Raw genomic sequence first — 72,089 nt, forward strand, 5'->3', positions numbered from 1 at the left:
ATTCAGCTTTCTAACCAAGATGTCTACATTTTTACACTGAGAGATTATCACCCCGCTTCTCCGTATATATTTCCAGGATTTGAAAACTTTCTGTGTATTTAGTCTGATTAACTACCAGATATTCTGATCAACCATTTCTTTATCGCTGATAAAATTTCAGCTCCGTGTTAGAGACAATGATTATTTCCAAGATTTCCCCCTTCCTTAGACAGCCTATAATATAATACTATGAGGAGAATTAAAGTACTGCAATATTAAATACAGTAAATAAGAAAGTAATTATTTTTGTTGGCCTCATGGACTTCTACTAGGCCATAAGGCATCATGTCCTCACACACTGGCTCTTTAGTCACAGGTGTGTGACAGCAGTGTTATTCACAATCTGAAAACTCTGGCAAGTTCAACACTACATGTTGCTCTCATACTTGGTATATTTTTATGGACCAGTTAAAGGACAATCAGGCCCTCAAGATTGCCAGTGATTTTTTTTTAACTTTTTTTAAAATTGCGTTACAGTGATTTTAATAGGTCATTTCATCATACATCCCATTTGATTCTTGAGAATTTTCTAGAAACGGCTTACAAGTGAAGGTAAGTTTCTACACTATAGAATGCACACAAAGGGATGGAAAGCTTGATGCTGCCTACCCTCTGTTGGATTGGGAAGAGAGGGGATTAGCACATTTAATATGTAAACCAAAAATATACGGTATTGATTTTCTTATTTTATAGGTGAGAGAGTTGAAACAACTTGATGCAAGTAGTACATCTCAGTAGGTTTTGTGCAAGTATTTGAACCCGTATCTAACTGGCTGTTTCTTGTATGCCACATTATCTAACAAAACAAAACATAAGCAAATCATTTGGCTGATGACTTCTGTAATAGACACTGAATGAAGGAAAGTTTTTGTTTTTTAAGTTGATGCCTGTGTGTGTGTGTGTGTGTGTGTGTGTGTGTGTGTGTGTGTGTGTTTTAATCTATATGTTGCTGAGCTGGAATGACTCATTGGCGGAGTAATGCTGTGTGTCTCCAGAGAACTCTGAATGTTTGACTGATAAAATCAACACATAATGGATGGGTTTAGAAATATAGTCTTCTCAAGGAGAACGAATAGTTCCCAAGCCAGAACAAGACTTGACTCATTGGTATCATCTAAGCTAAAGAAGAAAAAAAAAATATGTCAGGAGAAAATAAATTGTTGGCAATGGCAGCTCAGAATGATGCAGGAGAGGAAAACCAATGTTAGCAGTGTGTATCTGGACGGTGTCCAAGGAAAGAAAAACTGAATCTGGATGATGTGAGTATTGTCTCAGGGAAACTGAGTGCTCCTCTGAAGTCTAACACCCTCATGTTACATATGCCCCTTCCTAGGAAGAAGATCATTACTAGGAGTAATCATGTTTGAAGACATTGATTTGACCAGATTTTCTAGGAGATAGAGCCTTAGTTTAAGAATAAGTCTTTATCAGCATAAATGCCTCTTTTACACTTCCCTGAAGTAATTTTCTTTGAACAAAGCTAGCATGATAATCCTGGGTCCAGTGGCTACTGATTCCACCTGAATGGGCACCAAAGTCTAGCTCTCTCTGGGCTTTAGGAAAAACTATCTCTTCCACCATGATAGGGTATCCAAAATTATCTGTACTTTGAAACTGAAGTAATATTACCTGAGATTTGGTAGGGGTTTAATTAAAAGACCAGAGTAGACCACTCTGCCTACTATGATGCTAGGCTCTAAATTGCTGCTAGCCTATTATTACATTAACTAGGGTAGTCAAGATTATGGTGACAAATAAACCTATAGCTGTTGTTAGCCCAACATAATAGAAGTTTTTTTGTTGCTCATATTACAGTAAAGAATGCTTACAGTTTGCTAGAAGCAGGTGGTGGTAGTGTGTGTACATGGATGTGTGTGTACATGGACGTGTGTGTTGGAGGGATGTCCTCTGCCCTACATAGTCATTCATTAACCAAAACTGTGGCAGCTCTGACAACTTCAGTGTATACTTTCCAAGATTGCCCTTGGAACCATCTTCTTCCTCAAGTGGAAGGAGCAAAAATCATAGAGGAACATGTGGAGAGATTTTGTAATTTTGGTTATACTTGGTACATATCCCTTTCATACATATTCTATTAGCTATAACTCAGTCACATGACCAATCTACTGCAAAAGACAGTGGGAAAAGTAGACTGACTCTGCGCCCAGGGAGAAGAGAAGAGATTTTGCCAACACCATCCACTGCCAACCTAGGCAAAAGGATTTCTACCTGTGGAGCAGCTAAGGTCATGGGAGGACAGTACTGGGGTTGAGTACATCATTTTCTTAGTTACCTCTAAATTATTTCTTGTGTGTGTATGTGTGTGTATGGCATGTCTATTGCTGTTCCAGCATTTTTCCCTTTTTCTCCCTGTTTTATCCTCTCTGATAAACCTTATTAGAAGAGACATAAATTTGGATCTGAAATTGAAGGCCAGCTCTCCTACTTTCTGGCTACATAACCTCATCAAGTTTTAGTTTCCTCATCAGCAAAATAAGGATAATATCTAGGCTGCTAGAAGGCCAGTCTGGGATTAGATTTGATGTTAGGGTGATTCTATATTTTGGACACATTGACTCATGTTACAACAATCTGGTCATTAGAAAAGTGGGGATTAATATGTCTTTGGTTTTGATTGACAAGAATCATTTGAAATTTCCAATCTTTTGTTTATTCCCTCTTGATTTTTATCTGATTTATTAATATGTACTTATATATAATAACATTCATCAATTTTAAGCATGTAATTTGATAAATGTTGACAAATATATACACAATGGTATAATGGCAGTCATAATAGAAAACATTTACATCTATTTCGATCACCCTAAATCTTCCCTCATGCCCCTTTGCAGTCAATACCTTACTCTTTTACCTCTGGTCCCTAACAACCATTCATCTGATTTCTGTCACTATGGCTTTTCTTTTTCTAGAATTTTATGTTAATAGAATCATTAAGTTTGTTTTTCTGTCTGGCCTCTTACATTTGGCATAATGCTTTTGAGATTCATCTATGCTTTATGCATATCAAGAGTTCATTCCTTTATGTTGCTTAATAGTATTCTATTGTACAGATATACCAATTTGCTTATAAACCCTGTTCACAAGTTAATGAAAATTTGTGTTATTTTTGGTTTTGGCTAATATGAATTCATCTGCACTGAACACTTGTGTGTAAGTCTTTGTGTGGACATATGTCTTAACTTCTCCTAGGTAAATATGTAGAAATAGGACTACAGCATCAGTCTTGCTTTGTATTTATGGTCACTAATTTATATGTGTTTGTTAATCTCGCTTCTGTTATGATTCCATGTTGGGGGAAAAACGCTCTGCACAAAGGGAAATGAATCTGGATTACTGAAATAGGATAAACCCTCATTTGATACCTTGATTACTTTATATATATAGCAGTATTTTGTATTTGATCAATGAGAGCTTGACAGAGAAACAGCAATATGGTAGCTCTGCTCAGCCTAGTTTCTTCCATGTCTTAAGCACTGAGCTACGATTGTAACAACAGCAATGACAAGTATTTCAGCCTCAACAACTCTGCCATTGAGATACTTTTATATTATTTTTTAACATGTAGAAACTAAGACATAGAAATAATTAGATTTGCTTCTTCCTCCCTATTCTTTCCTTATCAGAAGAGACACAGTCTTTGGAGTAGGGTGATCTGGGACTGCAGGCCAGTTCTCTCACTGTCCAGCTAAATGATTTCTTTAAATTTTAGCTTCTTCTTCAGCAAATCAGGGCAATAATATTTACTTACAAGGCAGTCATGAGAATTAAGTGGCTGCTTATGCCATTCACCTTGGTTGTAAATATAGGAGAACAAGTTTAGGTGGGGAATATAAACTCATTCCTGTGATAAGCTCTGGAGCCTGTGGGACAGTATGAAATATTTAAAGACAGCCAGTATGTAGGGCAGAGCTGAACATCAGATCAGAGGCATAGAGCTTTGAGAGATATCAGGTGTGGATGACTTCTGAAGTGCAGAAAATGAATAGATTTGCCCAAGGAGTGGATGTAGAGCCCCAGGACTCTGGACAGATAGAGCAGGGGTCTTGAGAACATCGGCATGCCAGAAATCGGCAGGAGTGCCTCAAAGGCAATAGAGAAGAAGGTTCCAGAGAAGAAATGCATAAACACGGTCTTTTCCATTTTGGGGGGGGGGGGGGGCTGGAGTTGCTGTACTGTGCTATCTTAAGAGGTCCTTGTTCAGTTGATTAAAAATAAAATCCTTGAAAAGAGCACTGGAGAACACCATGGAAAACCCATAATTGCCTAAATATCTAAGTTTTCGAAGATGTTGGTGGAAGCTGGTCAAGCAGTCTTTTCTTCTACTCTGCAGGAAATACTGCCACCATCTCTCACTGGCAGAGGGACTGATCTGGATGTTCTCCTTATAGGAGAGGCTGCTTTGGGGGCAAAGGGAGAGAAAGAGCACCAGGACTGTCTGTATCCCTTGATGGGTCACCTTCTCTCCTTGCTCCTTTCAACACGGATCCTCCTTACTGAGCACCTATCATATAATGCATTGGGCTGGGCAAGTATGATAAAAATAAAAATGAGAAGCAGTCTTTGCCAATGGAAACTGTGTAATCTAGTGCCAGATAGAGCCGTGCCAATTTCTGAAGATAAACACAACAGAGAATGCCTAACACCATGCCTTGACCTGAATTTCTTTGTATTTTCTTGCACTGGAGGAGAGCTTTTCTTCCTGTTTCAGGCAGTATATTGTTTTCATCTCTATTGTGAGAAAGGTACTACTATCTCCATTTACAGACAAGCAAATTAAGCAAAGCTAGTATAAGTTGCCTAGGACCACAAAGTCAACAAGTGGTAAAGGTGAAATATTAGGTGGTTCTTTTTGACTGCACAGTCCAGTTCTTCACATGATTCTTTGGGCTCACGTTGCAATTATAAATGCAGAAAGTTCACCACAAAATTTTAAATGGGAACTCATTGTTCACCTCTTCAACTCAAGAAAGATAGACAGGGAGTAGGGAAAGAGGAGGGAAGAAGTCAAGGAGGGAAGGACATAAGAGTGAGGATTAAATGTAAAAGGGAAGAGAAAGAGAACCAGCAGAAGGAAGGAGTGAGGGAAGGAAGGAAAAAGAACTAAGAGATACAGACAACAATGCTTATCTGAGCTAAAGACAAATATCCCCTCCCAGCCGATAATATTTTTCAGAGCTCCTTCCCCAGCCTCCAGAAGGTGAATGAAAGATCATTACACAGTAGGACTTCTTCAAAGGGTGACTAAAATCTCTATAGTTAATAATATAATAATATATATATATATATATTTCCAGGAATCAAGAAAAGCAGGCAAAATAAAATAAAATTCAAATTGAAAATAGAATCAAAGGAAAAATCAGATTGTATTACTAATACAAGGGCTTTGAAAACAAAGCAGAATATAGACAGACCTGCATCTGGGATGTGAAGAGAGTTGTTCCTGTGATGTGCAGATGTATGGTGGGAATGTAGGTATGTATGGATGCATAATTGCCCTTCCCCACCTCGATCTCAGGATCTGCAAAATGTAGTAGAAAAACGTGGAACCTGGAGTTAGAAATCCTTACTTGAGCCTGGTCCTCACCTTTTACCCCATTATTTGGGAAAATATTTTATATGAACCTCAGGGTCCTCAACATTAAATTAAAAAATTAACTTATCTTCCTTACCTATAAAGATGGTTGCAATCATTTATCTTAAAAAAAGTGAACTGAGGTAGTAGTGGCATAATGGTTAAGATTATGAGCCTAGGGGTGAGTGCTCCAGTTTGAATTCAGGCCCTGCTATTTAATACTAAGCAAGCTATCTCACCTTTCTAAGAACCATTCCCTGATCCATAAAATGGGGTAATAATAGTACCCAAATGATGAGGAGGTAATGGGGATTGTTTCAGGTAATGCATGTTATATAACTTGCATGGTATCTGGTAAGCAGCATGTTTGTGATAAATGCTAATTGATTATAAATGCTATAATGATGATGGTGGTGGTGCTTGAGAGACAATGGCATGATAATAATGATGTCTAAGGTGGTGAAGATGTAATATTCTTTGGGAAGGCTTCCTTTACCCTTTCCTGATCTCTGGAGACAGGAATGCCCTCCTCTATGTCCCTATATGATTTTGAACACTCCCACTATAGATCTTATTACATGATCCTGTTGTCGCTGACTTTCCTGCCTTTCTTTCCTGCTAATCTGTGAGCATCACAAAGTTCTACCTTAGTCTTTTTGTCCCCTCATTGCCTTGGACATAGCAGACTCTCAAAGAATACCTGTGCAACAGCTGAATCAACTGAGATAATACTCTAGATAACATGCTGTAAATTCCAAAGCAATATAAGAATGTTCACTAATATTAGTGTAGTTGTTTATATAGATTTTTGCTTCTGTTCAATTGTTCTTCCAAATAATAAGCACTCCCTGTGTTAGGAAAGGGTGCAATATCGCCACAGCTGTGACTATGAAAACAGCTATTCTTTGTTTGCTATAAAAGCAAAGCAGGAAGAGATTGACTGAAGCTGGAGGTACTTAACACAACACAAAAGAAGAAAAATTCAAGCAGTACAAACCTTGCTGATGGAACTGTGGTCATGCAAGAATGGCATTAGCATCTCCTGGGATCTTATTAAAAAAGCAAAATCTCAAGTTCTATCCCAGACCTACAGAATCAGAATCTGCATTTTAACCAAATCCTCAAATAATTCCTGCATATATGGAATTTGACAAGCCCTGCTCTAAATTCCTGGGCGCACTCAGTGGAACAGGCAGCAAGCTCTCTTTTTCCGGACTCTCTTTAGGAAAAGGTATGTGGGGAAGAAGGAAACAAATGTTTACAAATCACCTACTATGTGCCAAGCTCAGAGCGAGTGTTTGGATATGAGTTTTAATTTAATCCCTCTAGTATTTCTGGAAAGTTGATGCTATCACTCCTTTCACTGATGCTCAGAGGGGATGAATAATGTAGCCAAGCTAACACAGTGAGCAAGTGGCAAAGTTTGAACTTGACTTGATGAGTCTACTTCAAAGCTAGTTTTTATAGGAAGCCTGTAGCAAGCTCATTGAGCCCTACTTTGGAAAACTTGCTCTCAAGTCTCCCAAACTCCCTTCTAGCACCACTGTAGACATACCTTTACCTCTGTCTTTCTGAAGTCCAGAACACCACTTGCTTAAAGTCCAGTCTTTGAATTTGGGCAGAAATGGGATAAAATTCTAGTTTTCCTTCTTAATTGCTGTGGAACACCTAGCATTCATTTACCTAAACAGATATAACACTGTTAGGGAGGAAAATTTTTTCCTGTACCGTTTTAGATTCTTCTGGCTGGTCTAGAGTTACATTAACATGAGACAGATTAAAAGTCTCATAACATGTATTCATGGGAGAGACCCAGGAGAATTGAGTAACTCATCAAAATGGTCAAAATTCTCACCTTAAATACTATCTTCAGTTAAAGACAAAAGAGGATGTTGAGGGTAGTGGTTTGGGGCCTCACAGTGGGAGAAGGCAATTAACATGAAGATAGAAAAGCAAATTTTTGCTAAACAAATGTTTCCTGGGCCATCTGAAGATGATGGGACACAGAGTAGATTCTGATCTCCAGGTTCTTCTGAGTTTCCCCCACCACACCCAGCCCAGATGGATAGCTCTATTCCCACAATAGTTGCTTTATATAAATTCTTTAGACAGCTATAAAGGAGGTTAAAAGAAAGACTAATGCTGAGTCTTTTTGGACTTGACTGTTTCCAGCTCAGAATAATTCATGTGCACAAGAGATATCTGTGGGTGGCAGATTTTGCTCCCCTACAACACTTGCACCAGAGGACTGCGACCAAGGCTTAATACCATGTCATAAGGCACCTGACGTCATCCCTGATGTATGGTAATTGCTCAACAAGTGTGAGGTGCTACTCCAGATCACTAATTTATTTCTAAAGACATTGTTTAATATAAATAACACCCCAAAAAGGTCTTAGTTAAAGTACTGCTCACTCCTAAGTTTTTATAGTTAATTGTTAATTGTTTAATGTACTTGGATATTTCAAAAGGGCCTCAAACCAACTACTGTATATCTAATTCCAAACTCATGGTCTTCTCCTGCCCTTTCCCACTGCAGCTTAAGCTTTCTTTGTCATATCAATTATTACACTTACTGCAATTAATTTTTATTCCGCTTGGATGATGACTTTAATATTAGGAGATTTATATTATTCATTGTGAGAATCCCCAGTCCTTACAAAGTGTGTTGCATGCTGAAGATACTACATGATTTTTATGATACTTGTCTAGCCGGGTTTTCTTGCTCAAACCTCAGTGAGATCAGAGAAACATCATTTTTAGTTTTCCCACAGGGAATTGCCATATTTACTTTAGATCTTGAATTCAGTAACTTTGCAAACTATTCTGTTTGGGAAAGTAGACTATTCACCTCAGAGTCTGGATTTATTATTAAAATAATGCTGTATGTAAAATATTCTATTTTATTTTAAGACTGAGAAAGAAAATTCCCACTTGTAAAGTATCACTGGTTTGCCAGGCCACAGGTAAATAAAAAGAGGCCCGTAAATCTGGCTTTTTGGAGTGGGGAAGAGATAATATAAAGACTAGGAGGGGCTGCTGTTATGTTAACAACTCTTTTGCAACAAAGTCATACCCAGTGATTATTCGACAAGGATTACAGTCGCCCCTCTCTGTTGCCATTAGTTGGTTAACAACATAGTATGAAAGGTTTTAATCTGGGCTAGTTTCTGTTATAAATCACGTAGAATTGGACCTCTGCTCTAAGTCCATGGTTTACCCGGAGTCTTCTATTTCACGTAGAGGTTACATGCAAAATATGTGAAGGTTCAACGTATCTTAATATCAAACAGAAATGAAGCCTCCTTGGATTACAGGGCTCAAAGTGACGACCTCAACACTTCATGGTTTATGTTTTCTAAGAGGTAGAGGTAGACTATAAACATTTACAGGCATTACAACTCAACTGTCCTGGGGTTTGAATCCCAGATCAAACACTCTCTAATTGTGTGAAGTTAACAAATATAGGTAACTTTGCTTAACTCCAGTTTTTAATATGTAGAACTGAAATAACAGCCTTACTTTCAGAAGATTAAAATGAGGTAGCAGGCATCAAAATGAGGCGGTTGACAGGAAGTGTTCATAAATGGTAGCTATTCAACTTTTTTCCAAGGTGAATCTCTAGATTCTGGTCAAATTTGATACACTATAAAAGAACACCAATATAAAGTGTAAGTTCACCTTGTAGGGCTTTATTTGTCTCTCTGTCTTTGAATATGTGTGTGTGTGTGTGTGTGTGTGTGTGTGTGTGTGTGTGTGTGTGTGTGTGTGTGTTTGTGTATAGTCCTATAATTAGGTAACACATTTCCCTCTAAAAGTTGGGTTTAACTTAATGTTTTAGATTAGCAGCAGCTGCCTTAAGAGAAAGAATTCCACCCAAAGTAAATCAGGAAAGTTGAACTTGGAAATTTAATAAAGATATGTCTATAATTAGGGTAAAGCTTTTAAGATAATGATGACAGTGGTGGTAGTGATGATGGTGGTGGTGATAGCATCATTTATTGAATGTCTCATGTGCTAGACTCTGTAGCAGGCATTTTATACACATTATCTCTAAGTTTTGGAAGTGCCTACAAAGGAGATGCTATTACCATCCTAGTTCTATGGAAATGGAAGCTCAGGTAACTTAAGTGACTTGCTTGGAGTCAAACAACTAATAACTAGCAGAACAGGGAGTAGAATTCAGATGGTCTTTAACTCCACCGCTGGTAGATGTAATTACAGACTATAACTCTACTTGATTAGAAGAAATGTAACAAAAGTATTCTGCCAAGCAACTACTAAAAGGAAATCCAAATATTTTTTAAAAATTACCAGCACATCTCCAATATTAGAGGAAATTTCAGTGCCTTGACAAACTCACACAAGCATTCTAGTCACTTTGCAAGTGGTCCCTCATGTGGATCCGGGTATATAGCTGGCTAACATGAATTTACCATTATCCAAAATAAACTTAGTTATTGTGACTCAAATATTAATGAATTCAATCATCATTAGATATACTGACCAAGTATCTGGATCCACAAATTGAATCTAGCCTCTAAATCATGTTGCCCTCAACAGGCTTGTACTGTATTGAGCCCACCTATCATTAAATCAATGTGAAAACACTTAGCCAATCTTCTGCTGTGACATGACTATCTTTTTATGAAATAACATCTTAAAAGCAAATGGCTTTTAAATGGGCATTTCAAAACAGATTTCATGACATTTGGTATCTGGGTAAAGCATCCGAAATAAATATCTAGCCACAGAAAGTATCCACAGTGCCTTTTCATTTTCTTTGTTTCCCTCTCTCTAGTTCAATAAAAGAAGAAAAAATGTTTGTTAAACCATGAATACCATCTTCATAAAAATTAAACAAGTGGATTCTTTAAACCATTCCTGTATGCCAGTATTTTATGGACATACTTGGAGAAAATACAGTCACTCCTCCAGAAGGTGACTCAGCTTCCAAATGCCAACGCCATCTACCTCCTGACAGGCACCACCAAGCAGCTGCTACCAAGGAGAGATCAGCCCTTGGACGTCTAAACTGGTTGCCAGTCTATTTCTTCATTGAAATTAAGTGTCACAGCACTATGAGATGAATCTGTCAAGACCCATATGCAGACCCTGGACCATTACCAAGTGACAGGAGGCACCTGGTTGGTGACAGGGGAGGAGTGACTCAACACATCACACACAGCCCAACTTAATGACTGTTTTGAGGGAACTCAAAAAAGAGTTCAAAAGCGACAGAATGAATTAGTCTGCTAGAGCTTTAGCCTGCTGGAGTTTGATGTCCTTTCTGCTCTCTTCCTGTCCATTAGTTTAATGAAATCAAATTAAGTTAATTATTTAATAAAAGTATTTTCTTTTTAATGAAATCCATTGCTGATCAAATTAGATAAAGGACACAAAGACAGTTTGGAAAGCACAACACACAGTGCACACTTTTAAGGCTTGGATTAGGTTTTTCTGTGGGATTGCACAGGTGCCCCTTGACAGTTTTCATCAACAAAAAGGCTGTTTTCTGCAGATGGTCCTGGGGTCTTGGCAAGAGTTAATGATTAGTTATCCTGGAGTTATCCACTAGGCACCAGACACCTCTGTAGTGAAAAGAGTCAGAGTTCCAGAAGAACCTGGACCTGAATTTAGCGAAGTCAATTACTAGCTCTATAATCTTTGCCAAATCTCTCCTTTCTCTGCACCTCAGATTTATCATCTGTACAATGGGTACAAAGGTCTATCTTACACAATTATAGAAGAAACCACATTTAAGCCTGGTGTTTAATAATTGTTCAGTATATGCTCCTCAATTCCCCAAATCCTACCCTATCCTGCCAGTGTTCTAAGCCACTATAGTTCAGGCAGGTGGGATGGGAGCAGTAATAAAGGTCACAGCTGTAAAAGCTCAGAGACCTCCTATTTCAACCTTTTAGAAACAGTGTCCATAAAATGTTTTGTGTTCAATTCTTAACTCATTTTCCCCTTTCATAAAAAGAATTCCTAACATGCAAACTATCAAAATATGAGGTTTCTACTGATGTATCAGTGTAAAGCCTGCTAAAGCACATCTGTTTTACCATCCATGTATCTTACGCAGGACTTCTTTCTGAAGGCATTTCAAGAGAGAGACAGAAAGATATCACACAGCTGTTTCCTCCTTAGCACCTTGGTCATAATAGGCTTTTGAAAGAAGAATTGAAATAGAAAATCTTGCACTTATAAATGGAAAGCCTCATGCTTAATTTTTAAGCTATAGTTTAATTCTTAACCTGTTAGTACCAACCATAACTCACTTGCTTGGAGAAATTAGCTCCATCACAGAAAAAAAAAAATCTATCTATCTATCTATCTATCTATCTATCTATCTATCTATCTATCTATCTATCTGTCATTTCCAGTGAGAATCATCAAAAGATGCTACATCTAAGGGGAAATTCTGGTGAGGAGCAAGGTATTTTCATGATCTTAAGAAATCTCCCCATAGACTGTATACTAGTTGCAAGAGAAGAAAATAGCAATTATACAGTGTAGGAAATTTGACATTTGGACTAAATAATCAAAATTAATATCACCAGTGAGAAGGACATTGTTAGTGTTCAGATGTGATACCCCGAGAAGGACAAAACATCACATATAATCTGAATCTAATCATGAGGAAACATCAAAGAAACCACAAATAAGAAGCATTCTATTTTTAAAAAGGAGGGGGCAGTATTTTTTAAAAATCTAAATGTCAAAAAAGAAAAGGAAAACAAACAAACAAAAAACAGTGGAAATATTCTAGATTAAAGTAAGTTAAAGAGGCATAATAATTAAATATAATACCCAACCCAACTAACTTGTATTGAGAGGGGAAAAAACACGACCAAGGACATATTTGGGTCAATTGACACAGACGGAATACAGACAGCAAATAGAGTGAAATATCGTATCAGTATTAAATATACTGAAGTTTTTAAATGTACTGCAGTTATCTTAGAGAATTGTCTTATTTTTAGGAAATACATTGATGTCATTACATTTAAAGGTCTGTCAATTATCTAATTTATCCATAACTGGTCCAGAAAATGTGCAGAAATTATAAATTAGAATAAAATTTTAACAACAGGTAAACCTAGATAAAGAGTGTTGTGTTGTACTATTTCTTTTCTTGCAACATTTCTGTAAGTTTGACATTATTTCACGTAAGAAGGTAAAGATTCTTTAAAAAAATTGTTTTTGAGTCTATACCACAGGCAAGTACATTTTAATGTATTTGTGAGAAAGGGCGAGCTCCGTGTTCTCCTACTCTGCCATCTTGGAGCCCCTCCTTTCTTAACATGGCCTTTTGTTGGATAAGCATGCTGTATGGAGAACGAGGTGAGGGCAGGATGCAAATCCCAGGTGTAAAGTTCTTTGTTAGGCGTCATAAGGGGCACTACTCTTGTCTGCCTAAAATCTTGCTTTACATTCTCAGAACATGATTACCTTTACCTCTCTTTCTTCTCTAAGAGTTGAAACCATGTCTCTCCAGCCACAGAACCCAAGCTTTTTACATGACACCATGCTATTTCATACAGCATGTCCCCCCTCAGAACCTCTTTGAGACCAGACGGCTACCCAGCGGCTATTCTACCTATTCAGAACGGAGCCCCTCTAGGAACAACAGACCAGCTGGGCTCTGGGGACCTGAAGGAGGAAACCCAGGTCAAGCTCAGATGATCTGATGGAGAAAATATTGGAGTCTGGGTTACACTGTTCCACCTTAAAAATTATAGGCATCTTATGCAAAACTGCATAAAAAATTTTGTGGCTGCAACTTTAAAATGATATAGATCTTGAATCTTTTTGGTACATAATAGGAGCAGATTGTTCAACAGGATAAGCAGAGAAGGAAATTTTGTTTGTTTCTCTTTTGTTCTCCTATTTTAAGAATACCAAATAGGGTTATTGTATATCACTCAGGCATTAAACAAATGATTGCACTAAAATTGTGAAATGATTTCAATTAAAAGAATAACAAAGCTTAGGCACTCCTACTGGGTGCTAGTCTATTATAAGACCCACTCTGTAATTTAGTATTTAGCATTCAGACCCTCAGTCAGGTGACACATGAAATTGCTCAAGAACTCGATTTCATAATAAAGACTTCCTTTGCTGTATAATATAGAATGTCTAAGTTAAAAGACACCAAAAATATAGTCATTTCTTTAGTTGGAGAGGAAAAGACTGGAATTGAGAGAACTTAGTACTTGAGCTAGAACAGGTCAGCTAATCTGCTGGCTCTAATGTCGTAGTTCTGTCCTTTGTGCCACTTGTACTGGATTGTGATACCTGTGACAATTCTAACTCCATGAGGATATAAAAGGGGGGGGGGAGCAATACCTATCTGCTCATCTTGGGTTGATCTGACTAAGTGAGTATCATGAGAGTTAAGGCCAAGTGATGGATGAATTGCCTTTTCTCCTGTACTTACGCTGCCCACCAACGAGTTGATGTTCAATACATGTTTGTTGAATGAAGCATTAAGTGAATGCAATGTTATTATCCCACCAAGTGCCTACTCTATACCTATCATGTATTAGGCACTACAACAGATGCTACATGATTTATAAATCCAGTCCCATTCATAGTCTATTTGGGAAAACATGCATGTAAGCAGATAATTCCAATACTGCATAATGAGTTCAACTGTGAAGAGGTAACCTGGAGATGTTATGAACCTTTAAAATGGAGAAACTAAAAAGAAATAGGGCCAGATGTATCACAGCCTAACTAAAATCCCATTCTAGTGGCATAATGAACAGAGCTATAAATTTGTGATTATTATACAGCTGTTTTCTTTTTAATTGAAACTACAGTGATCTAGCATACTCCTCTGCATAGGGATGAGATAAACCCCAAAGAGAATGGGTATTCCTACCATCAGTCATCCTGGGAAAAGTTCAATTCTATGACAGAAAATGGGCACTCAGAAGATGTTATGGGCTGAACTGTGTACCCCATCAAATTTATATATTGAAGTCCTAATATCCAGTACCTCAGAATGTGAATGGATTTGAAAGTAGGGCCTTTAAAAATATAAGTAAGATTAAATGAAGTCATTGGGGTGGACCCTCATCCAAGATGAGTGATATCTTTATAGGAAGAGGAAATTAGAACATAGACAGAGGGATGATCATGGGAGGACACAGTAGGAAGGTGGTCATCTGGAACCCAAGGAGGGAAGTTCAGAAGAGTACAAACCTGTTGATACCTTGATCTTGTACTTCTACTCTCAAGAACTGTGAGAAGATGAATTTCTATTGTTTAAGCCATCTGGTCTGTGGTATTTTGTTACGACCATCCTAATAAACTAATGCAAAAGGCTTTAAATTAGATGAAGAAAAATCACCTTCTTCTGGGACCAGGAGTTAGTTTGACCTATGCTCTGAGGTCCTGAGATGACTAGAAGAAGGTGGGAGGTTGGGCCCAAACCCTGCAGGAGGGCCAGGGGTGAGACATGATTACCGTTTGTAATACATCAATTAGATCTTATTAAGTTTTATGGGGAAAGAAGTGAAGGAGGAACTTGAGTGTGAAAGGGACTCCAAGATGTGTCTTGCCCTCAGCTGAAGTCATAAGTAACTCTCTAAATTACACTTCTTTCTGTTATGGCCAGACCATCAGTAAAATATTATTAAAATTATAGCACTGACCTTTGGTACTTCGGAATGTTCTGCACCTTTTAATAGGAGCAAATATGTACAGCCCATGGTGAGAAATCTCTATGTCCACTGGGGTTTCATTGTCATGAAGGAGAAGCTTGAGAGGGTATAAAGTCAGGGCAGAAAATCTAACGGACTCATTTTAACCACGTGTGAGGACCAGGTGTGTCTTTTAGAAACACCTGGAGAACACCTTGAAGGAGGGAGGGTCTAATTTCTAGTAGGCTATATAATCTTTTTAAATTTGAATTAAAAAATTTTCTATGACAGTTTGATAAATTATGAAGTGTGCAATTGACATGAGGAAAACTGCCCCAGGGTAGTTTGAGTCCAAAAAGAATTATATTTAGAAAGACAATTATGGGTTTTGTATTCAAAATGCTGCAGTAAGTGTCTGTGAGACATGCGGATGGCAAAGTTTAGAAAGTCTCCTTTTACATCTCTATAGGGTTGTACAATTTGAAACTCTTAACATATGTTTTCAAATTATTTGCCTGAAATCCTCTTTGAAAAGAGTCATGATCCTTCTCAGGTTGACTTTTTGACCTAACATCATTTTCAAACGAACAGAGATTTCATCACCTTTATTTTATAGATAAACTGCAAACTCAACTTTGTCAAAGTCACAAAGCAGAAGAGAAGGGACCGCTGGCCTAGTGCTCTAGACCAGCTAGAGTTTGGTCCAAATGTCCAAATGTTCTCTCTAAGAAAAACCTCCAGCATAAAGAAAAGTTGAATTCTTTTCAGTAAATAAAACCAATTCCAATACTATATTCTGCAGCCCAACCTCAGAAAGCTAATTTTGTTTTGCCTAGTAGTAATTTTCCTTCTCTTATCCATTAATGAATCACTAAATAGTATTTAGTATAGTTTCAATACAGTTGTTCCCAGTGTAACTCTGTTTTTAAAATTAGACTTTTAGTATGAGAATTGCTTTAGGTTTACAGAAAGGATACAAAGTTAGTAATGGAATGTTCCCATATACCCCACACTGAGTCTCCCATATTATTAAAATCTCAGATCAGTGTGGTACATTTCCTGCAACTAATGAACCAATATTTATACATTAATATTAGCTAAAATCTATATTTTATTCAGGGTTCCTTAATTTTTATCTATTTTTTTCTTTTTTCTGTTCCACGATCTCAACCAAAATACCACATTACACTTAGCTGTCACATCTCCTTAGGTTCTTCTTGGCCAAGCCAACTTCTCAGACTCTCCTTGCTTTCAATGACCTGGACAGGTTTAAGGAGTACTGTCAGGTGCTTTACAGACTGTTCTTTGATTTAAATGTTTTGGCTGCTTTTCACAGACATGAATTATGGGTTTTGGGGAGGAAGACAGTGAAGTACCATTTTCATCACATCATAATTGTGAATGAAAAATATTCCCTGCCATATCAGTAAACAAAGTATGTTGCAGCCATCAAGCCATCACACTGCAGCCACTCCCAGTGATGGGCCCTGAGGGAACTCAAGTTGGAAACAGGATGCCTGCTATCAAGCCATCAGCCACCGCAGCCACCCCTAGTGGTGCACCCTGGGGAAACGCAGGATGAGAGGCACAGGAGATGGCCCTAGATGGCGAAGGTGCATGTCAAAGGAATTATTTCAGTTAGCCCAAACTTTTGCATCTTCCCATACACAGAAAAGCACCAAATTCCTTAATTTAAGATATCTGGTTTTCTTTAATTAACAGTAATCTTCTGATGTTCCAACTACCGGTCTTTGTTGCCAAAACTCCTACATATCCTGGCTCCTCCCTCACCTCTTCAGAGTAGTCTCTCAGAGCTTAGAGGCTGCCTCCCAGGTTTGAAGTCCTCAGAAATGCCGCCAAGTAAAACATTCTCAACTTTTAGTTTGCGCATTTTTTTTTCAGTTGCCAGTATCAAAGGCACATGCTAATCAACACGGCCTGTCACGTTGATGCTGACCTTGATCACCTGGCTGAGCCAGCAGTTACCGGGTTTCTCCACTATAAAATAGCCCTCCTCTCACGCCCCTTTCTGTGCTGTTGTAGGGGTTCAGAACTAGTGTCCCCAAATGTATCACCATTGTATGAGGATTATTTTGAGCTAAAGGTAATCAAGACCCTGTGGGTTCAAGAGAAATGACAGCTCCTCCTTAACTACCTGGAATTTCAACTGGGGATTTTTCCCAAAAAGAGTTATTCCCAGAGATAAACTTTATCTAAGTGGTCCCATCTATATGGCAGGGCAAACATCTAATAGCCACATATCTGTTGTCATATCATCCTGTGAATGACCTTCCTGTCCTTGGAAGCCCCAGGCCCCTAGCTCATTCCTTAGCTCAGGATGGCATATAATACCTTATCTTATCTTTCTGCCTCTGAACCTCTCATGTATGTCAGGTTCCTGTATATACAGAATTAAATTTGATTTTCTCCTGTTAATATGCCTCATGTCAATTTAATTCTGAGACCAACTGGAAGAACCTAGAAGAGCAGAAAAAAGTTTTCTTCCTCTCCAACACTGTAATCTTTGGGAGGAAGTCACTACGTGCAGGCTGCATTTCTGTGTGTGTGTGTGGCGGGGAGGTTATGTAACACTTCCTTGAGCACAGAGTATTTACATAAAATAATTGGAATTCTTCTGCATGGGATATTTGTGTAATCATATTCTTATTCTTAAATATTAATATAAATACATTTTCACATGTATTTCTAAAATACAAAACATAATAACTATAGAGGACCACAAAAATATCTTTTTATCTATTAATGGAGAAAAAAATGACCTTTCAGCAATAGATACACCAGTTTCTTCCTGCAGAGCTTTTGCTTTGAAACACCAGATTGTTACTTTTCTACTTAAAATCCTTCAGTATCTTCTTATCCTCATCAAGACAAAGCCCAATACATTTGGCCGTATAAAGGACTTAAAGTTTTCTTTATAATCTAACTTCATCTTCTTTCTTACTTCCACACTATTCTAGATTTTGCATGCCTTGAGGTGTTCTTGTGAAAAGTAGAAATAATTTATGAAAAATTCCCAGTGTATAGTAGGTACTTAATAAGAGACAGTACTTCTTAAATACTAAAAAAAAAAAAGAAGAAAAATAAATATTTCTATCTTTCTCAGTATCTATTAGGTGAGAATAAAATTAACTTACCATCTGAAATGGAGAGGGTTCAGAAAATGAGAGCAAATAGTTATTATATAGCATTAATAAGGTTTTATAATTTTTGTAACTGTATAGAACACAAGGAGCACCATCTTTCACTTACAAAAGTAAAAAAGCAGTATAAAGCTGAATATTATATGGCTCATGTTCCCAAGGAATTTAAAATTTATTAAATCTAGTTTCCTTGTAACCAACCAAATAAATAATCTAGTATAAAATCAGAAACCTTATGACTGTTGAATTACTTCCAATCATTAGGACCATAATTGGGATATGTCACTTTAACATTTATTGAGTACTTTCTATGAAACAGGCAATGTACCAGGCCCTGGAAAACACAAGGATGGATAAGACAATGTCCCTGACTTAGAAAGGTTCATCAGTTAATATAAATTATAGACCTACAAGTAATCATAGTAAAATGAGATGGAAGCAAAAATGGCAACACTGTCTGAGCAAATGTGAGGGAAGCTTCAAAGAGAAGGGCTGCCCTAAGGAATAGGTGAGATGAGAGTTAGCCAAGATTTTGGAGGAAGGGAGGACATTCTAAACATGCTAAATGGCTTTTATGCACAGATGTGTACAAAAGAGAAATCACAGTCATATTCAGCCCTTGTCCCCAATGCCATTACTCTATTCTTTGTATAATTTTAGCTCCAGAGCTGGGATAATTTTTTGGCGTTTGACTAGTTCTGTTACTTTTCAAGCCCACCTCAGGATATATTCATGCTCATGTTAAATAAAACATAGTTTAGTGAAATAGGAAAATATTTTTCTGTAAAAATATCATTCCACCAAGAAAACATACTCAGTAATGGACTAAGTATTTCAGCTCTTTTAGTTGAATTTTTCTGTTCAGATTTTATAATATACAGGTGATTATTAAAGTAGTAACAATTATGGTCACTTAATAGAATTCCCTCCCTCTATTTCCTAGGCAAGGCAATTTATTTTCAAATGCATAAGCTGCAAATGGAGAGTTATTATTATGGTAATGGGCTAAAATGCAAAACAAATGTGGTCACAACACATAGAAAAACAGTCCCACAATGCCACCAAGCAAAGATTTGCACCTCTACGGATATTGAAACAGATAAGCTCCTTTATCAACATGCCCAGCCATTTATTCCACATATATTTCCCAGTGCTTGCTGTGTGCCAGGCATTGTGATTCCAGGATGAAAATACATGGTTCCGGACTTTAAGAATCTGGTTGAGAGAAGAAGTGAAAACACTCTATCATGGGGCCATTTTTTAATTTTAAAGCTCACAGAGGGTAAGCTATGTTCAGAAGACCCATATACACATGCCTTGGAATGTCAGGGAAGATGCCAGCTGAGGCTGAAGGGATGAGTAAGAGTTGGGCAGATTTACACCTGGGCCGACAGCATCCCAGGCAAAGAAAACACCTGCAAAGGCACAGAACACAGAAGTATTCTAGTGTGGTGGGGGTGGGGGTGAAGGGGAGGAAGTGGGAGAGGTGAAGGAGAGAAGGGATCAGAGAATTAAAATTGAAAGGGAAGGTGGAACATGATGGACAATGTTTCCAGTTCATAGGTGTTAAAGCCACAGCTGTAAATAATGTGTATCTTTTAGAAAGAGGGTTCTTTGAAAACACCATCTTCCACTGCCATATTTCTATCATACATCTTAAGTTTCAACCTGTCTTTTGACTCACTCACCTTTATATAATTGAAAGACAGCTTTTCCCCCCTGGCTGTCCCCCAAGATTGTGAGGGTTATGAGGGCAAATTTGGTTTTTTTCTTCTAACACCCAGCACACCCTCTGGTTCACAATCTGTACTCACTGAATATTTGTGGATTGAATAATTAAAGGAAAAACTGCTTATTTGCCTCATATCATTACAAGTCTGGCAAAAATTAGCTGCATAACCTCAGGTAAGTGATTTAACATCTCTGAGCATCATTTTCAACTGTAACATGTGCTAAACACCTCTCAATACTGTCACAAGTAAATGGGATAGCTTCATGGAGAATCTTAATACAAATGCCTAGCCTATAAACCATGCTTTAATGCTTAGTACCTGTTACTTCCATCCCCCACCTTTTTTTTCCTTTCTCTTACTCTCATGTACAAATCTTAAATATTCTATTGAACAATAGAACCGAGGAAGCAATCAAAACAACAATCAAGTCCACTTTGCAACCCTGCTTCTCTCTCATGTATCAGCCACATTGGTTTATGACTCTCCAACATTTTATTTCACTGTTGAACATCTGGCAAAAGTAAGTTCAACTCTCAACTTCCTAAATGGCACACTTCAAATTTTAACACCCAAGTCTTTACTTCCAAAGTTCTACTTAGAATTTTTTTTAAATTATGACTGCTCTCCTAATGTCCTAACTCATTCACCTCTTCTCTTATCAGAATTCTTAGCAAGAACTTTTTTCTCTCTTTTTATTTTTAATTTTTGTGGCGCTTTATCTTCTTTGTCTCTTTCTACCTCTTGAGAAGCTGGAAGCTTAGTGTTTCTTCCTCTTTTGTCCAACCCTTAAATATAGACCTTTCTTAATTTAGCATCCTATCCTTTTCCTTCCCTTCTCTTCTTATGATTCTACACAGTCTTGGTTTCACTGCACCTAGCCCTGGCCATTCATTATGACTAGCACGGCCTATCCAGCTGCCAGTAAGGTATCTGTACACAGGTGCTGGAACTTCCTCCTAAATCATGATAGCTAACATAGATCTGCTCCCTGCCCATCTTTTCCAATTTGGTCTTTCTCCTGTGTGCAAAAGAAATGCCATTTTCTTCCTCCTGAAATTTTGATAATTTTCTAGTTCAAATATTTTTTTAACTTTCATAAAGTGAGACCGAGCAGGGCCCTGCAGGGCATTCCCCAACCCCTGCCTCTTGTTTACAGACAGGCTGAAGTTGCCCAGGCCTCCATGAGTTATAAAAGAACAGGCTGAAGCGGTGGATTATTAGGACAACAGAGCCACAGACTCACTGTCTGATGCACATTCCTAAGTCACTTTACATACAATATAACAGCCACTTGAGGGAAAAAGCTAACTGCATGCTGACCCGATCTCTTCCCTAGCCTCCCCTTCAGTAATCTCATGAACTGTTATTGAGGCTTTTGCCCCCAGGATCATACCCCTGCCCCTCCCTCAAATGGAAAACAATTACTTCAATCTAAATCTCAGGAGGAAGCTACAAAGAGAGAAAAACAAGAACTGGTTAGAACCAACTAAGCCCAAGATGGTGGAGGAACTGACTCCCAATGGACTTCGAGGCTCTTTATACGCTCACTATAATGCATTAGCATGCTAAATGACACAACCATCAGCACCATGGCAGTTGATTATTGTCATGACAACAGCTGGAAAAGTCCATTAAAGGACTGAAAAAAAAAAAAAAAAGATGATTGGCTCCAGCACACCTGGGATGAGAACATGATAGCAGAAGTCTCCAACAAAAGTCTGCATGGCCTGACTTGGAGCTGGAGCTGTCTCAACTGGTCATCTCAGCTGACATCTCCAGACTCAAGTTCTTTTGATCAATAAAGCAGCCTGCCTTTTACTTTGTCCCTCTGCATTTGCTGAGAATTCTTTCTCAACTGGTGGGTAAGGACCCACACTTTTGGTGAGCTTTCTCTCTTGGGGATCTTTCAATCTGCTAACAGAATGATTATTCTAATATTTCTGGAATGTTAACTTTACACTGCAGTAGAAACTCTTCCTTGCTCTAAAGACCACTGCCTAACTCTCACCTCATTACCCCTCACTTTCATAATTGCAACAGTTCCCTCACTGCTTCCAATCTCTAACTTCTCCAGCTCATGTTACATTCTGTAGCCACAGTGACTGTGTATAAAGCATAGATCTATTCATGCCATTATTCACTTGGGCCACTTCTAATTATTCCTATTATTAAAAAAGAAAAGGAAAGAAAAGTACAGCCCAAGGCATTTCAGCCCTGGAGCCAAGTCTGTGACACTCCTCAGGCAACCTGCTAAAAGTGAAGATGGAGAAGGCCTACCTTCTCCTCCATCAATTTCCCCGTCAAATATTTGACTCATATAGAACTCATTACTATTCCCAGGTGGTTTCCTTGGCTGACTTGGCCTCTGCTGATTTGGTTTCCACTGTCTCTTCTACCGGGAATGTCATTAGTCTCAGTCTGCTAGAGTTCTGTCATTTACCAGGGCTCTAATCCTATCTCTTCCAGGTTGGTCTGTCGCCTTGAGTGATATTCCTAACATCCAAAACAAATTCTCTTTCCCCAACTCTGAAAAGAAAGTCTTCCTCACAAGTGTGTGTTATACCCAAGCCCAGAAATAATTTAGAGTGAGGGTTATCTTTCACTTAGTCTGTTATTTTAGGCTTCTGCATTATCATCAACATTAGAGTGGGACTGTTGGCTTTACGTATAAGATTAGCTAGAAGGTTTATTACTCCAAATTAGACCTGCTGATGAGATTCTAAATTCTCTCATATAATTATTGCCAGCAAGATATGATCCAGCACCATTCATTTAATTGCAAGCTTTTTTTTTTTTTTGGAGGGGGTAGTTGGGTAGGGAGGTTGATTCATTGAAATAAACAGGTAAACAGCATTTAGTGCCAGAGGATTTAAAGGTTCATCCGTTTCTATTTATTCCTGTAACTTAAAGAGCCCAATTAAATATAATGGGTTAAAGTATTAAAAATCTCTTTGATTATCACTACTTACTCAGTGAGACACTGATTAAAGCTTAGTGAAAAGACAATTCTATTCATAGAGCTGAGATGGGGAGAAAGATCAGAAATAGTTTACAGGCACTTTTTACCTTTTATTTTTCAAGGCCTTTAATGAGGAGAAAATAGGGAAGATTGGAAAATTTGTTCTACTAAGGCTGACTTAAAAAGATGCAGCAAAAATGCTGTGTTATTTTGAGGATGTGGCAGCATATACTTTCCAGCTGCCAGATACATGTCCCCTTCCAGCCTGCCCCATCTATGCTCCCTGCAAAATATTATCTCCTATAATTTTTTTTTAAATTGTCTTTTCTTTTCCTTGGTTCCCCTTACACCACCACTGTTGTGCCATTTCAATCATTTTAAGCAATAAAGTCTTCAGTGGAATTAGTTTAACCAAACTGTCTGTGGAGTGACGGAACAATATGTTGAAAAGAGTACTGATCCTGCAGTTATACAGACTTGGTCTCAGGTCTTAATTGTACCTCATTCTTTCCTTCCTTCTTCCATTCAAGATACATTTTTTTAAGCTAGCTATGGGACCCTGGCCAAGCTAATTAACCACACTAAGATTCAGTTTCCTCTTTGTGTAATATAGATACAATCGTTATGGTTTGCCTCACAGGGTCGTTGTGAAGATTGAGTACAATTATTTAAGTGAAATCACTTGTAAACTTTAAAGCACTATGTAAATCCGCACATTTGATGCAGAGAGACTAGTGAGATGGAGAGGCCTCAAAGGTCTTCAGATAATCCCTCGATTTTGCCCTGCTTCACACAGGCCCATCCAGGGAGCATTTACTACACAGGATGGGTACAGTGGGAGCTGCAGGGATGCACAGGAAGGTTATGTCGTCATTATTCTCCTAAGGGAAAAAGAGAGGTGAGAAAGACTTGTGTACCAGAGGAAGAGTAATCAGAGACAGCACAAGCCAAGAGTCGAATAAGTGGTGCAGGGGTAATACATGAGCTCGGAGGGAGGATAATGTGGGGAAGCCTGCAATACTTTTCCTTGTACAATTTTACAGATCTTATTGAAAATTACTCTTTGTGTAAGTTGTCTCACACACTAGCCTAATATCCTTAAAAGGATCTCCTGTGGATTGCTGGTTATTACTCCCCATGGACACGTGACCTCATACACTGAAAAATTCATTTTATGACTGAGAAGCAGAATGTTGTCATCACAGAAGCAGTACAAACAGCTGATCAGTCTAAATCCAGATAACATGTATATATGCAAAAGAGGTATAGTTTGCATGGAAAGAGATAGCTCTGGAATGATTTAATCTGAATATCATTTAGCCACTTAAACTATGATTTTTTTTTTTTTTACCATTTGTGCCTCTGTAGCTCATAATAGTCCATAGTGTTAAAATATTCTTATATATACCAGCTCATTGATAAAAAGCATCATAACTTACAAATGCACTGCCATGCACTGGCCCATTTCATCTTGTAAACCATGGTGTGGTAGCTAATTTAAGACTTCTGGGGTCACTTTCCATTTATCCTGGGTAAATTACATAAACTTGCTGTATTTCTCCTTAATTCAGTTTTAGCATTTGTGAAATGGACTTTGGCATAAAATCAGCCTAGAGTTACATGCTGGCTCCAGCACTGATTACTGGGGGGTTTAAGAGATGTATTAGTTTTAAAGCATGTCCCCCCAGATTCTTTGATTCCATTTCTATCAAACAGTGGAGATCTATGTCTCACTCCTTGAATTTGGGCTCTGTGACTGCTTAACAAACAGAATACAGTGGAAGTGATGCTGTCCCAGTTTCTGTCTCAGCCTATATCTAAGTGGTGGTCTTCATTTTTCTGTTGTTAGGGATATACACTCATGGAATCTAGCTACCATCCTCTGAAGAAGCTGAAGCAGACCTTGGAGAGGCCCACTGTGGAGTGAAACATGGTGCACATCCTTGGTCATGTGAGGGAGCCGTGCTGAAAGTAGATCCTCCAAGCTGTGGTTGAACCACATCCTCTGTGGTCTAATGGATCAGAGACAAGCTATCTTTACCCTATTTGTAAGAAAATTAATAACTGGTGTTGTCTTAAGCCATTAGGTTTTAAAGTGGTTTGCAACACAACAATAGATGATGAGAACACTAGAAGAGGGTCCTGTTCATTATGTAGAAAGAGCCACTGTGACGTTGTTGGCCAATATCAGAAGAATTTCTTTGCCTTATATGAATGTTACAAAATTATTTTGTCTAAAATTTAGTTAATTCTAAAATTTGTGAATTCTAAACAACTTTTCTATCAGCCTTCATTAATAAGATTATAGTGGTTATCATTTACTAAATAACTCGTACTAGACATAGAATAGAAACATTGTAGGTTTTCTAATTTGATTTCATAATAATTATATTATTAATTACTATTATATGGTTTTTAATGATGAGAAAACTTAGGTTTAAGGAACCCATAATATCATAAGTAGCATGATCTGGACACAAACTGATGGATTAATGCTGAAGTCAATATTTTCCTCTTATTTCATGTTATTTTTTATACAGATAATTCAATAAAGAGTGCATTTTCAAATCAATATGAGAGTAAATACTGAATGGGCCTAGAAAAAAAAACTTTATTTAATCAAGTCAGTTAAGTAATAGAGTGGACAGTATCTTTTAGGCAGAGGCAACAGCAGAATCAAAGGTTCTGAAACATGATGTGCCTTTGCTAGGGAACTGCATTTATTTTGGTATCTCTGGGGTTTTGAGTTTGGGGCAGGGACTGGCTGATCAAGAGATTGGAATAGTAAACTAAGAAGGGCTTAGAGAACCATGTCTGACTTTTGGAGGAGACTGGACTCATCCTTGATTGTTAGAGAACCACTGAGAGTTCTTAAACAGGGATGTAGTATGGGGAAATCTCACATCCAGCCTCTGAGGGCTCACCATCATACATCTAGTGGCATAATTCAAAGTCCAACATTTAATTTGGTCCTCTGAATTCTGATTGTTGGTATTACTACTATTGAGATTTCTCATCTAATAGGTCTTGAACTCGTTGCTCATAGAATTATTGCAAGGGATCTAAGAATTCTTATGCCTATAAACTTCATCCTATGAGAGTTATACATAATATTTTTCATACTGAAATTACCTTATATTAAACTGTTAAATATGGTAGTCTTATAACACCTGTGCTTTGGAGAATCAAGAAAAAATCTAGATTCATGCCTTGGGGTGAGATGAACAGGAGGGAGAACTACAGTGACACAGAGAGAGTTTCAATCAGTCAAAAGGAACTGATGAAGATGCCAGGAGCAGTGCTTTGCTAAGAAGGTGGTAAGCTGTAGTGGATAGCAATATGTGGGAAATGTGCATATTTCTCAGGATCCTCAGAAAGTACGTGAGGGGTGGACTGGGCTTCCTGGGATGATTGGAAATACTCACGGGAAATTAAGGAAACGGTATCTGAGAAGCTAGATTTTTTTTTACATGCTCCTCTTCCCTTCTAACTATGAACTCCTCAATGGTAACAAACCCAACTGATTTTTCTCCATTTCTATTTCCACTGTTCAGTACACAAAGGTCTTCAAAAGTGTTCCATAAATGAGTTAATTTTTATTTAAATCTTCAGTTTAATAAAAGTTCTCCCCAGACTATCTTAATATCTCTCTCCCTTCTGCTTCAAGTATTTGTGAAAGAATGGATTGTTTCAGAAACAGTGTAATTTAATAGTTTTATTGTACTTTGATCAGGTTTGCATCAGTAAATAATCTGTAATTATCTGGGTAATTTATATTAAGTGGAGGGTGTATGATTTGGGTTTTGTTCATTTGTTTATCCTTTTACTTGCTTCTTACCTCAAAACTACCTGTACACAGTTTGGCATGAGGTTTAGTTTATGTCTGGGTTCAAGTGTGACATGGAAGCTATGCTTATGCAGACCAAGAATTATCAACATGCAAGGGAGGTAGAAATAATCTTCTACCAACTATTTCTCCCTTTTAAACATAATTTTAAGCATTAAGAAACTAAAGCTTAGCCCTTAGTATAGTGTTTACCCTTAGAACTTGGCAGAAATTTCACAGAACTTTGAATTAATGAAATAGAACGAAACTCTAATACTAAGTTTAGTAGACATTACACCATACCTTTGCACCACCAACATAGATATGAACATGACATTATTTCTGCTTTATTTATACTTTATAGTTTTCATAAAAAGTAACAAAATCTTTTAAAAGTCATTTTCAGTAAAGCCAATAAAATGTTAAAGGGAAAAGAGAAACCACAAATGAAGAAAGGAGAGAATTCAAAGACAATAATTTTAGGGGCTGACATCACAAGACTAAAAATCACATTTGATATTTTTCTGCCCTTTTGTCTATTTTCTCTAAGTATGTATTACATCAACATTGCACATCTTCCTTCTTATGTATATCACTGCATAACAAATGCTCAGCCTTACTACTAAAACTGCTTAATAAAACATCATTTTGATGGCTTTATAGTAAGTGAAAATACTTTAGGACTAAGCCAAGCCATGTGACTTTCCTTGAGCCTTAGTTTCTTCATGGGCCACCTGAGCCTAATATACCTACCTAACAATATCTACTTTGCGGGCTAGTCATGAGGATTAACTGAGCTTGTGCACAGGAGTGAAGTACCCAGCCCAATAACCAACTCACTACTATAGACCAAATGTTTGGATCCCCTCAAAATTCATATTCTGAAATTCTAAACAACCAGGTGATGGTATTAGGAGGTAGGGTCTTTGAGAGGTGATTAGATAATAAGAAAAGAACCTTCATGAATGGGACTGGTGCCCTCAAAAGAGACCCCCCCAGAGCTCGCTAGTCTTTTTCACCCATGTGAGGACACAGTGATAAGACAGCTGTCTATGCCAGAAAACAGGCTCTCATCAGATACCAAATCTGCTCATGCCTTGACTTGAGACGTCCCAGCTTCTAGAGCTGTGAGAAATAAATTTCTCTTGTTTATAAGCCATCTAGTTATGATATTTTGTCATAGTAGCTCAAATGCACTAAGAAGCCATGTTTCGAATTCTTTGAATTTGGAAAAGAAGAGTACTCAAGTGCAGTGTCAATATCCATCAGCTCCAAAAATTAAAAAATCATCTCAAATAACACCACTACCAACAACAATAATAGTTTAGACACAAACAAGTAATGTTTCCTCAATTGTGCATAAAATGTGATTAAAATATACTTAGTATATATACTTAGTTATTTTTATTATTGCACAACATACAATTTAAATATAGCTTGATAAACAAACACAACTTTAAGACAAGTCCCTAATTCTTAATTCCAACCAAACAATTGACCTGAGTCTACTCCTATAAAGACATTCTGAAGGCAAAACTGAGAGATCTGGATATATTAGAATTTAAAATGATTTCATATATGCTTAATCTATGATAATAAGTAGACTAAAATATTTCTAAATTAGTATGGGGAAGACATGAATCATAGCAATGACCTTTGTGGCCCCAGTAAGTTATTCATCACTCAAATATCATTATTTTCCCTGCCATGGCTTTTTCAGGATCTTGTTGTGAGGATCAATACTATCACTTTACTACTTAAATAATGACTATAGAAGTAGCAGCAGTAGCAAAAATAGTAATATTTATCACCAACATAATGACACCACTTCTTCCAATATGACCTTTACTGAGAACTTGCTAGATGTCAGGCACTAGTGCCAGATTTTATATACATTATCTCATTTAGTTTAAGGTATGAGACATATTCTATTATTGCTCTTCTTTACAAAAAACTTTATTGTTATACAAATATTCTTTTGATATAAAATTAACTAAATTAAGTAGGAAACAATAGATGGTGTAGCATGATCATTAGCACATAAATTAAAAATGAAACACAATGAATCTACAACAAAGAAGGTGAGAATATACAATCGAGAAAAGAAAGTCTCTTCAATAAGTGGTGCTGGACAGCTACATGTAAAAGAATAAAATTAAAACATTTTATCACACTATATACAAAAATAAACTCAAAATGGCCTAAGACCTAAATGAACCATGGAACTCCCAGAAGAAAACATAGGCAGAATACTCTTTGACATAAATCATAGCAATAATTTTTTTGGCTTTGTCTCCTAAAGCAAAGGAAACAAATCCAAAATTTAAAAATGGGGCCTCATTAAACTTAAAAACTTTTGCCCAGCAAAGGAAACCATTGACAAAACAAAAACATAACCTACAGAATGAAAGAAAAGATTTGAAAATAACATGAATGATAAAAGGTTAATTTCCAAAATATGTAAACAGCTCATATAACTTAATATCAAAAAAACAAAGAACTCAGTTAAAAAGTGTTCAGAAGACCTGAATAGATATTTTTGCAAAGAAGATATACAGACACATGAAAAGATCCCCAACATCACTAATTGTCAGAAAAATACAAATCAAAACTCTACTGAGATATCACCACACACCTATCAGAATGGCTATCATCAAAAAGTCTGCAAATAACAAATATTGGCAAGGATGTGGAGAAAAGGGAATCCTAGAACACTGCTGGTGGGAATGTAAATTGGCCCAGCCCCTATGGAAAAAAGTATGGAGTTTCCTCAAAAAAACTAAAACCAGAGCTACCGTATGATCTGGTAATTTCACTCTTGGGAATATACACCCAAAGAATGAAAACACTAATTTGAAAAAACACATGCACCTTAATGTTCATAGCAGCACTGTTTACAGTAGCCAAGCTATGGAAACAACCAAAGCCTCCACCAGCGTATGAGTGGATCAAGAAGGTGTGGTATATCTATACAATGGAACATTACTCAGCCCATAATAAAGAATGAAATTTTGCCATTCGCAACAATATAGATATGGAGGGTATTATGCTTAGTGAAGTAATTCAGACAGAGAAAGACATACTGTACATTATCATGTATATGGTAGAATCCAAAAAATAAAACAAAGGAAAACAACAAAACAGAAAAAAACCCTCACAGATATAGAGAATAAACTAGCAGTTACCAATGGGGAGAGGACAGGGGGTAGGGGCACAATACGGGCAGAAGATTAAGAAGTACAAAGTACTACATATAAAATAAACTTTAGGGATTTATGGCACAACACTGGGAGTATGCCCACTGTTTTATAATAACTTTCCACAGAATATAGTCTATAAAAATCTTGAATCACTATGTTGTGCATCTGAAACTAATATAAAATTGTAAATTAACTATAGTTCAATAAAAAAGAGGAAAAGTACAAGAGAATCAAGCTAGGAGAAAATGACTTTCAGATCAAATACAATGGTTTAAATAATTTACCATCTCTATCTTTAATCTTTCTCATGCCAAAGCAAGACTAGGTAACACCTCTTTGTATTCCAGCTTGTGTCACTAGATTTAACAAATAAAAACGCAGTCCAGTTAAATTTAAATTTCAGATAAACAATGAATACTTTTTAGTGTATATACTAAATACTGCATGGGACACATTTGTGCTACAAATATGTATGATTTATCTGAGATTAAATTTAATTGAATAGCCTATATTTTATCTGGCAACCCTATTTCTACCAACATCTTAGGGCTGTGGCATATCTGAAATTTTAAAGTGCCAACTTTGAAGCCAGGGTTCATTCCCAGCTCTGACATCTCCATGTTTATACTAAAGCAGTTCCCCTCTCTGTTTGACTTTCACATCTAATAACTAGGGATAACAGTAGTACCTACCCAAAAAGTTTTTGGGGAAACGTCAGTTTAAAAATATAGCTCACTGGCATAGGACTACTATCACCAAATTGTAATTATTCATTTATTTTTCTCACTGACTCAGAGATAATGGAGAACAGATTAAGGCTTTTTTTTTTTTTAACATGATATCTAATTTTATAGCATTATTCCTGACACATGGTATATATTCAACAGATACGTGTTGAACAAATGAGTCTTAAGTAGATTTCTAAGTCACCCTTGAAATCTGATCTATACTATTCTGCTCCACAACATACCCTTCCTTAAAAGAAAAAGAATACTTATTACTGTTGCAATCAGAAATCACTTAACAACTTTCATATTAGCAGAGACTGGATAAATTTACCATTGTATTATCTTTCTGGATTTGAATTACCTGCTTTTGAAATTTGGGAGGTAGAACACAGCAGGAATACCTGCTTCACAGTCTAGACCAAAATCACTCAAGTGCCAAGGCAGGACTTCTGTGAATGGCCTATTCTGAAAACTGCTTTCTGTTCTAGTTGCTGCTATGTCTTTGATGGTGACAGTCTCTATTTTTTTCCTTCATAAGCTGGCCACTGAGTAGGCAATGTCATACACCCAAAAAACAATCCACATGGACTCTATTTTCCCAACCATACTCTGTCTGCCAACTACCCAGAGCCTAACTAGAATGGAACTGCAGGGATTATGAGCCTTGGCGCCAACCTAAAGCCGGCTCACTCTACTTCTGGTACGCCCGGAGCACTTCCTAAGGTTGCCGAAGCCTCACAGAAGACTTGACAGTTACTCTAGTTAGAAGCAATGCTGCTTATTCACTTACAGTTTCTCATTCTCATTTCAATGCCTGATTAAAAAAAAAATCACTGAAAACAAGCTTGTGGTTCCTATTTCTTCTATTTGTATAGAATAGAAAGGGCCCTATTGACTAAAACTCTCATTTATTACTGGCGTACAAGGGGCCAAACAGGAGGTAAATGCTTTAAAATATGGTCTCTATTTTAATTCTCATAACACATCCATCAAATCGGTATTTTCCTTCATTTTATGTGTAAGGAAAGAGTCAGATAGTTGAGGTAAATTACCCAAAGATACAGTCCTGCTAAGTGTCTCAGAGATAGAATCAAAATCTAGGAAAATCTGTTTTCTCATACTGTTTTCTTTGACCCTATGAGGTCTTAAGGACAGTATGGTTTAAGGAAAAACCTGACTCCAACGCCAGGTTCTGTTGTTGGATCCCTGCAGGCACTAGGTCAATGTAATTGATTTAATTCATTTTAGTTCAGTTCTACAGTTACTAAATACCTGCTTCATAAAAACTCTGTGTAAGGCACCACTAGAAAACAAAGTTGAAAAGGAAATGATTTAAGTTATTGACTTGAGAAACCAATAGAAGAAATCAGATATATACACAAAGACCTTCACTACAAAATAAGACAGAACAGGTCCTGTAAAACAGGCATAGACAATTGGTGATAGAAACAGATGAGAAAGAGAACAATTTTTACAGGGTGAATGAGGAAGAAAGAGAATTTGGGCAAGGCATTCAAAAACAGTAGTTTATCCTGGAGTTTAAGAGACAGAGCTCTTGAATTACAAGAGTCCTGGATTCAAATCTTAGTTCTACCAACAAACACAAAGTTATGAGATGACAGTCAGCAAAGTGCCTGACGACTGGCAGCCTCGGTTTCTTCGCCTTCAGGAGGGGATAATAACACTCCCACCCAGTAGGAGGGATCTGTTTTGTGAGATGCAGGTGTTCTAAGGTAGTATGTATCAAAGCACCTAGCACACTTCCTGTGTGCACTCAATAATACAGGTGCTCAGTAAAGACCAAAACTTAAAACAAAAGAATTAGTGTTTTGTGTAGACAGCATCTAGGATGAGAGGACAGAACTTAAGTCTCCAGGAACAAGATGAGTAAACGCAGAGGCGAGAAAACATGGGAGGAGTATGTTTGTGGGCCAGAATGCAACTGACAGAAGGATGTAAACTGATCAGAAACGGAGGGATTATGACTTTGAATGTCAGGTTGGTGATTATGAGAATAATCCCACTGAGGAGTGACAAGGCAGGCCTGATGGGGGACAGCACACTTGGCTGGAGGTGAGCTGCCCAAAGTAGATCTTGGAAACTATTGTGCTATGGTCTGGAAAGGGATGAGTTTAAATATCATCTTATTTATGCTTTCCCCACCTGTGTCACAGAGAGCTTGATAATGCTCTTCACAGACAAAGGGAAAACAAATGAAAAAAGAAGGGAAGGTTTTCAAAAAGACAATCTTCAGTTTGGGGCAAAGGAAACTCTAGTTGATGAGTGTGGATTTAACCATATCATTAATCACTCAATCAACTCTAAGAGTGGAGGGAGTGTTCACACTGGTCTAAATATCCTATACTTACATTTTCTTATATAATCCTTGCAATACTCTTTGATATGAAAACTGTTATAATTTTCATTTTCCAAATGAGAAAATTGAGGTTTGGGAGTTGACGTGACCTGTCCATAGTCATGAAGCTACCAGATGAAAGAGTGAGAATTCAAACCTGGGCCTCATTTCAACATCCAGGACTGATATACAACACTGTCTGCAAAGCAGTCATTTGAATAAGTGGCATCTGCTGTAAGCAGCTTAGTGTATCATGGTCAGTAACAAGCTAGATAATGATACAGAGTGAGGCCCTCAGTAAACTGTGAATTAGTGTAAGAATGTTAGGTACTGTTTTACTAGCAGTAGCTATGCTACTGATAGAGTTTAATCTCTACTGAACAGCCCAATTTTCCCATCCAATCCCTTTGAAGATTAGTTCTTTTTTTTTCAACAATTGAGCCAGCAAACAGTCATTACTTCATTCTACAAGGATCTGAACTAGGAGAGAACCATTTGGAAAGTTGAGGATGATAAAACAAGAGAAGATTATAGAATAAAAGATGCTGGACATCACCACCTAAAGATGGAAACCATGGTGTCACTCTGGTTAGGCCTGTCTTCTAATACACTAGGAAGATTAGGTTTACACATCAGCTGTTACAAAGGCCATGACTCCCCTAATCTGAAATAACTAGAAATTCTGCTTTTCTAAAGGGTACTTTGGTAACTCTTTTAACCATCCAGAATTTCTCTCTAAGCAGATTTGAGATATATAGACATATCTCATGTGGCTTAAAAAGGAGTTCATGCAGAAATAAACCAAACCAAACACAGGTAAGTGTTCAGTGTAGACTTCCAATAGAAATGAAGTTGCTTTTTGGAAAACAGTAAACACATCAACAAAACATTGTCAGGGCGTTAAAATGAATGTCTAATTCATTTTGCCACAATTATTTAGCAAGAGTTAATTGAATGTTTACTATAATTCAGACATTATGCTAAGTTCTTTTATAAATATTATGATTAATTCTAACAAGACCTGGGCAAGTTGAATGCTATCTCAGTTTTAGTGAGGGGACACAGGTTCTGTAGGCTTTTTCAAAATCACACAGAGTAAGTGTGAGAATGGGATTTAAATCTGGGACTATTTGATTTCTACTCTAGAACTAAGTACTGATGATGAAAAATGAACAAGACATGATTTTAATTTTCAAATCAAACACTCTCTAATTGAAAGTCAGATTTGCAAATAGATATATTGCAAATGAAATGAAAATGAACAGACCGTGGAACAATCGAGCTCACTTGGATATGACTTAAAAACAGAAAAACAAAAGCTCACTTGTGATAATTTACAGGATTTGGTCCAACAGAAGAAGGAAGTACAATGTACTTTAGACAAAACTAGCAGAGATGCCAAGGCACACTGTCACAAAGGGTGTGTGTTGGTAATAAGGAAAATTCCACGTGTCTCTAGGATGGGACAGAGGGAGAGACTGAGAGCAGGAGAGGGGCTACAGATAAGCTGGAATGCCAAACTGTAGGTTTTAAATTTTGTCTTGGTGATAAGTAGAGAAAATAAGGAGGCTGAAGTACATGAATTTTGAAATTCTTACACTGTATGGCTATAAAAGAAGGCACGACCTAAAATTTGACAGGCTTATAGGAAGTACAAAAATATGCTGATTCTCCTTTTTTGTTTCCAGGACTGACACAAGTACATATAAAGCCATCACACAAAAATGCATTAGTAAAAATGTCACTGCCTGTCTGAACAATTAGGGCAAGGAAGGAAGAGATATTTTTAGTTTCTGATTATACTAGAATAGCTATGAAACAATTTGGGTTTCTAGTCTCACAATTTTATGAAGCCACAGCAATTACCACTTTTTTCCATCCCCTCAAATATGATGCACTTTCAATTCTCAAACTATGGCCAAGAACTTGGTCTCATTCCAAGTTAACAAACAGAACCAATGGATTTGAGCCCATAGTGTATCTGTCTTAGGAAACCTTCCAAGGTGAAGTGGCCTTCATCAGAAAGGCAACCATAGTAAGTCAGCACAGACAAATTAGAGTGTGTAAGCAGCCATCTAAGAAGCACGTGTTGATAATGGTTGGTCTATAGGTGCAGCATTCTTGTGGCAGCTTCTAGGACATATTCAAACACACAAAAAAAGAAACAAGAAAGGAAAGTGTGTCCTCTGGTTTGAAGGAGCTCTTGTCCACATTGTAGTATTATCACATGAGCGTTAACAGAATTGGAAATGTACTTAGTATGTCCTTGGAAGATTATACATTAAATGCTGTGACTTTCAGTTGAAACTATGAAGGTGAGCAAAAGAAAAAACAAACAAAATAATCAAAGAACAAAGCAGAGAAGAAACGAGAGAACCAACAAGTAATTTTAAAGAGACAATAGTTTTCCGTGATCAGATACTGTGTAGACTAGAGCACCTTTATTTTCAAGTTAGTGTACAACATATAAGAAAGATAAAATAGTGATTTTAGTGTTTAATACTGTAAAAGCAATGAATTTAGAATCCCTAGAAAAGTGTTTATCTAGATATCGCCATCATTATTTCTATTTGCTGTATCAAAGCCCCTTCTCCTGTTTTAAAACATAAAGCATAAACAATTAATAACATTCAAAAGTCATCCCCCTGGCATAAAGTCCTATCTTTAAAGTCACACAATCTAAATAAAAAACAAAGCAAAACAAAACAAAACAAAAAAAAAGAAAGTGGCTGGGTTAGAAGAAAGAGAGTATTGATGAGGAATAGATCAGAAATTCCTGTCCCCTTTCGGTGAGCTGATACTGCTCAAACTTTGGAAATCATGTCTTAAAGTTATAGAATCTGGCATTCACTCTGTCCTTGATTAAAACACATTTAAATTATTTGAGTATCTTTTCACCAACTACACTGAGTTCTGCAGTAACAGGGACACTGATGTACCATCTCAGCACCTCTGGTATGAAAGCAACTCTAAGCCCATCTCATCCTGAAGCTGGAGGATAGAGCCAAGGCATGGTCTGAACCAAAAAGCTTTCTAGAAACACACTATTCCTTCCGACTGGGTAAGACTTCCATCTATTATCTCTATAGTACTATGGTATCTAGTTCTGAATGTGACATCCAGCTCTCAAGTACTCCAGTATCTGCTGCAAAGAAAATTTTGCAAGATACAAGGAACATGGCATCACAAATCTCAGGGTGCAGTGAGTTCGACACTAGTTCTACACTCATAAACAAATTCACTACTCTGGTAGACAAAAACTCAGTATTTCTTGAAAAGGATATTTGCAACTTTATATTCAAGTTCTTAAAATGAGCCTTTAAGATCCTTAGAAATATGGAGTCTATTATTGGGGCCTCACTTAGACCCGTTCATTCCTTCTTTTCCAGCTCAAGTTTCTTTCTTTCATCCTTTTTCTAAATATGCCACAGGAATATTGGAAAGGGAGTGGATTCTAGGGACAAATTACCATTTAGCAGCAAAGTATATAAGACCTGTTTAGTTTGCTGTCTTGTGCCTCATTTTCCTCATCTGTAACCTAAACAAAGGAATGATGTCCACACCTGTTGTCATGTGTGTGAAATCATGTGGCACCTAATCAGTGCTTAATCAATACTAATTTGCCTTTCAGCGCTAAAACTTTCATTCCTACTTCTTCTACTATCTGAACCACAATTTGCTAAGGTCTCCTACAGAAATTTAAAGGTGTTATCAGCTTGTCTACAAGGCTTGCTAGTGAAGCCAAATAATGTGAAATGGTAGGAAAAAACATAGGATTTCCAATCAGACAAATCTAGACCTGAACTCTGCCCCCTTTCCATTTCTTAACTGTGTGACTATAAGCAAGCTCTGTAACCTCTCATAAGTTTAGTTTCTTCATCTCTAAAGTGGGTGGTATAACACCTACCAGGTAAGTTTACTGTCAGGCATTAAATGAAAGCACAAAGACGTGTATTATCCAAATGTTAAGCTCCATAGTTTCTTACAATAGCATCATTTTTTAACAAGAGTAGAGGCTGGATAAGAAAATGTTTATTAAGTTTAATGCTAGAGACCAAACTTAAGGAAATTTGCGGAGGAGGGGGGCTGGTCCCAGAAGTTGATGAGATTTACTAGAAATGATTTTAGCTCTGCCACGGGGATTTGAGTAGGGTCAGAGTCAGAAGGCATTAAAGAGTTTGCAGACAGAAACAGACAAAACATCCCAGGCTTCCTGTGTTCGTGCAACCCAACCATCAAACTCATATTCCCAGAGTAAGTCTGCTTATCCCTGTCGAGCTTGGCAGAGGAACAGAGAATTCATGAGATATCAGTGCCACAGAATTAGCGTCTAAAGCCTGGAATTAAATCAAGATGGTATTTAGCCCTTCCCCTTTATACTGAAACTCTATACTTGCACTGAAGATGAGGTTATTGTGATGTCTGGCTTGTTCCAAATCCCAAAATAGACTTCTGGGAGAAAATCGGTTTCAGGGCATGGACAGAAACTCCATCAATGACGAAGTTTTGGGTTACTGCAACATGCGGAAGCTTTCTTCTTGCTGCTAAGCCCTCACTTCTTCAATCCATCCAGCACGTATCTTGCCAGATTTCCCCTCTTCATTTTCCTTTACTATGGCATTCAAGAACTGATTTACACCAGATCAGTCCTGGTGAGTCTAGACTCCAAAACCCCACATGATGGCCCCAGCCATTTTATTAGCAGACATCCTAATCCCCAAACTTCCTCAGCTACCTCCGCAGTCAGATGGACTGAAGGCTGCTCCACTACTGAAAAGTTTCTATTCTAAAAAGAACAAAAGAGCTTACTAGTACAGTGAACTACTCTGAGTAAATCCAACTTAGGTACAATCCCTATACAATTTAGTATTTTCTACTATCTCACTTGTTTTAGTGGCTTCATTGAGGTACAGTTAACATACATAAATTCCCTCCTTTAAAGGGTGTAATTAAATAGGGTTAGTGTATTCACAGAGTTGCTCAACCATCACCATCATCAAGTTTAGAACATTTACATCACCCCTCCCCTCAAAAAGAAGAAAATCCATGCCCATTAGCAGTTACTCTGTGTTCCAACTTCCCACTAGGCTATGACTAATCTACTTTCTGTCTATGGATTTGCCTGTCCTGGACTTTTCATATAAATAGAATCACACAGCATGTGGTCTTTTGTAATTGGCTTCTTTCATTTAGCATAATATTTTCCAGGTACATCCATGTTGTATCATGTATCCATACTACATTATTTTTTGTTGCCAAATAATAACCCCTTGTATGGATATATCATATTTTATTCATCCCTTAATTAGTTGATGAATATTTAGGGTAGCTTCCTCTTTTTTTGCACATAATGAATAATGTGTATTCATTTTTGAGTGGACATAAGTTTTTATTCCTCTTGGATATATAGCTCAGAGTTTTACTGCCTCATAACTCTATGTTGAACATTCTACGGAATGGGAGAAAATATCTGCAAATGATGTGACTGACAAAGGTTTAATTTCCAGAATATGTCAACAGCTCATACAACTTAATAACAACAATAACAAAAAATACAACTCAATCCATGAATGGGCAGAAGACCTAAACAAGCAAGCCTCTGATGAAGATATACAAATGAAGACATACGAGTGGCCAATAGGCACATGAAAAAATTCTCAGTGTTGCTAATTATCAGAGAAATGCAAACCAAAACTACAATGAGGTATCATCTAACACCAGTCAGAATGACCATCATTCAAAAGTCCACAAACGATAAATGCTGGAGAGGCTGTGAAGAAAAGAGAACCCTCCTATACTGTTGATGGGAACGTAGTTTGGTGCAGCCATTATGGAAAACAGTATGGAGATTCCTCAAAAAACTAAAAATAGACTTACTATGTGATCCAGCAATGCCACTGCTGGGAATATATCCAGAGGGAACTCTAATTTGAAAAGATATTTGCACCCTAATGTTCATAGCTGCACTATATACAATAGCCAAGACATGGAAGCAATCTTAAGTGTCCGTTGACAGATGAATGGATAAAGAAGATGTGATGTATTTATACAATGGAATACTACTCAGCCATAAAAAATGCCATTTGCAGCAACATGGATGGACCTAGAGATCATCATTCTAAGTGAAGTAAGAAAGAGAAAAATACCATATGATATCACTCATGTGTGGAATCTAAAAAAAAAGAAAAAAGAGGACACTAATAAACTCATCTACAAAAACAGGAACAGACTCGTAAACATAGTAAATGATCTTATGGTTACCAGGGGAAAGGGGGTGAGAAGGGATAAATTTGGGAGTTTAAGATTTGCAAATGTTAGCCACTATATATGAAATAGATTAAAAAAAACAAATTTCTTCTGTATAGCACAGGGAACTATATCTAATATCTTGTAATAGCCTTTAATGAAAAAGAATATGAAAATGAATATATGTACATACATGCATGACTGGGACATTGTGCTCTACACCAGAGACTGACACATTGTAACTGACTATACTTCAACAAAAAAAAAAAAAGAAATACTTCTAATTGAATGATAAACATATCAAAACTCATACATAAATAAATGAGAAAAAGGAAAAAAAAAGTTTTAAAGATCACCAAAACTGTTTTTGAATTGCCTTTTGTAAGCCAATACCTCATTTTAAGTAGGCAAAGAAGTTAATTTTGTGATCTCAATCAATTATATTTCCTATTATTATTGGGGAAAAAAATGACTTAGAGGGATCAAATGGCAATAAAGTCATAGAATGAGTTAGTGAGAAAAAACATGTCCAGTGTTAGAATCCATTCTTTGACCTCTAGTCCTAAATTCTTCCCTTTGTTACTTTCTGGACAAGGTTCACTGCACTATATGACACTGTAGCTTATGTTGTGCCATCTTCTCCTTGTCCTGAGCCCCACCTAAACTATTTGAATAAAAGGAATCAGCCTGATATACAAAGCAGTTTGCAGGAGAGAGGCTAGGTTGGGGAAGTTCTAAGTTATGAATCAATAACTTGAAATGGTATTTCTCTCACTGCTAAAGGAAAAGCAAGACAGAGCCTCTGAGGATATAGTGAATAAAAGCCAAATGAGTACGTCTTTGTGATCAATTTAAACACCTGTGCTGAGGCTTAAGGAATTTTGAGAGAAAGAAAGAATAGTTAAGATGAGGTGCAGTTTCTATCAAGCTTCTGTGTGCATGAATACTATCTGAAATTGCTTGTTAAAATTTTACATCCCTGGGACCTATCTCAAACCCTCAACTCAGAGATTCTTACTGAGTATGTGTGGGGTGGGGCCTGGGGAGCTGAGCCTTAAACATGTACACAAGGGAAAGCCTAAAGCAGGAGGTCTGTAGACAATATTTTGGCAACATTGTTACAGACTGAGCTTCAAAATTAATTAAGCAAAAATAGAGTCCTACCATTGACTGTGCAGTGCTGGGTAATTTCCTCGTGTCAGTGTGTTCATCTATTATATGAGGCTAACAACAAAGCCCCTTCACAGCACTTTCATGAAGATGCAATAATAAAATGCTTTACACATAGGAAAGGAATCCAGCTGTAGCTAATGTTGGCTTCTTCCCTGCATTCCTAAACCAAAGTCATAAGGGACCGGTAAATACGACTTATATAACTGATGCAAAATGAGTGTTGCTTTGTTTCACCCTCTCTCCTTGAGGCCAACACTTTCTCCCTTCACTAATGTCTCCATTGTGAGCATCCTGCCTCAACACGTGAGAACTAGGAAGACACTCCCATTTGGGCGAACTAGTTGCAGCTGCAAACATGACGGCGGGAACAAGGTACTATATATGCCCAATGTTGATTAGCATCACCACAACTCATTATTCTGATCAGCCAGAAGCAATTTACAATCATCTTTAAAGAAGTGCACATCATTTTCATAATTGACTTGCGAGAGCTTTGACACAACAACTTGTTGTAGCTGTCAATCACTGTCAGAGGATAGAGCAGGAGGAAGCCCTTCTAGAGAGAAGAGGGAAACCACAACCCCTGTTCGTGGTGGGCAGTGAACGGAAGGCTACGCACCCTGTTCCGCATTGCTACTTTCCAGGCATTAGGATAGAGAAAGGACCAAAATGTCATTGTGTGAGACACAACGATGCCATTGCCTTGTTGAAGAAACCTGGAATAAAATTAGCAGTTTTGAGTCATATTTAAACCCTCTCTGAGCCCAGCGTTCTAAATTTTTCTGTGACTTCTCATATCCTTGCTAGCTATAGCAAAAACAGTTGTCTTGCAAATTCATTATTTTTCTCAAAGAATTTATATTTTTGGGTGACCCCAGAGACACTATACAACAGCTGTAAAATAAATAGATCTGGATGGATGGGTAAATGTTTCCACCTTTTCTCAGATAAATAGGTATATTTATTTATTTATAATTTGCATCTTTAATATAATATTTAAATAGTTATTAATTGAAACATCCAGTTTTTATGTCCATAATACCTAAGAAAGTAAAGAGTTAAAAAAAAACTAAAGTAAGTAAATGGTCTTGAAAATATCAAATTACAAAAACAAAGCAGAAAATCAAAATAGTAAACAATTGGTGTTAAGGGCTATTTTTCAAATATATTCCTACTTTGGTTCTTGGTAAAATAAAATTGATAACATTTTCATGCAGATTATAAGCCATTGAATATAAAAGCATCTCAAAGTGCAAAGTTGGGAACATAGTACAATACATACAAAAGCAGGAGTCTTGATGACCCAGTTGGATTGGATTCTAGTTCTGCCAAAAATGAGCAATGATTAGATCACATACTAATGTATCTAATGCACAGTGTGACACACACGATGCATATGACTCCATACATACGACGTACAGATAGTGTTATTTGTATGCAATGGATGCTCAAAAATAGTATTTGTCATATTTATCAATGGTTGATACAAATATAAAGAGATATACACTTTTTGTTGTCTACAAGGTTAAATTCTGTAATGTCAAAGTTCTTTGAAAGAAACAACATAAATGAACTATTCAATGCATCTGTGTTTTTTGGTCATGTAATTTGAGTTGAAAATATTTACTAAATAATTTGGGGGTACTATCCTGTGGGAGGCTCATGTAAATACTGCACAATACTGGCACAACCACTGATCTGGCCACATCACATCTGGGAGGGTGCCTTTCACATGAGTTAGCAGGAAAGTGAATCAAGGGTGTTTAGAATGCCTTGGGCTGCATGGTCGACCAACTTCCATGTGTAAGTGTTTAAAGATGGCAGTGATCCAAACTGAAACATTTTCCCGGTTTCTCCTCTACCCAGTTTATAAACCTTGAAATGTGCCTTAATTCTCTACATAGAAAAGTCACTGATATGTTTTTACAGACACCCTATAGCTGGCCAGGCACTGTACAATGAAAACATGCAAGATTGTAGTTCCTTGAGGGCCGAAAACATTGTTCTTCATCTTTGTCAATTACCCTGTAGGGTCACATTTAGTATGTTGAACATGACAAGTCCTCAATTAACTATTGTGAATGTGTAAAAAAAGTTCAACTTTCTAAAATTTTAAGCACTGGATAAATTATACTTTCGTATCCTTGGCTTGCATCTTTTCACCATCATATATCACAGATTAATGTATTATTCTTTTTTATGAATTTGTCAGTATCTTCTATATCTGGTAATGGCTAAGAGGATAGAAGCTTCATTTACTTCCTTCTTTTTCTCAGAATCCAGCTCAGCGATAGATAGCAAATTGTATTTTTTTGTTGAAAAATGTATCTTTTTCTTCAGGTACTTTTTTAGAATTTTCTAAATGTCTTAATATTTCAAAATCTCACTGTGAAGTGTGCATGTGCTTGTTTAGAACTACTTGAAACACTGCCATCTTTCAATCTGTAGATTCATGTCTTTCACAAGTTCTTGAAAATTTTTAGCCATTATTTCTTCAAATATTGATTCTCCTCCATTTTTTCTATCCTCTTTTTGGAACTTCTAATAGATGGATGAAGAAACTCTGGATCTGTCTCCATAGCTGTTGACTTTTGTTCTGTACTTTTCATTTTGTTCCTTTGTACTGCTTTCTGGGAGAATCCTTAACTCAACATTCAGACCATAAATTCACTACTTAGCTGAATCAAGTCTACTTTTCAGACATCTATTATTTTTTAGCTGCAATAGTTTCCATTTCCAAGATCTCCATTTGTTTATATTCCACCACTACCTATTTTTTATGTCTAACAATTCTCCTGGTACAGAGTTGATTTCATTATATATCTGATGTTACTGAATATAGCTGTTCCTTCCAGTTACACCTTGGTTCTTGTCACATTTGCCTTCTATGAATTTATGTCACCATTTTTTTTGTTTATTCAACCCTTTTCTCTCTCTTTATATTCTTCTCATTCACATTTAAAGAGGCTAATTTATTTTCTTCTTGCAAAATAGTTCTCCCTCAATCACACTCTTCATCCAACCCCTATCTTTTCCTATAATAGCCAGAGTCACTGAACAAATTCCTTATACCTATGATCTACATTTTCCTACCCTTCATTCATTTCAACCTGGTTTATGTCCCATTATCAAATACCTAATGAGGTAAATAGAATTTATGTATGTATTTATTTATCATTTGACTTGGCTCTGTTGAATACTAATCACTGCTGACAACTCTCTTAGCCTCCATGATGCTACTGCTGGTTTGTCTGCCACACCTCTGAATTCCCCTTTTCAGTCTTATTTGCATGCTCATATCCATTTACTCAGCCACTCTATTTTGGGACTCCTCAGGGTTTTGTCATCTTCTCACTCTCTAATTTTGCCCTAAAGTATCAATACTATGCATCGGATTTGATGAATTCCCACATATATATGAATTCTGAGTTTTTATATTCAACCCAGTACTCTCTTCTGCGCTTCAGGCCTCAATCCAGAACTATCTTCTTGTCATCTCACTTGGATATCTCAAAAGCACTTCAAATTCAACAATATCTAAAACTCTAAAATTCAACACCTGATCTCCTCTAAACCTGGGCTTGTTTTAGTGAGTCCCACTTGGCACAACCATCCTTTTGGATCAGCCAACCAGGTACTTAAGGCCATTTTCTGGCACCTTCCTTTCTCTTACTCTTCCAAATTCCATCCATCATGACTATTTCTCAGTTTTACTTCTTAATACCTCTGATATCTATCATTTTCGTTTTCCTCTGTATCTTTTCATCTTTTTTTTTCTTGTTTAAGCTGTTATCATTTCTCATCTGGACTGCTGCACTAGGTTCCTAATTCCAGATTGTTCTCCACATTTTATCCAGAGATCTTTTCAAGACATGTCATTCCATCATTTAAACACAAGACTTTCCACTTTTCTTTGGATATAAACCAAAATCCTCAGTATTATTTACAAGTGTCTCCATAGTTTGTCCCTAACTACTCTATTAGTCTCGTTCAACATTATGAATGATCTCACTTGCCTTCTGAATTCTGGCCACACCAGTCTTCTTTTAGTCTTTGGGCTGTGTCCTCCTGTTACCCTCTGCTGTAAGACATCCTTTCCCTTCTAGAAATTTTCTTCCCAGCCCTCTACACCTAGCTAATTTCTACAATCCTGTTGTATCTACATTTAAATATGATTTGTGCAGACTAACCTTCCCTCACTCCTAGAGTACTAGGAGCCTCTATAACACAATACTACAGCACGCCTTTTCTACACGGCATTTGCCACAGTTTAAACCGTATATCTGTTTTGTGTGGTTAACTGATTGATGGCTACTTACACATCTAGACTTTGAAAAGCTGGCACAGACTCTATTTTGACTCAGTCTTTTGAGCAGTTAGGAGGCGTTCAAACTTTTTTTTTTTTAAGAAATGAGAATAAATATTTGAAGGAAATATGTCTAGGTTTCAATGTTAGTGACAGTAATTGATTCCCTTATAGTTTATGACTGTTGTCACAAATTAGTTTTAGTTTTGGGTAGACCAGAAGATATTTTAGAAACTATTCATATCAGCAGAAAAGAGAAGCCACATTAAAATGAAGAAATTTGAAGAATGTTTAATAAGAGATGATTTACCAAGGTATGAGATGGGCATAAGGAGATCACAAGAGATACCAGAGGCCCTCTGCGCTAGTATCAGCAGGGGGAGTGGAAGCAGACACAGCCATTCTCCTCCCTCCCTTCAGTTTCCTGCCTGTCTTTCTCTTTGGCTAAACCCACCTAGAAGTCAGAGGAAAAGGGAATCTGTTGCTATAGTTTGTACAGACCCCCTTCCTTCAGCAGAAAGAAGGCAGAGAACAGATTTAAAGCAACAACAACAAAAATCCAGTATATTATGCAGATTTGGTTATATCTAAAAGATCACAGTTTATTTACTTATTTTACTTATTTCTTTAGTAAAATGCAGAAGTTGCCTTCTGTCTATTCTTCAATAAATCATATTTTCCTGTGTGGACTCAGGCCTCCAAAAACAGCTGTAAAAAACTAAAAAATGTTAAGGAATCTACCCACCCAAATCCTTTAAAGTAGGCACAGCCTCACTAATAAGACATCTGTCTGGCCCTATTTTCTTGCATTCTTCCATATTCATTATGCAGTTGGACGATTCAGATGTTTCTCTGTAATTGTCTTGTTTGTCAGAGAACAATTCCTCTCCTCATCTCAGCATGGAGAGATGTCTCTAGAGAGGATAAAGAGGAGGGTTTGGTTTTTTCCTCTCTTCTCCACTCTCATATTTTAGATAAAGTCGTTTTTCTTACAAGTACCAGATGTCTTCCAAAACATTACTTTGCTTGGTCTTTTAATCCAAATGATGGTGGAACAAACTGTTTAGATAATACTGTCTCTTATTCTCTCTGGAAATTCATAAAGGAAAGCAGATAATACAAACAAATGGAACTCAACACAAAACTTCATTATTTTTTAAGACTGAATGTCTCAAAATTAGCTTCAGATTAAGTTCATAATTGTTCCCCATGATGATATTATAAACCTAATTTCAAAAAACTGGCAACACAAATAATATATATTTCCTCAGACATGTCATAAGGTTTGCCTTAATTGTACCCCATTGATACTGATCATAGAATGAACAGAAGAGAAATTCAATTAAGAATTTCAAAGACTGAATAAATTTTCTATGTCCATTTATCTAGCTACACATCCAGTGCTGGCTTCTCTTCTTCAGTCCATCCAGTTTCCATATTTGCCCTGATGACAAAGGCACTCCACTCTGAGACAGCTCATTCCAATCTGGGATACCTCTGACTCTGTGTTTTTCCTTCCCTTCTTCATCAAAAAAAAAAAATCTATCTGATCCAGAATGATAAAGCTACCATTTTTAAGCAATCACCATGGTGATTGTGGGCTATGCTAAGCAGTTTACAAATGTTACCTTGTTTAATCCTCACAATATCCCCTTAGGTACATAGGGCAGTTTGACTTTGTTGGCCTTCCCATGAAGAGGTGGATACTTTTTCCTTACCTTCTTAAATCTGGACTAATCTCGTATCTTACATTGATAAGTGTAATGCACTGTATCCTAGGTTTCAAAAGTCCCTGAAGGATCTTCCTTTGTGCTCTTGGAATGTGTCCCTGAGGCCATCAAATAAGGAAGCCGGTCTAGATTTCCTGGAGGATGAGAGGCCCTGGGAAGATCCCAGGCATCTCAGCTGAAAGTCAGCACTGTATCAGACCAGTGGGGTGAGCCCATTTTCAACCTTCCAGCCCAGCCTGTTCTCTGTCCCAAGGCAGCCGTGCGAGTGAGCCCAGGCCAAACCAGCAAAGGGACTGCCAGGTTTACTCACAGACTTGAGAGAGATAATAAATTATTGTTGTTTTAAGCCACCAAGTTTTGGACTAGTTTTAACATAACAAAGCCCAATTAAGTCAGTTGGTATTATAATATTCTTTGTTTTACAAATAGGAGAATGAGGCAAAGCAATGCTTATCATACGGTCCAAAAGAGCAAACACACTATGTGGCAGAGCTAGAACTTGAATCCAGGACTTTATAAATCTCAACTCCACATGTGAAGATGCAATGATACATTGCCTGTCTAAATCTATTTTGTATTTTTCTAGAATTTATGTCCAACTATTAGAAGGTAGCAACCATGCTGTCCAAATCCCTTTTCCAGATTAGGTATCCCATTTTCATTTTCCTTTTCTTCACGCAACAATGCTTTTCAGTTTTATCTGCATGGCATTCGTTCCCATTGGAAAACTTAACAATGTATATACCTCTGTGTAAAAGGGAGGTTCAGAACTAACCACTAGGTGGGGTCAACAATAGGACAGATCAGGGTTTGCCAAACTTTGGCCTATTGACCAGGTTGGGCCCACCACCTCTTTTTGTATGGCTCATGAGTCAAGAATGGTTTTGACATTTTTCAGTAGTCAAAAAAAAAAAAAAAAAAAAAAAAAAAAACCAAGATAACAGTATTTTATGAAAATATATTAAATTAAAAATTCAGTGTCCATAAAAATTAGAACACAGTCACTCATTTGTCTACATATTTCTTATGACAGCTTTTCTATTACAACAGCAAAATGAAGTACTTGTAACAGAGAAAAACCTGTGGCCCACAAAGCTGAGAATATTTATTATCTTTCTTTTCAGAAAAGTTTACTGAGCCTTGAAATAAGGCAATCACAGCCTTCTTTGCTTTGGATGTTCCACCTCTCCTATTTCACCCTTAACTCGTACAATTTTTATGGGCAGCAATGTCATTCTTTTGAATGATATTAAACCAAGTCCAACTGTCTTCTCACTCATTTTCCTAAAGCCACAACTCCATTTCTTTCATTGATCTTTTGAACTCAAAGGCATGTTACCATATTTGGTTTCATTAAATTTCATTTTATAAGACTCAGAGAGCATTCTGATCTTTAAGTACCTTATTGGATATTTATTCTGTCCTCCAACACATTCAACCTTTCCTTAGATTGGACCTATCCACAAACTAAACAAAAACAGAAACAAAAACAAAACTTGATTGCAATATCTTTGATCAAGTGATCGCATCAATGGGAAGAAAGCCAAATAACACAACACTAGAAATTTCCCTCTTGTTTTGAATCCCCATCCCTTAGTTAAAATATTTTTATCTGTAACCCCGACGTTTTGACAAATTTTTGTTCCCAGGGTCATTACTCAATAATGCATTCATTTATTCAGCAGATGCATATTGAATCTGCTTGTTAGAACATTCAGCCTACTTAGTATAGTAAGCAAGTAATCATTCTCAAAGCTGGTGACTACAAGCTGTAATAATTGTTATGAATAAAAATGCCTATAATTATTAGAGGATATTACAACATATGTATACCATGGATGGCTAAAATATCCCTTGACTCCTTAAACACTATCTCTGATAACCCCATGAAGGAAGGAGCTGAGGGTAGATTAATGTGACTTGCTCTTCTTGGTAAATCAATCCTGGTGCCTAGTGATCAGTGTTTCCTTGAAACATGAGTCTGAGCCATCCACGAGTTCACAGACCACTTGAGGGATCTTGTTAGAATGTAGATTCTGGTTCAGTAGATCTGGGTTGGAGCCTGAGATTCAGCATCGCTAACAAGCTCTGAGGAACAGCGTGCTGCCACTCTACCCACCTCACTGGGAAACACGAGACCTATGAGATGCTCATGACCCACATCTTTAATGACTATCTGATCCTAGAAGGGCATGTCATTTCAGAGAGGCATTACAGAAATTTATGAGCAGAGAAAGGTAACCAGCCCAGTGGAAACCACAGCCTCGGAGTCATACAGATGTGAATTTATACACAGACCTGCACCTTGATAATTGTGTGGGCTCAGCTCATGTCCCCCCATCACTGCACCTCAATTTCCTCATCAGTGAAAATGGAAGTGATATTTTTTGGAATAATTGGTTTTCCATTTTGCTGTGAGGTTAATGGGAAGAATAACCCTGAAACACAGTAGATGTTCAACAAATAGTAGCTTTTACTATGTTTATCAAAAGAGTAACCTGAACAGAACTGTGCTTTGAGAAAATTAATCAGGCAACAAGATGTAGTTTGATTTTTTTAACGGAAGACAGGGGCACTTGGATAAATCAGAGGTTCCTTCAGTTTAACCAATATTTAATGAGCACACATTGTGTGTGAGAAATTGTTCTCAATGTTAGGAGTATAAAGCTGAAACAGGCACAGTTTTCAAAGAGCTCAGTCAGGGAGACAGATCAGCAAAAAGCCATTAGACTTAGAGGCATTTGATAAACCTGGATCCACGGACAATATACCTTCCAGGAAAATACACTAGTGATGAGGAGGTGGAAATAGGTTTGTTATATATATTATAGTGGCTAAGGTGTTAGGACAGGATATTATTATTAGAAAAAAAAATGTTAATGATGATTCTCAGATCTCTAAACCCCGAGAGAATAAGAAGTTTAATTAACAGAAATAAGCAATGTGAAGGAAAAGTCAGATAAGGGAGGCACAAAATTATTTTCCTTTTGCACATATGGAGTTGAAGTTCTTGGGTCATCTCAGTGTAGATGAATTCAAAGATATTTTGAAATAGAATCTCCATGGGTAGTAATATGCGTAATTGAAGCCCATTTAGAGAATTCAGATGAAACTAACATGCACTTTCTGGTTATTTCTATAACAATATAATTTGGATCACGTGTTTGTGTATCTACTGTGTGTTTGCAGATATAGAGAAAGGTGTGTATTTTTATGTTTGGTGTTTACGCTACATCAGCAGTTTAAAAAAATTACTACGCTGTTTCTACTCTATTAATGACAGTCTGAATTTGGAAGGCTTGATAAGTTGTTTACAAGGAAGTTCAGAAGGATAAATCATTACATGTTTGCAGAATATTGTGAAAACATTTTTCTCAGGATGTGTCGCTGGAAATGGCAATTAGTCAATGTAGGGAAACTGATATATCTTTAGACATTAAGTCACACTAAAACAAACATCCAGGCCAGAGCAGTTGAGCTTCTGAGAGAAAAAGCGAAATTATGTTGATATATAAAAAGTTTCATACAATTCATGTTTGTTACCCATGAATTCTCATTAGAGTTCTCAGAATAAGATAGGAGATTTCATATTTACAGCGTATAGACAAATGAAGTGAGGATGGGGAAATGAGGGACTTTGAGATTCACAGACAAAAAAGAAGGAAAGGATGCTGGAAAAGTTTTATAGAAATGCCTGTTGTAAGCCCGGCACTGTGCTAGGAACTTTCGCATTTGCTTTTCTGTTTCTCCCTCACAATAATCCTGTGCATTGAGCATTACATTATCCTTGTCATCTTGCAGATGAGATAATAACACTGAGTTAAAATAATTGGATCACGATTATGCAGATGTCATGGGGAGCATTTATGGACTGCCTTCACGTCAACCACATCTCCCTTTCCCTCTCATAACAGCTGCAATTTCTGTTAAGTGATCAATGTGGTTTCAGAAAAACTGAATTCATTCCTGGCTTCATAGGTGTTCTATTATCCATAGAATTTGGGTTGGGGTGGGCATGCCATCTAAGCTGCTCCAATCAAAGAATCTAAGAACTTGTGCTGAGAATGCTAAGGCAAATATCTTTCTCAGACTGGTACCAATGCAGTGGTGCTGGCAACGATTTGGGGATCCATTAGCTTCAAAGTGAAGTAAGCAGGTAGAGAGATAGAGGCAAGTCAGGTCCTTGGTTAAGCTTCCACTTGTAACAACGAACATTCTACTAGGCCAATTCACCTAGGCCAATTCCCTTTCACTAGAGATAGGTGATGATGCTGAAAGAAAGCAAGCACTTGACCAAGATGGTGGAGCTGACTCAAGATGAAGTTCAGCCTAGAGTTCAGGATTCTGCAGGTCCAGTCTAGTGATCTTCCCAACGCAACCAGCTGACTTACCAAGGTCACATGGCAATTAAATAAAGGCTAAGATTTCTAGACTACTTAGAATGTATCACTTCTCAAAGAGCTGTGGTTAAATAGAAATCACTTTAAATATTTTAGGAGAAAAATAGAAAGACAGAAAAATACACTGTGTAATGAATGTTTTCACTTTTTATTGGAAAATGTATTTGACTATTCTGAAAATTCTCTGGAGGTGGATGCTTTGACTTACAGGCTTTTTCATACCCCTCACTGTGCCAAGCACAACATTGGTCATATTAAGTATTCAAATAATTCTTTCTTTGATATCTGTCTTCCTCACTACCTCATATATTGTGATAGCAAGGACCATGACTGCCTACTTCAAACCTGCATTTCCAGTACTTTTCACAGTGTTTGGTATGTGGTAGATTCTAAATAAACACGTATTAATGATATTAATTACTGTCACCCTCTGTGCTTGCACTCAAAATTCAACTCAACATGTAGCCATAACTTGGTCCATTTACATAATCTGTCTAGAACAACACTACCCAAAAGAAATACAACACAAGTCACACGTGTGAGGCATGTATGGAATTTAAAACATTCTAGTAGTTAAAAAATAAATAAAAATAAACCTGTGAAGTTAATGTAATTTAACCCAATATTGCCTAAATCTTGTCACTTAACATATAATCAATAAAAATAATAATGAGATATTTTACTTTTTTTGGTACTAAGTCTTCAAAGTTGGATATATATCTCACTGTCACCATACTTCTTAGTTCAGGCTACCTGTATTTCAAGTCATTAGTAGCCACATAATGATGTATATGGATACATGTTATACAGTTCAGATTTAGACATAATCTATGTCTATGAAATTGTATAAAAATAAAGTTCCAAGAGCTAAATTGTAATAGAATTTCATGTGAAAAAGTAAAAAATGTATATTAAAAACTCACAGTAATATTCATATATATCTATCTATATAGATAGATAGATATATGCTAGTGTTATTTTAAAGTCTCCAAAGGTAGTCCTTGATACCAAAATCTGTGCCTTCACAATGCCAAAACATTAAGATTTTAGTACAATTATGGGACAAGCATCTAGTTAAGTACTCAATGTTATTGCCTTGCCAGTTTTTGTTTTTGATTTTGCTTTTGTTTTTGAATCATGTAACCCTAACTCAAGAAGACTTTCATGGCAGAAATGACTCTAGTTAGGAATAGTTTCAATTAATTATCTTACTTAAATTTAAATGGCCTGTAAGAAACCTTCTACACATAATTTCTAATATTGGGTTTGAGAACTCATAATAAATCCTTTTTAATCTGTGTTAGAAAGCCAATTAATTATTGTATAACAGCACCACAGCTTAAATCAAAGTTCTGTTAGCTTCTAGTCATTCACTAGCCACGTACTGAACGTGTCAGGTAACAGGTAGGCGCTAGGGATGTAGAGATGATTAATTATTCCTTGCCTTCAACTAGGTCACGATCTAGTAGAGCAAATGGCTAGTTGGATTTGTGATGTGAGAGAGATTTTTTTTTTTGACTGAAGTTAGTACAGGACACATTGGGGACACACAGGGGTCAGTGGGAATTTTACCTGGTGGTGGGAAAAGAAGGTAGAAAAGGCTTCTCATGGAGGAGAAGAGCTTAAAATGACGCTGAGATGTGAGTGGAGAGTCATTAGGATTTAGGGGGCTAAGTTCACTCCGTTCTACTGCTCAGAGCTGGAGTGCAGGGTTGCCAGGGGGGAAGGGGCGGCCTATGTCCTGGTGGGGGCAGCAGCGTGGGAAAACACACTACAAAAGGCACAGAGGGAAGCTCTGGGCTTGGGGGAGACTGGGTCAAATGCAAAAGGCCAAAGTTGCTGCAATTTACATACTTCCTTTTGAGAACCCCCCCACCCCTTTTAACCCATATGGTTTTGATAATTATTTTAAAATGGAAATTCAGATAGCAGCAGGCAGTAAGTATCTGAAATAGGACTGCATATTGGGAGGCTCGGTTGGACACTTGGCAAGTTTTATTTCCTCCTCCCAGTAAACCAGAGGGGAAAGCTGGCATTTCTAATTCTAATGGTAGGAGTCCACTCTCTCACCCTGACCATTCATTCTCAAGGAAGGGGAAAAGAAGGCTGGCTCCTCACTGCCCACTCCATGATTCTTCCCACCTCACAAGAAATAAACACTAGTTAGAGACAGAGTTGGCCTAGATGTGAAAAAGCAAAGGGCATCACAATACAGGTCCCCACCCGGGAGCCAGTTCTCTGAGCTAGCACGCTGGCCTCCTGAGTGGCGGCTCTCCCCAAAAGAAAGATACATATTAAATAGCACAGTGCCTGGCTCATTGTTTCAAGTCAACTCCTAGTCTACTGTAGTAGGTTCCAAATGCTGATCCACAAATTAGTTTTCACAAATCTGAAGAAAATAAATTTTAGACTGATGTAGTGTGTGTGTGTGTGAGGGAGAGAGGTTGTCAACTATACATTCTTAGAAAGGACTATGTTTTTGTTCTATATGTATGTCTGTGCTAACTTTTTATTAAAATTCCTTCTTTTTATGAACAGGCTTTTAATAGACAATAGATATTTTAAAAAATCATTACTTTCTAAAATATAATGTTAGAAATCCTATGATAAATCTCCATGAAAGTTTGTTCCTCATTTATGAAATCAAAAAAACTAGCATTGGTACAGCATAGAAAGTGGGCTTGCGAATCAAATCTATTAAAAAACAGAATTCAACTGAGTAAATATTGGCTTTTTTCAGTATCCATGAGTTGAGTAGCACCCAACCTATCAGAGAAAGGAGTTCCAAAGAGCTATACAAAAGGAAAGACTTCTACTGGCAGAAGGAAGCAGGAACAAAGACATTACATGGGGCAAAAAGTAGGTTATTTACTGCAAGGTTACTTTCCTTCAGAGGATGGCATGGGTGTAGCAGGCAGATTACTTAACTCATACTGATCAGGTGATTCCTGATTGACTGGTTCAAAATTGCATTTCAGAGAGACACAAAACTACAATTCAGTTAAGTCTCACATTGGTCACATGGGGCTTAGTGTAAGCAACTCCACTTTGGGTCTGCTCTTTTTAACAAACCAGTTTAGCATTAAACCACTGCTTGATCAATTACTAAGTGATAACTTTGGACAAATTACTTGGCTTCTCTGACCCTTGTTTTTTTTTTGTTTAAAGTTGTAATAATTGATGTATTTAATAGAGTCGATGTGAAAATTAAATAACATCACATACATAATAGGCTTTAGAATTAATTTTCCTTCCGACTCTCGCCGTTTTCTACCTGGTTAATGACTGAATCCTTGAAGAATCAGAAAGGATCTGAAAATTTGGATTAATAGCCTCCTAAACTCTCTCACATGCAACACACTCCATAAATAGACAAAAGTAAATTAGACCTCACTTGACCTCAGTGTTCATGAAACAACTAATTTGAATGGTTTTAGTGCTGGTTACACTCTAATGAGTTAGTTTATGTGTCTGCAGTATCATCTGTGGCAGCGCTCTGTATCTTCAGCACACAGGACAGTGCCTGTGTCAGAACAGTTGGCATCTAAGTAACTGTAAATGGTACCGGAAGAAGCAACGCAAAGCATTTATTCCACTTACATCACCATGTCCTGTTAGACAGAGAAGTTTCAAGACTGAACGTCAGCCTGGTCATGCTATAAATCCGACTGAATACAAACACATACGAAGACTACCTTAAATAATTATGTGGACTCACTCCACTTGGACAAAAGTAAGGGTCTCTCAAAGTCGGTGTCAGTAAAAGGAGAGGAAAAGGAATAACTTGAAGAAATACTGAGCATACAGAAAAAAGAGAGTTCTTGTTAAGCATCATCTTACATGCATGTTAGAAGCAGCTGGGAATTACTTAGTCTAGGATTAAACTGTTTCTGCTGCCTTTCACCATGAGATTACTGTTGGTTTGTTTCTCCTACTGGCGTTAAGCAGAAGGTGACAGCTGATTAAAGGGAAGATGAGTCACTTAAAAAAAAAAAAAAAACTTCGTGCTTTAGGTAAATGCATAAATAAAGAAAATTCAAGATAAATGACCATGCAATTGCATTTACCGGGACATTAGACAATAGTCACAGAAGGAACAGTAATTAGAATAAATACATGGCTTTAAAAGAGGGTTAGAAAGATCTAAATAATTAGGGCAATTAATGATGTTGTCTAAAAAGAACCCCAGAGGTCAACTAATTAATTTATCTTAATGTGCACAATAATGAATAAAGCCCCAGATTTCAAGTATATTGGATTAAGTGCAGGCAATCTACAAGGAGTGTGTTATTCAGTGATCAACCTGAAAGCTACCCACATGGCAGAAAGTGACATTCGTTCAAGCAGCTAACAAAAAACAAGCAAACAAACAAACACAACAAGCCCAAGCAAAGCAAACTGCCAATAACACGAAAATAAAAACTTCAGGTAAGAACATTTGAAATCATCTTGTGAAAGAATCTGACTGACTTCCTGTTAAATGTACATGTATTGACATCTCCAATGTCAGGGGTAAGAAGAAGAGGAGAAGGCAGTGTTTAGAACACTGCACTGTGAATTTGAATCCTGGTTCTGGCTCTTAACTGCTAATTTCCTTCAGACAAATAACTTAATTTCTTTAAATCTCCATTTTCTGAACTGTAAAATAAAGATGACAATGCACGATTTATATGTTTGTTTTGATAATATAAAGAGATATCCATGAAAAGATCTGACTTTGTCTTTTGTACCTGTTAAGTCTTATTAAATATCCTCTTTCCTCCTGTCTACAAGTTAGTAAGATATATCAGGAATGCACAGACTTTGCAGCCAGAGAACCACACCATACCATGTATAATAATTCTACTTCTCTCAGCTTCAGTCCATTTATTAGTAAAATGTAAATAACATCAATCATACAGTGTTGTTACAAAGACAGAGTTCATAAGTATTTAGCAAATATCATTATGTATCCTCTTATTTGCTTTCTATTCCCTTTTGTCTGTCAGGAAAGACTAAAGAATTTTCATTTGCAGCCTCCTAAGCCACAATCAAGTCACTTTTTAGCCCAGTCCAATACTATAATAAAAGAGGAGTTTCCTTACTCATAGTCTCAAACCTCCCCAGGTATGTCGACCTGTCAGCTTTATTCATCATTCTCTATTCCCAGAGATGAGTGTATTTCAAGCAATCTGCAGCTTAACTCATGTGAAAATAATAGAATGCCAGCAGGATTGTTTTAATGGATTTGGTGTGGATAGACTTTACCTGTTCAATAAATCCAGCAAAACCTCACAGCATGTTTTACAGCCAAGAAGGATGCCGAGCCTGGAGCTGCCCCCCTCATCCCTACCCCTGTCCCACATCCCATAATGCTTCCCTGTAGGACTCATGAATCAAGGCTGAAATGTACATTATTTTCTTGTGCTTAAACACCTAAATAATTATCAAAATTGCATGCTGATTCATTGGAGAAAGAAATTGTTATTTTTTTTTAACAATGTAATCTCTTAGATAGTAATAATAACAACACATGGATGATGCTAAGAATGAGATGCTGGCAGTAGCAGAGGTGGGGGGAAGATGGTGGGAGTAATTATGGTGGTATTGGTAATACAATTGGGGTGGTTGTGGGGATTCTTGGTGTACTAGAAGATAAACGTCACTCATTGGTAGTATTTACTAATTTTACAGGATAAATACTCCTACCATGGTGTATTTTGAGCTACCAATGTGATATCAGTGAGTTCAGGGTTGGGAAGAGAGTCATATCTCATGAGCTGATCTGAGCCTGTTCCAACGCACCAGCAGAGGTCATGGTAGTAGTAACATCAGTGGTGCTAGTACTCATGGTACCAGTAGTGGTGCTAGTAGTGATCAGGATAACGATGGCAGTCGTGAGAGTGACGGTGGAGCTGGGTGGTAATGGTGGTAATAGTAACAATGGAGACATTGGTGGTGGTAGTGATAACAGTGACGTTAGTAGAGGTGATGATAGTGGCATTAATGATGATGGCAGAGATGGTGGCATTGGTGGTGATCACGAAGGTAATAGTGGCCGCTTTTGCATAAAGCTTTATAATTTACAGAATCCTTTTATCTGAATTACTTCATTTAACATTGTGAGGAATATTTGGTTAACAATACTTTTACCTCTTTTAATAGACTAGCAAACTGAACCAAAGGGGTGGTAAAGCTTAGTGATAAAACAAGGCCTTGGAGTCAGGTAGTGGTGCTTTAGAAGTTTAGATCTGCCTCTTCCTAGCTATGCCACCTTGCACAGTTGCCTGATTTTTTTTTTTCTTTTTTGTGGGCAAGGTAATTCATTTTATTTATTTATTTATTTTAATGGAGGTACTGAGGATTGAACCCAGGACCTCGTGCAGGCTAACATGCACTCTACCACTGAGCTGTACACTCACCCTACCTGATCTTTTGAGGCCAGTTACCTCATCTTTAAAATAGCAAAACTAACAAGCTTCATTTAGAATTGTCATGAGAACATTCAAATATGGCAATTATTTTTCAAATAGTCATGAGATTCTAGGAAATAAGAGTGATACAATTCTTTTGTAATAATAGGAGAATAAACTCTCACTTTGTAGGGGTCATGGTTTCTGTTCAATAGGTTTTTGTTTATTTATTATTCCTAGTTTTGTTTTGTTTTTGTGTGGAGTATTTTGATAAGCATTCAACAGATGGGTATTTGACACAGAGGAGTGAGGAGCATTCACTTGTTTTGTGTAATAGAAAGGGAAGAACTTAGCTTTTCTCAAATAGTCCTTGGAGGAGAGGTTGCTACGAAGAGAAACATGGGGGAAACAGAAAGAAAAGAGGAGCCAACCAAACAGAGATAGGCTGGAATAAAGTGACAACAGTATAGTAGCCTGAATAATGGCCACCCAAAGATATCTGGTCTGAATCTTGGGAACCTGTAAATGCTACCTTATAAGAAAAGAGGTCTTTGCACACACAGGTAATTAATTTAAGGATCTTGGCCTGGGGCAATTACCCTGGATTATCTGGGGGCTGGAGGGTGTCTGCTATCATTACAAGCATCCTTCCTAGAGAGAGGCTGAAAGATATTAGACTCACACAGACGGGAAGATGATGTAAAGATGGAAGCAGAGATTGAGATGATGTGGCCATAAGCAAAGGAACATCAGCAACCACCAGAAGCTGGGACAGACAAGGAACAGATTCCCTGTAGAACTTACTGAGGAAATGCTTCTGGCCCAGTAATGCAGATTTAGGATTTGCTATTTTAAGCTGCTAAGCTTATGGTGTTTTGTTACAACAGCCACAGAAAACTAGCACAAACTGTGGTTCTTTGGTGTTTCACAAAAATAATTTAGAAATAAGACGTTTAATATGGGTTTTCACAGTGTTTTCATTGCTTCACCATTAACCCCATTGTAGCATTTCTCACCTTCAAAAAAAAAAACTTCAGCAAAGTCGATTGGGCCTACAAATGTTTTACTCAATGGGTATGCTAAGTTGCCTCTCCAGGCCAAGGAACAGCATCGCAGAGACAGTGTGCAGAAATAGGAGCCCAGGAAGTGGAGAGGTCACGAGGATAAAAGGACAGAAAATTTGGAAAAAAAAACAACTTTGGAATACAGTAATTGGTTTTCCACAGTCTGTGACGTGTGAAGAAGTTCGAATCAATAATGAATTGGGTGGCGGCGTCACAGAGAAAGGAGTCCCCTGAAGGGCACGTGGGAGACGTGACAGTTGCTGCTGCTGTGTTTTGCTTGTTGCCATAGCCGCCTGCCTTAGCCTGGGCTGCTATGACAAACTGCCACAGGAGCTGGCTTAGACAACAGATACCTATTTCTCACAGTTCTGGAGGCTGGGAAGTCTCGGCGAGGGCTCAAGGTGCCAGCGGATCTGGTTCTTGGTGACAGCTCTCTTCCTGACTTTCAGATGTCTGTCTTCCTGCCACGTCCACACAGGACAGAGAGAAAGTTCTGGGGTCTCTTCCTTCCAAGGGAGCTAATCTCATCATGAGAGCTCTAACCTTAGGACCTCATCTAAAGCTAATTACCTCTCAAAGGCCTCACCTCCCAATACCTCACATTGGGATGGTTCCACTCCTTTCACATGATCAGAATATTCTAGAAACCAGCCTCAACAACCTGGGCAGTCCACTAGCTCCCTCAGTTGGGCATGTTTGGAGACTGAAGGAAAGAAGCACAGGGAATCTAAATGGTGGAGGGAGAGCCAAGGACATTCACAGGTTCTTAGAGAGTGTGGGCCTCAGACACGAATAATCATGAATTCTAGTCAGTTTTCAAAATTCAAGGGAGCTGACTTCCTGATGACTCTCACAGAAGGCAGCCATCACATTAAGAGGAAACTTGAACTGCCATCCCTCATTTTCTTTTCATTTCCATGAAAAAAGTCAGCATAATGGGAACTGATAAGAGAGCCAAATCACTGAAATATGAAAATCACAGAATTAGCATTTATCCAAATTCCTCAGCTGAGCCTATCATGGAAAGAGCTTGTTTTAATCACATCAAGTTGCTGCTTCATGACTGTGGAGTTTCTCATGAGCTAAAACACCCCATATTCTTATAGGAAAAATTAATGGCTCGACCAAAGAATTAGATTAATGAAGCAAAGAGCCTTTGAAGATCTTCAATAAAGACATCCTCAACATTTTCAAGTTGTCACCCCATGAAAAAGAAGCTTCAGCGCCAGATCTTTTGGAATTCATTGATCTAATGATCACCTCCTTCACATTTTCTGTTCTCAGCCTTCACATTTTGCTCTGTTAAAAAGTTAGTTCTGTTTAAGGGCTGGGGTAGTTTACATAGCCACTGCCCTCTCTCCCAGATAACATTATAAAAGATAAAATGAGGCCTAATGACTCTGTAAGATCACTATAAGTCAAGTGAATTATATCCACAGTCCTTATCTTCAAAGGCCACTGTCACTGTGGGTTTGGCTTTGCACAGTGGAGTCTAGATGTTATCTGTTAGAAGTTAGTATGTACTATTTAAGGGTTACTCATTTTAATTCTCAGCTGTGTATGTAAAGATATAATACCTTCATAAAAAAAAATCCTTACTGTAGTGACTCACTGTTTTATGTTCTACTGTTTGTTGACTGCTGAGCAATTTTTGATTTATCACATACATTCTCTGGGTCCCACTGAAAATGACTTGTTCACTCTGATCCAAGGAATAAGAGCTTGGATAGTCAAGTTGGTGAAAGCTTTCAACAGTAGGTCTTTGCGAAATATTAGTCTGGCAGAACTGAAGGATTAATTTCAGCGTGTAAGCCACAGGCTTATTAGTAGCTCTGCTGTGATTAATACGTGCCAGGGCGGGTCAGGACAAGCAAGACAGCAGAGTTCTGTGATCGCTTTCCATCACACCAAGCTCCAGACGTTCCAACTCCTTCCTCATCAACAGACTCAGGGATTCCAGATGTGCTTTATCTCAACTTACTTTGTTTCTCTCAGTGCTGTTTTGAAAAATTACCTACTGTCATTCTGCCATATACTTTTCCTCCACTTTGTCCCCTTAAACTCCATTAATCTATTTATAGTTATCCTCTAAAGTTAATCTTTAAGTTCTAGATGTATATCTACATATAAATGTATGTGCAATCAATCTTCTTTACTCTAGGATTCCACAGTTGCAATTTTGCCTACTTACTAAAATTTATTGAGTAAAATCAGTACTTGTGTACTTTCATGTGCATGTACAGAATGGTGAAAAATTTGAGTTGTATGACATGTAAGTTCCCTGCTATGATCAAACAAGGTGATGCTTTGCCTTCTTGTTTCAGCTCTCTCACTGTATACAAGTGTCCTTTTCCTATTATATATAGTACCATATTTTTGGCACTCATGTGCTTTTTGTAGGTGATTTCCCTGTTTAAAATAGGCCCCAAGGGTAGTGCTGAAGTGCTACCTAGTGTCCCAAAGTACAAGACATCTGCGATGTGCCTCGTGGAGAAAATACATACGGTGGATACACGTAGTAGAGAGGTTTTATTCAGGCATGAGTTATAGTGTAACTGGCCATAAGGTAAATGTTAATTAATCAACAGTGTGTATTAAATAAGATGTCTTTAAACAGAAACACACATAAAACGAGGTTAGGTATTGATCACTTAGCAAAAAATGCTGTGACCAGAGGCTTGCAGGAACCTAATCCTGCGTTTCCTTTGGGAACAATGGCTCAGAATTCAATGTTCATGGCTAATTTGCAGAGCATAACTATCACAAATAATGTGAATACACTGTATTTATTTACAGTGGGAAATGTATCAGTTCCTAAAATATAGGCATTGGAGTGACATAGGAAAGAAACTGACCTGAGTGTCATAAAGTGAGTATTTTTGCTCTAGGTTCATAATTGACCTAATCATTTGACTGCTCTGGGATTCAGGCACCACATCCCATTTAAAACCATAACAAAACAGAAAGAAAAAATACATACACATAATAAGAAAACAGAGATTTGATTTTAATGCTCAAATTCCCTTATTTCTGTTCTTACTTTCTCCTCTAGTGTGCAGAATCGTATTTACATCTGATTGGATCCATTATCAATAAGTCATTACTAATTAGATATGATAATATTATTTGGGTTGTTTTCATATAATGAGACTTATTGTCCAGAGACACTTAAATGTTAACAGATAAATTATGACATCTGGGATTTGCTTCAAAATAATGCTAAATGAATGGGAGACAAAGTGACTTGACACTTCTTAAAGCTGAATGATGGACACACAAGGTCATTATTTTCTTAGGTCTATTTTGTATACTTTAAATTTTTTTCATAATAAAAAATTGCAGAGATAAAGAATAAAGTAAGAAGTACCACTCTTCCATGCAAAAATCCATGCTTGCAGCTTTATATATGCTGTTTCATTCAACCATACGATCATTTTGTGTAGAAGATATTTTCTTTCTTAATTTAGAGCAGAACAAACTAAACAAAAATAATATCCCCAATTAATCAGGGATAGTAACTGTATTTTAGAACTTTAGTGTTCTTTTTTTTTTTTTTTACTATTTATTACATATGTAGCTCATAACAATAATTAATGGATCTTTCCTTTCCAATTTTTAAAGTGTTTGAGTTTCATAGTGTGTTGTATATATATTTTCAATGTATATATATTCAGGGTTCCCTAATCTTTTATGCCTTCTCATCCTCAAAAGTCCCAACTTACATTTCTAAAGTTAATAGCATCTGGAAAGGCAAATGACCAAGATAAAATTTGTTCAAGAGTTATAGAACTCAGATCTAGGTATGGAAGACATAAATAGTCAAGAATGTAAAAATGATTTTCCTGAAATAAATCTCACTATTATTAAATTTCAAATCATAGTATGTTAGAGTTTGAAGTGGTTCTAGATATCCAATATTTCTATATTTTAGGAAAATGAATCCCAGAAAAAGAGAGTAGATAAAGTGGAGATCAGGTAGTTTAATTTCCAGACCCAGTCTCTTTCTATTACCTCACGTAGATTTATTTATCCCATACTTAAAAATGTATCAGGAGTTCTTGGTAACTTGGAAGAAAGAATAAATATATGCATAAACACGTACATGAACACAGACACACTACACACACGAACTCATACTAATATAAGACATTTAAATTAACTGAAATATTTAAATTAACTATTTCTTACTTTAAATGCAAAATAGGCATAGGTCAGCTGGAGATGTTTTATCTAAATCTGTTTGCAAATCCACGATTAAATCCATGCACACTGCCAGCTACACAAAATGCCACCTTGTGATGTTACACTTGCTTAAGGATTAATTAGATTAAAAGCTTTAAGACTAATTCATTGAGATAAGAAATGATCATTTGTGAGTCTATAAAATAGAATTCTTCTTACCATATTGCTTTTCTAAAGAAATTTTTAATTATATCTCTTTGGCCAAATGTAAAATTATCTTTTTATCATAAACTGTCTACTGAGGGAAGGAAAAAAACTATTGAGATGAAATATCTACTTTACAGAGAAAAATAATCTACCATGCAATTAAAACACTAAATAGATGAATAACATAAATTAGAGGAATATCATCACAGATACTGTAAGTCAGTGCCCCTATCTATTTTCCAAAACTCAATCGTTATTTGCTAACTTAGGTGGATATTTCTTTCCAGGGGGAAAAAACAAAACAAAACCAAAGTGATGCCAAAAACAAAACCAAAAATACGTCAAAAATCATGACTCTCTGCAAGAAAGTGAATTGGCTTTTAAAATAATAGTGAGACCACATTAGTCAGCCATATAATCCACCGCACTTCAGTCTTTAGAGTTTGCACATACCACTCTATATTAAGTTCAAAAGCTTAAAAAACAGAACAAAGTTAAGTAGAACAAGGATCGTACCAGCACAGCAAGAAAACTCAACAGAAAGTTAAAAAGAAATTATATTTAGAGCTCTAATATGTGATAAAGGCAAACATTTTAAACCACTCAGAGAAGAATAGAATTGTCAAATATATGGATTTATGAAAATTTGGAAAAAATTCACACAATACATCATAAAAATTTTGGATAAAAATACATGAAAAAATAAAGCCCTCAAATATCTTAGAATATAAAGAAGTTGTATTTCTATTAGTACTGGGAGCAAGAAAGTCAGTTATAAAGATCACACCAAAGGAAGAAACAAACAATAAAGAAAATACTGGTTCATCTGACTCTTGATATGGTCACTTTTTTCACATTTAAAATTTCTATAAATGAAACTGAAACTCAAAAACAGAAACATGTCATCATATAAAGTAATTAAATGTGTGATGTGATAACAGATGAAAAGCTTTTAAGAATCATAGAAAATCTTTACATTCCCATAGGAATATGGGCAAAGATGTGGCAGAGAAATTTATAAATAAAAAATATTTCATTAGTCATCAATAAACATTACATATATCAACTTGATAAATAACTATAGATTCAAACAATTAAATATGATTTTCATCTCTAAAATTGCTCTTCTTTTTCCCTTTACTTTCTCTTTTGAGCCTCAATTTCCGTGTTGCTCTAATTATCCACAATGGAGGATATTCAGCTATATTCATAAACAACTTTATAAAATTTTAGAAAACTACATATGCACATGTATATGTATAAATGTGTGTATACATATACGCACACACATACATTATATATATGTATGCCTATGTATGTATGTCTGCATTTGTAGTTTATATGAGCAGAGTTCACAGCTAGAGACAGATTAATACATGTGGGCTACCTTCTACCATATGTATATATTCTGATTATTTGAGTATCTCTGGTTTTCACAACACTTACATAATCAAGGAAACTAAAGGGCAGAGTAGTTGCAAAATTTTCCTAATTTCTGTCTCCCACACCTATATATATATATATTTTTTTTTCCTCTTATATAGTAGTGTACTGGAGCTAGCTACTACCAACTTGTGAAAAGTCAGTTAATTTTTTTCTTTTTAATTGTGAGCTATTGTTTAACATTGAATACACATTTAAAATTAACAATGATGATAAGCAGTCAAAACTCATCATTTTATAATAATTTGACTGTAACTCACTATTATCTATACCCTGGAGGTTATTTACATCTGTTCTATCCATGCACGTGCATCTTTTTCCTAATTACAAGTTTGGTATTATCACAGTAGTAGCTTGAAAACTATGTGGTGGAAGTATTTTCACTAAGGACATCAGCAAAATCTACAAATCAGGGTGTGATTTATTGTTTTGCTAATTGTGTAGTTTAAGAAAGTGCTTGAGAAAATGTTACTAAAGCAGACTGAGTTTAAAACTGAATCATGTCTGTAGCCCTTACATCATCATGAATAGCATAAATAAATGGAGGAAATATTCTTCCAGTATTTGAAATTTATTATTAAATTAGCAATGGAATTCCTCACTGTTATTAATAAATGAGTGAAATTCCTACATAGGTCTTCACTGTTTCATTTTTTCATTATTTATTCTTAAAGTGAATTTGAAAAATATGGAACAGTGCAAGTAAAATAAAAATGATTTGTAGTGTTTCATTGTTTGGGGTGTTTCCCTTTACAAGCAAATTACTTCAAAATTAAAATGCACTGTGAATAGGGTTTTGAATTTCAATAATGTATCATGGAAGGGTCCCTATGTTATTAAACATGCCTTTAAAACATGCCTTAATGGAGGACCACCCTTCCATAACATTGATTTATTCATAATTTATTTAACCAATTCCAAATCCATGTTGTTGGATAGATAACTGATATATTTTAACCATAAAATTTATGGCAACATTTATAATCTCTCTTATTAACCAAAGACATGACCATTCACATCAGAGATGTTTGAAATCCATATATAAAGGCTTGATAGTTGTTCAAAATCACAATAGTTATGACCTCTATCAGGAGCTTAAGTGCTTTGGTGATGCTGCAGTACTTTGTATTTATCTTGTAATTTTTGTACTTGTGATTCATTTTTAGCGTTTTCTCACTTATAACCAAAAAAAGACAACTCATTTTAGTGTGGCACAATTAATGAATACCAATAAAAGTGAAAAGGATGTCAATACTTTCAACATGGAAAGCTTCATTACTAGCATGATGCAAGCATCACCATTTCTGAGAACTTGAGACAGTACTGAGGGCTTCTCACTGGGACATAAAGTTTTTAAAAGCTGATGGCAAAGAATTACCATAAATCTTACTATAGATTGCTAAATGTGAAGAAATACACACACACACACACACACACACACACACACACACAAAATGAGGGATGAGGATCAGCTGAGACAATAAAGAATAAAAACAGGGGAAGGGTATATAGCTCAGGGGTAGAGTGCGTGCTCAGCATGCACGAGGTCCTGGGTTCAATCCCCACTACCTCTATTAAAAAAGGAAAATAAAATAAATAAACCTAATTACCCCCCCCAAAATAAAAACATTTAAAAAAAGAATAAAAACAAAATAGGGCTTACTTCTTTTCACACAGCGGTGACTTCTCGGGCTAAGGCTTAGGATCCACAAGTACATTATTAGATACTTACAGCCTATCAGGTTCTTCCCTCTATCAGCAATGCCTGCCTCATCCCCCACCATTTCCTGGGAAAATCTTGTTTTTCAAATGCCAGCTGAGCTTCATTTCTTCTCTAGGAAGTCATCTCCCACCTTTCCCTACACACAACTACACACACACACACACACACACACACAGGGGGCTCATGTCCTCTATAAAACTTTGTCATAGCCCCTGTTATGGACTGAATCATGTCCCCCCAGGTGATATGTTCAACTCCTAAAGCCTGGTATCTGTGAATGTGATCTCATTTGGAAATAGAGTCTCTGTAGATGGAATTAATTTAAGATGAAGTCATACTGTTTAGAACAGGCCCGAATCCAAAGACCAGGGTCCATATAAAAAGAGAAATTTGGACATGGGCTGACACACAGGGTGACTGCCACATGGTAACAGAAGAAGACACAGAAGAGCTGCCTGTACATCCCAACAAACTCCAAGGACGACTGGCGACTACCAGAATCTAGAAGGAGACAGGCATGATACTCTGCTGGAGTGTTCAGAGGGAGCATGGACTTGCCTGCACCTTGATTTCATCAAGATTCTAGCCTTCAGAACCGGAAAATAAATGTCTCTTGTTTTAAGTTACCCGGTTTGTGATAAGATGACCCTAAGAAACCAGTCTACCCTCTAACATTTTCTTCCTTGTTCATTCATTCTGCAAATTTTACTAAAAGCTGACCAGATGCCTTGCAGTGTACTTGCTTCCTTCCTTCTCACTCCTCTACCAATCAATAAAGCTCTTCAGGAGAGAAACTTCATCATCACTTTCTTCATAGTCTACACAATTATACGCAGAGAAGAGGTTGCAATAACTAATTGCTGATTAAATGCCACTCTTGATCTTTCACAGTGAGCTTCTTTTTAAGGTTGCTTTCATCTCTCGGTGTAGATTCTCTCAAAGAGAATCGAGGACTGAGAAAAAAGGGAGCAGTCTTTCATGACAATCACAAACCTCTTTAAAGTAAACAGCAAAATATGTGCATTTTAAACAAACAGATCTTAGATTTTTGTTGTTGTTCTCATCAACTATGCAAATAAAATGCCATTTCTCTTTGATTGTCTGAATGTTCTTTAACTCATCAACATAAAAACAGGCAAATGGACTTTCACTGAACTTGAAGGATGTTTGGGAAGGCTTGAGAAACAGTATAGCATAATGGCTAAACTCTGAAGTCAAAATTCTTGAGTTTGAGTTTCTGCTTTGCCATTTCTTAGGTATAATCTTAAAGAGGCATTCAATTTCTCAAGGTCTGTAGTCCCTCAACTATAAAATGCGGTTAATAAGTAGACATTACATATGAGGCACATGCTAGGATTCAAAAAGTTACTGTATACTTAATACAGTGTCTTAGATACAGTAAATGCTCAATAAAGGCTGATTTGACTTATTTCTATCGTATTGTGCTCATTATTAATATGACCTCTATAACAGTTATGGTTATAAAATCTTGGGGCAAGTCCATTAGAAATTCTTACTAATTCACAAGATTTCAGAAAAGAGACAAGATGATCCCTTTATTAATATTGACTAGTCATGCAGCAATTTCAAGAATAAGGACCAAAAAAAAGAATGCATTTGCTTCAAGAAGCTGCCAATCTAATTAATGATCTTGATCACCATTCAAAGATCTATAAATCTCTGGTAGCACTGAAGTACATTACCACAGCAAGAGGTTATCCACGCTGATACACAGAAGAATCAGAAAGAATTGCCTATAAAATAACTTAGGTTGTACAGGGAGATAGAGATACAACTGCAGGATTCACTAACTTGTACTTTCCATGGAAAACTTGTAACTCCTTAGCAAAGCACATAAGACACTTTATGTTCTTGTGTCCTTTTATTGGTATATATGGAATTATACCTCCCACATTATATTATGCTTTTTATTAATTCAGCTTTTTCTATGTTTCTTTTTTTTCCTTTGCTGCTTTCTTTGAATGTATTCTGCTTATATAAATTTATGTTTCTCTCTTTTAGTTGCGAAACTTTACATTTTATGTCTGTTCTCTTTGAGGTTAACTTATATATCTCTTAATAAACATTTCCTAAATTTAAAATTTCAATCCCCTGGAAACACTGAAGGATGTTACAATACTGTAATGATCCCTCCCCCATTTTAGATGTTCTTCATTTCCTGTATGTTTGCTCTTTTTGTTATCATCCAATGAAATATTTTTTATTAATTTTATACAGTGAATTTCAAATAACTTACTTCTCTACTTTCTTTCCTCATAATTTCTACTTGTACCTCATATCTATTTTTTTTTCAGGGAATTATCACCTAGAATTCATTGATTAAACTGCACTCAAAAACACATTCTTTAGAAATAAATTTATCGAAGTACTATGGATGGGAAATAGTCTGTTTTGTTTGTCAAGAATTATTTTGATTTCACTCTTATTCTTGAATAATAGTTTAGCTTGTGAACAGTTTTTCTTGGAGCACTTTAGAGTTCCAACTTTCTTGTTCTGGCTTCCATTCTTGTTAGTGAGAAGCCATATTTAAGACTATCATTTTATCCTAAGGCATCTGACATTTTCCTGATTATTTTTAAGGTATTTTATTTATGTTTGGTATATTGTAGTTTCTCTAAAATCTGCCCTATTGTGCATTTCCTTTTATCCTGCTTGTGTTTTATTGGGCTTCCCAGAAGTCAGAATTCCTATCTTTAATCAATAATAAACATTATTCACGATTTTGACTTTAGTTATTACCTCTCCCCCATTCTCTCTCTTCTCCCCTTTCAAACACCAACAAAATGTATGTTAGACCTTCGCTTGGTCTCCCATGTCTAACCATTCTTTTCTAGTTTCCCACATTTGCTCTTTGTGCTGCATTCTGTGTAATTCTTTTCAATTTGTCTTCTATAGTTCCTAATGCTCATGGTAAGATTTTCTATTCTGCTGTATACCCATCCATTCAATTTGGTGATCTCTTCTTCTGTCATTTATGCTGACTTTTGCTCATAGTTTTGTATTTCTTTGTGTGTTTTGCAATTTACACTGTGAGTTTATATTCACATCTGAGTTTCATCTGCAAAAATTCTATAGAAATAAGAAGATTCTTTCCTTTTGCGTAAATTTTACTTTTGATCTGTCATTTGCTCTCATAAGTTTCTAGTTTCTCTTGTTTGATTTGTTGGCTTATAATCTGGGGGCCTCAGAAGTAGTGTAAATTTGAGCCCTAAATCTGAATCAGGTCCAGTTACTCATGAGCGTTTACAAAAAATTTTTTTTTCATCCAGAGCCTATGTTAAGACGCACACAAATTGTTTCCTTTAATTTTCCCTTTGCTGAGTTAATGGATATTTATCTATGTCACCAATACATAGGACCATTGTAAAGATTGAATAATTAAATAATAAAAAATCTTGGTAAAACTAATAGTAATTGTAGTAACAGCAGCAATAATAGTTACGGGCTTGTTATGATTACATCAGAAGAGCAGGTAATTTTTATTCTTTGTATAGTTAAATACAAGGTCTGACATAAATTTGATATTCAGAACATTTTGTTAAAACAATTAGAAACATAAATGTAAAATTAAAAATACACAAAATGTCTTACAGTAGTGGTTTCAAAAATACTTCCAGCTGCAGAAGTAGTTGTTCTGTGTGTGTGTGTGTGTGTGTGTGTGTGTGTGTGTGTTTATAAACTGCTCATTGGGTAACTTCACCCACTCCATATTTCCCAAGGTGAAAAGTAAACTATGTTTTTGTGCTTCTGGAGAAGGACGGTGAATTAGTGTCTGCTACACTACGTTGTGCTTTAGCATTGACTCGGAGACGTAAATGAGGCAATTACATCTGAGAAGGTCAGGTCCCTGAACTGAACAGACCTGTGCTAAAGGAAAGGGAGAGGTGCTGAACATTCACATTTTAACTGGGAGAGAATTATGTGAATCAAAAATCTTCTTTTAACTTAATCAGAGAAGCCTTTTTAGAAGAAATGCATGAAGTTTGTTAGTGTTAAATATTTTCCATAACTCCTTCCCCACCAATTACCAGCTTGTCTCTAAAAGATTAGACAGGCTTCGTGCTGATTAAACTCTTGCACCATATTTATGAAATTTCTGTTTTCAATTGTGAATAATAATTCTAAAACTATATGCTGACATCCGTTTGGAGTGTTGTATTTGTCTTTGCAGTGTAGTTTTCAATTTTATAACTGGGTTTTTTTGTTCACTGAATTTAGTTAATTTTTATATTGAAAGCCTTATGACCACTATTCTTGCAACATTTATTCAATGATGACTGGGTGACTTCTCCACATATTATTTTGTTTTAGCCTCAAAAAATTCCAAAGTAAGCATTTCTACTGATTTTCTTTTATTTTTATTTCTAATAAGAGCTTTTGAGTCCAAAGTATATAGGTAAATAGTCCAAAGACTCACAATTCCTAATTCAACATTTGAATTCTCGTGTGTTTCATTTTGTAACTCTTCCACTTCTGACAACAAATTCATCAAATAAAAACTCATGAGACTCACAGATGGTGAACAATTAGTTGTCTCAAAGGAATTGGCATTAAAGTTGATGCAATATATTTCTATTATAAATACATTTCCCTGGACTGGATGGTACAAGTGTGTAACTGTGACAGGGAGCACAGGATCCTAAAAGAGACACTGATGTTTTACAGAAAGTATTGCCAATCAGCCCCAAAGTTTTTATCCTTTCTGAAAGATTTTAAACTTTACTATTTTCCTAGTGCAATTCTTTTTATGTTAGATAATTATCTCTTAACTCCTCTATGTTTAAACGCATATCAATGAGCTGAATGAATATAGTCATAATTGGCATAATAAGTCTTCCTTATTTGCTTTTTCTTGTTTATCACTCCAAAGAAGGAGATGCCATTAACCATTCTGTATTTAGTAGACAGGTTCAAATCTGTTTCTGCCTCCTTTTGTTCATGTTCTTTCCTTATTTACACTGTAACACATCCTTTATCATGAGTTTAAAATCTACCTCTCCTCTTGCATTAATCCTGTATGAATCTGCAGAAGGCAGTCCTTCCCACACTAGCAGTCCCTGACTTTCACTGTATAACCACCAGGCAACTGTGGAAAAAAGGAAATTCCCCTGCAGAGTGAGCCCTGGGGCTTCCTATTTTTAGGTTAGAGATTCTTTAAATATGTCATGACTGAATAAGTAATTAGTTAGATAGCATATACTTGAATTTTACCTTGCATTAAATATTTACGGGTTTCCATTAACCCGGTCTAAGCTGATAGAGACGGACTTAATGAGACTAACTCCAACACCATTCCCCCATCTGATTTGAATGCTGTTATTAATTTCTCTTTCAAAAATATAGTTCTGATCCCAACACTCACCTGCTCCTAACCTTTTGGGGTTCCCTGTTACTGAGAGAACCAGCTGCTTAAAGCACACTCTATGATCCCCAAACCTCCCAGCAAATGGTCACCAAAATTCTGTACAGGAAAATAGAAGGTGAAACTTTTTAACAAGTTACCAAATATGAGCCTATGCATTTTTCCCTTACATCTGTATATAACCTATAAAATAATTCTAGAAACACAGACATTTTATGTTAATTCTAAATATTTCATTTCTTTCTTCTGTCTTTATAACCGCTTCCACTGTCTTTATAACCACTTCCACTGTCTTAATTCAGGATCTCATCATATTTTACTTGGGCTATTTAGGGACCATCCTAACTCTCATATCTGAATCTCACTGCTCCAGTCCATATCTTGCTCTATAACCAGCAGGATCTTTTTAGAAGAAAATTGTTTGTGTCCTTCCCTCCTTATCCTGGCTGTTAGTCTAAGACCTCTGTGACCTCAGCCTCTGACCTGGCTCCCCCTCCACACGCAAGCTCTTGCTTTGCTAAATCCCATCAGCCAACCTGTTGATCGACCTCACTGCTCCTTCACATGCATAGAATGAGCTCCCTTT

Source organism: Camelus bactrianus, chromosome 10 (assembly GCF_048773025.1).
Source record: "Camelus bactrianus isolate YW-2024 breed Bactrian camel chromosome 10, ASM4877302v1, whole genome shotgun sequence".
In the NCBI taxonomy this organism is placed as follows: domain Eukaryota; kingdom Metazoa; phylum Chordata; class Mammalia; order Artiodactyla; family Camelidae; genus Camelus; species Camelus bactrianus.